At 41.8% G+C, this 54,667-nt stretch overlaps 2 protein-coding genes across 2 annotated transcripts in view; one reads left to right on the top strand and one right to left on the bottom strand.

Annotated features, from left to right (window-relative positions):
• Nucleotides 1-4,884, top strand: part of paqr7a (progestin and adipoQ receptor family member VII, a) — a 5,029-nt gene extending 145 nt beyond the window's left edge. The window contains exons 1-3 of the mRNA XM_023803992.2: nucleotides 1-451; nucleotides 554-728; nucleotides 1,774-4,884. The exon at nucleotides 1-451 is cut by the window's left edge and continues 145 nt beyond it. Coding sequence (XP_023659760.2) covers nucleotides 1,799-2,860 — 1,062 coding nt within the window. The 5' untranslated portion in view covers nucleotides 1-451; nucleotides 554-728; nucleotides 1,774-1,798 and the 3' untranslated portion in view covers nucleotides 2,861-4,884. The remainder of the gene's footprint in view (nucleotides 452-553; nucleotides 729-1,773) is intronic.
• A 7,080-nt stretch (nucleotides 4,885-11,964) lies between these two features.
• Nucleotides 11,965-51,348, bottom strand: pkhd1l1.1 (PKHD1 like 1, tandem duplicate 1). The gene is made up of 75 exons (XM_072706020.1): nucleotides 51,290-51,348; nucleotides 50,995-51,139; nucleotides 50,800-50,908; nucleotides 49,506-49,563; nucleotides 49,267-49,360; nucleotides 48,983-49,036; nucleotides 48,816-48,883; nucleotides 48,692-48,734; nucleotides 48,535-48,605; nucleotides 48,320-48,430; nucleotides 47,391-47,480; nucleotides 46,753-47,018; nucleotides 46,546-46,637; nucleotides 46,279-46,438; nucleotides 44,162-44,303; nucleotides 43,699-43,842; nucleotides 43,332-43,486; nucleotides 43,149-43,244; nucleotides 42,876-43,028; nucleotides 41,975-42,011; nucleotides 41,311-41,483; nucleotides 41,059-41,191; nucleotides 40,703-40,857; nucleotides 40,447-40,569; nucleotides 39,385-39,490; nucleotides 39,144-39,251; nucleotides 38,582-38,746; nucleotides 38,359-38,480; nucleotides 38,083-38,215; nucleotides 36,162-36,354; nucleotides 35,765-35,907; nucleotides 35,568-35,672; nucleotides 35,201-35,389; nucleotides 34,356-34,526; nucleotides 34,014-34,219; nucleotides 32,821-33,805; nucleotides 31,977-32,225; nucleotides 31,654-31,803; nucleotides 30,740-30,914; nucleotides 30,328-30,484; nucleotides 29,914-30,070; nucleotides 29,639-29,718; nucleotides 29,421-29,550; nucleotides 28,897-29,026; nucleotides 28,493-28,734; nucleotides 27,883-28,019; nucleotides 25,429-26,458; nucleotides 23,499-23,690; nucleotides 23,226-23,377; nucleotides 22,897-23,056; nucleotides 22,517-22,709; nucleotides 22,297-22,385; nucleotides 22,013-22,164; nucleotides 21,808-21,937; nucleotides 21,591-21,709; nucleotides 21,286-21,415; nucleotides 21,023-21,196; nucleotides 20,608-20,711; nucleotides 20,376-20,502; nucleotides 20,122-20,243; nucleotides 19,651-19,741; nucleotides 19,362-19,510; nucleotides 18,624-18,746; nucleotides 18,408-18,519; nucleotides 18,193-18,309; nucleotides 17,858-18,023; nucleotides 17,494-17,726; nucleotides 17,186-17,353; nucleotides 16,812-16,969; nucleotides 15,811-15,946; nucleotides 15,340-15,681; nucleotides 13,742-13,893; nucleotides 13,117-13,263; nucleotides 12,557-12,710; nucleotides 11,965-12,417 (listed from the first exon to the last, which is right to left on the bottom strand). Exons 1-75 carry the CDS (start codon nucleotides 51,342-51,344, stop codon nucleotides 12,194-12,196), a joined length of 12,306 nt encoding a protein of 4,101 aa, XP_072562121.1. The 5' UTR covers nucleotides 51,345-51,348; the 3' UTR covers nucleotides 11,965-12,193.
• Between the last annotated feature and the right edge of the window lie 3,319 nt (nucleotides 51,349-54,667).

The following is a 54,667-nucleotide window of genomic DNA, read 5'->3' on the forward strand; positions in this document are numbered from 1 at the left end:
ACTAGGCGGAACTGGCGCGCAGAAAAAAAATAAATTGATGTTACGGACAGGAAACGGGAGCCTAATCATCACAATTTGGACTTTTTGTTCGTATTTCTGAAAGTTCATAAGTAGAGGAGCGTCTGTATAGATATTTACTTAAAATGATAAACTACGCCTATAGATTTATATTATGCATTCGAGCTGAAAATATAATTTCTGATACCGATTAACAGTAAAATAAGAAAAAAAAAAATCAACGAAAGCCCACAAGCCGGCAATTAGTAGGCCTAATACAACAACAGATGCAAAGCCCGATTTTATTAACATTTAAGCTATCATTGGTTTGGGTTAAGAACTACAAAATTAGATAAAAGCAGAATACAGCAAACTTTCATGACACCACCGCCCACCCGCCCCCGGTTTTTTCGCTTTCCGGGTTGGCGGAGTGTGGAGGACATCGCGGGTTACGGTGCGACGCAGGCACGCCTACGTTTGCATTTACTTATTTATCAAAGTCTTGCAATCTGTTAAAAAGTGTTATCCGTTTCATGCCCATTGCTGCACCTTCCAGCAGCGATTTCACTGCAGCCTTGAGCAGCGGTTCACGCTGTTGAACGTCCTGTGCCCGCCCCGCTGGATGACAGTGCGGGCTGCGAGCCTGGTCCCTGGGTGGAGAGCGCAGGGCACTGCAAGCGAAGTGCGACCGCAGAGGAGCGGCTTCTTCTGCAGCATACAGCAGTACTAAGGTATAGATCGAGTTATTCATAGTACTTCAAACTTAACGGTGCCAAAATATGAATCAGCGCTTTACATATCACATTTGTCACATTTTGGGCGTGCGATTCTTTATTAGGTGGATGGCAGTGACAGATGATAGATGAATGTATAAAAGTGGCTTGACATCCCTAAGTAACCTTTAGAATTTTAGCGAATTTACATAGTTATTTTTATTTAGGCACGATACGAAGTGAACTGGATGCACGGTTTAGTTCAATTTTATAGACATTAAGTTATGTTTTGTCCTCGTCCCCTGACAAGTAAGGCAGAATTCTCAAAATCCACATTTACAATAGAAGTAGTCTATTAACGAAGCTCGTATAGATTTTGATGTATATTAGTGCCATTTATGATGCACACTAAAGAAAATTATGTTGAATAATAACACTCATTTTTTTCAGATTTATACACTACATGTACAACTTATATTTGTGAAATAGTCAAGAATTTAAAAATAAATTTTATTATCTGAAGGTAGAGAGGGACCGTTTTCCTCTACACCTATGTACTAATAATAAATGAGTAGAATATTCTGTGAAAGACGTCTTTACTTGCTCTTGTCTGACGTTGCACTTTGTCTGATGTTGTATCAATGCTCTGCTATCAGAAGCAATGACTCTTGAACTGGGAAACTGCACAGCTAAAGATTTCCCCTTGATAACGCTGACAAACACAGTGTCTTTCACTGCTTCAGCTTAAACATGGAAAGTATGCCGGTCTGTACAGCAGGGTTCCCTAGTTCTGGTCCTGGGGGGCCAGAATCCAGCACAGATTGCAGATTTCTTTGAAATCAGTGACAGGTTCTCAGACTGGTTGAGTGAAAAATGTTCCTTTCATGCCTTTGCTTCAGGCTCTACCATGTCAAACCTTTGAAGACACCCAATGCATAAGGTTGCTCAAATTGTGCTTCATTTTTTTCTTCACAAAACAGATTACATCTATGAATTATATTCTATAGAATAGTATGTATACATTGTGTACTTCTTAGTTATGACTTCTGCATTTTTTATTTAGGCTGAGCCCACCTGATCGAGCGGTCATGGTGACTGTTGCCATGGAGAGGAAGGGCCGTCTGCCCGTGTCCCAGCAGCAGGTGACCCACAGGCTGGTGACGGTGGTGCCCTGCCTGCCAGCCACCCTGAGGGACAGTGAGGTGCCCCACTTCTTCAGGGAGCGTCACGTCCTCACAGGCTACCGGCCACTGCACCAGGACTGGCGCTACTATCTCCTGTCCCTCTTCCGGCGCCACAACGAGACGGTCAACGTGTGGACACACCTGCTGGGGGCGCTGCTGGTCCTGGTGTGGTTCAGGGAGTTGGCAGAGGTGGTGGACTTCGCTGGCGATGCCCATTCCTGGCCTCTTCTCATCCTTCTCTTGTCCTCTTTCTGCTACATGAGCTTTAGCGCAGTCGCCCACCTCCTTGCGCCCCGCTCCGAGCTCACTCACTACGCCCTCTTCTTCCTAGACTACGTGGGCGTGGCCCTTTACCAGTACGGCAGTGCCGCGGTGCATTTCCACTACGCGGTGCCGGACGATTGGCCCCACTGGCTGCTTGGCCCGTTCATGCCAGTGGCGGCTCTGCTTTGCTGCTTCTCCTGCTTCGGCTGCTGCTTTGGAAAGTACTGCAGTCATAGCTCTCCAAGCTCCATACGCAAGCTGGGCCAGGTGCTGCCGTCTGCCTTGGCCTATGCCTGGGACACCAGCCCGGTGTTCTGGCGCCTGTGGGGTTGCCTGCCGGCGTGTGAGCAGGACCCTGCTGCCCTCTTCCACGCCGGGCAGGTGGGCTTCTTCCTGGCCAGCGCCCTCTTCTTCACTCTGCTGCTGCCTGAGCGCTGGCTGGCCGGACGCTGTGACTTCCTGGGTCAGGGCCACCAGCTCTTCCACACGCTGCTGGTCCTCTGCACCCTGTGCCAGCTGCAGGCCTCGCACCTGGACTACCGGGGCCGCCGCATGCTGTACCTTCGTCTCCATGGAGATGGGGAGCCCGCCTTTCTCGTCTGCCTGTTTGTGGCTGTGGCGCTCGTTTGCACATCCGTCGCGATCGGCATGACCAGCAAGGTGAGCCACTTGCTAAGGAGCAGAGACGGCAAACATGAGTAGTGGGGGTGTGACTCCATTGAGCCCCCTAAGGCCCCATGAACTTTCACTGGACTTTTAAAACTTTTAGAACTTTAAAAACTTAGATAAGCACTAGGTATACTAAACACCTTTGAGTCCAAAGAGCACTGTCCCTCAGTGTAAAAAAACCTTCTTCGGTGATAGCTCTGTTTGTCCTCCGTTAGCTTGAATCAATCTGTATGAGCAGATGGGCTGCTTGTGTGTCTTGTGTCATGCCATGTAGATCGTTTTTAGATGTAGAAGCTCGGGTGCTTGCTATAGACTGTCAAGGTTGCATCAGGTACCATGAGCCAACACTGAGCTTGAATCGGCAAAACATAATGTTTTTAGAAGCACACATTATCTGAGTAAAATCTATGGGGGCTGAATGCTCATTGAGCCTGGATGTGCCACTAGTCAGCTGAATGTAAACAACCACATCCTGTGATAACATCACTCAACTTTAACCGCTTCCTCCCCGGGATGTGTTTAATCAGCCATTTTGCTTTTCACAGACGTCACACCTTAATGCATCTGTTTTCCCAGCAGCGTTTGTTAAAAAGGGGTCTGGAAAAGGCCCCCTAATTGACAGCTTTTACCATTGCCAAGCCCCCTTCCCATCGTAAGGGGCCTCTGTCCCTGTTCATGTGCCTCTGTCCCTAGGCACTGTTATCTGTTCTTCATAAAGTCCATGTCACACACTGACATTGCCCGAAAGCTGATACCAATTTTGGAAGGTACAAGAGTAATAAACAAATATTGTGTGAACTCTCTGACTGTTTCTTATCAAGGGAGAGTTCAGCTGTCTGTCTCTATTCAACCTTTGCTGTGTGCTCAATTGGGCTGGTAATAGAGGCTTTGACAGTGATCTTCCAAACTCTTTGTTCAGTACGGCAGTAAATTGTGGTCTCTAAACATTGTGTCTCCCTAATGGGTTTCTTATTGGACATTTATGTATTGAATGGATTTTTTTATTCCCAGCCTGGCAGCAGTCACACAGAGCAGAACGAGGCACAAAGTCTTAAAATTATCAGTGTTTTTTATGACTATACCTTTTTCTGTATAAATCATAGTTATATAATATGCTTTATCCTGGGAATTTTGATGTAAAGATTTTCTTCCAGTGTTTATATTGTCATGCTTTTTAAACATTTATATTGAGTTTTCCAAACAAAATTAACATAAACAACAGGCAAACAGGAACACTTTTCTCCCAGGTTTGTGCTACATCAGTGGTCCATTCATTCTTATTGTATTTATATATCTCTGTGTATAAACCAAAAAGAAAAAGTTTAGGAGCCGGTAGGATTGGTTTAGATATTATTTTTCCCATCCTCCTAAAATTTTCAAATTTTTCTGAACTCCCAGACACAATAGAACAGAGTTCCTTTCACTTCATTACACATAAGACAAACATCTAGAATAATTTTATTAAATTTCTCCGGTATGACCTATGTTTCCATTAGCCAATTGTATTGCAGTAATACAACTTTAGCACAGGCGATTTTCCTCTGTAATTTCAGACTTTAAATCTTCCCTCTATACCACCAGTTTATACTGTGAATTTTCCACTGATAGAAATATTAATGAATTATAATGGTCTCATGTAATTTCTTTCCTTAAATGACCTCAACTTGTGTTGAGGTTTCTTTAGCATGTTTCTGTTTTTTGTATATATTTGTATATTGAAGATACTTGTTAAAAAGTTTATGTTTGCTTCTCAGCTCTTCACATGATATTATCTTGTCTAAATCAGTGTGATATACAGTAAATCCGTAACATATTTTGTACCTTTGGAGGCCCAAACCTTGAAAACAGGATCTGCTCTTCCAGGTGTAAACTGTTGGCGGGTGCCCCACGTAAACTTGATTTAGCCCCTCATCTTTTCAATAGCTAGAAACTTCCCTGGTCAGCTTGCTGGAATAGCAAAGTTACTGAACTGGATAGGTTGGTGACATTTTATGAACGCGAAATATGTGTTGCATACACCGATTCCAAATAAAAGTACACTATTATAGAACTGCAAAGATGCAATTCCATGCTGTAAAGTGGCTCCGGAGCTTCCCGCCATGTTGCGATGTTCTGAAGCGTCATGGAGTGGGCGTGCTCAGATGGATAAAGGCGTGTTCACTCCAAATTCCAGCTGACCAATAGACGTGTAAGCTGCTAAGGCCCGCCCACCCGTTAAAACAGTGCCAAAAGTCAGAAGCAATAAAGCATTCCAAAAGCAAAAAAAACAAAAATGAAAAGCAAAGAAAAATATTCCAGAAACAAAAAAAAATTCAAAAGCAAAGAAAAACATTCCAGAAGCAAAACAAAAGAAGAAGGAAGAAGAAGAAGGAAAAAATGCTTTTATTCGACTTTTTTGATATTTGGAATAAATATTTTCATTCTGATACTTAATAATTTGCTTGCGGTTTTCAAAATTTTGATTAATACTTTTGGCACAAAATTAACTCCGTACAGTCTGCATTATATACACCTGTGGCTATAGAAGTGATTGGAACACCTGAATTCAATGATTTGGAGGGGTGTCCCAATACTTTTGGAAATATAGTGTATACATTTTTAAATGATATATATTATACCATACCTCATCATTTATGGCTTTGTCACACCCTAGATGCCCTTTCCCCCCGTGTTCCTTGTTGTGTGGCTCTAACGAGCCTCACCTGTGCCTTGTTTAACCCTGCCTCTCGTCCATGGTGGCTCTCGTCTGCTCCCTCATCTGTGGTGTATATAGTGCCTCCTCAGAGCTCCCCAGTCCGGTCATGCTTGTGCCCCTCCGTTTGCCCTGCGCCCTTTGTATGCTCCTGGCTCGCCCTGCCTAGTTTTGACCCCTTGTCGTCCATTTTCCTTTTCCTCTACCATTGTGTTTCCCTTTAATAAAGCCCCTTGGTTTTTCCCCAGTGCCTGCCTTTGCCTCCATCCTTCCCGCATTGTGACAGGCTTGTTTACAAGCTTTGCACAAAAATAAAATGAAAGGATGGCTAGTTTATTAATAGGGTTTATTTTCTCACTGATATTATACATATTTCCCTAACTCCCAGAGGACGCTCATGTGGTGTGTTTTATTATAACATTGTAATCAACCAAAAAGCCAATATTAATGAAAAATCCGAGGGACATAACTAAATAGATGTAATATTCAGATGTCAACATAATTAATCCAATCCGATGAGAATGTCAACTGCCAAAGTGACAACACCACAGCGACCAATCAAGGCAGTCATCAACACGCAGCATTCACCAGAGGTGGAGATTTCAGGTCCTGAGAGTACAAATCCAGACCAAGATTTTGTTTCAGCCAGCCAGTTGAGTACTCTGTGACTATGACTCTTTATACTAAACTGTTTGGTTGAAACAAAATCTTGATCTGGATTTGTACTCTCGGGACCTGAAAACTCCACTTTTGGCATTCACAGAACCTCCATCCAAATCCATGCAATTTCATTTTTTGACAGGCATGTGGAGAACTCAAAACTGAAACATTTTGGTGAACTGCTTTGAAGTTGATTCTCAATTCCTAGCTGCCTGGGATCAGGGAGCTGATTCTTTTTGGAATCGATTCCCAGCCCTTCTCCACCTGATTACCTGTTCCACAGTGTATTTACATCTCTGTATCCTAGCTTCCATTTGCTAGACATATGCCAAGCATATGTTACTTTGTGCTCCTATTCTTGTCTTGACCCTTGCATGTTTTCCTGTTTCTGGTTTTTGCCCTGCGTTCTGGATCCCTTTGCCTCCTGGGTAATGACTGCCTACTGACCCCCCCTTTGCCTCCTGGGTAATGACTGCCTACTGACTCCCCCTTTGCCTCCTGGGTAATGACTGCCTACTGACTCACCCTTTGCCTCTTGGGTAATGACTGCCTACTGACTCCCCCTTTGCCTCCTGGGTAATGACTGCTTACTGACTCCCCCTTTGCCTCCTGGGTAATGACTGCTTACTGACTCCCCCTTTGCCTCCTGGGTAATGACTGCCTACTGACTCCCCCTTTGCCTCCTGGGTAATGACTGCCTACTGACTCCCCCTTTGCCTCCTGGGTAATGACTGCTTACTGACTCCCCCTTTGCCTCCTGGGTAATGACTGCTTACTGACTCCCCCTTTGCCTCCTGGGTAATGACTGCCTACTGACTCCCCCTTTGCCTCCTGGGTAATGACTGCCTACTGACTCCCCCTTTGCCTCCTGGGTAATGACTGCTTACTGACTCCCCCTTTGCCTCCTGGGTAATGACTGCCTACTGACTCCCCCTTTGCCTCCTGGGTAATGACTGCCTACTGACTCCCCCTTTGCCTCCTGGGTAATGACTGCTTACTGACTCCCCCTTTGCCTCCTGGGTAATGACTGCTTACTGACTCCCCCTTTGCCTCCTGGGTAATGACTGCTTACTGACTCCCCCTTTGCCTCCTGGGTAATGACTGCCTACTGACTCCCCCTTTGCCTCTCTGGGTAATGACTGCCTACTGACTCCCCCTTTGCCTCCTGGGTAATGACTGCCTACTGACTCCCCCTTTGCCTCCTGGGTAATGACTGCTTACTGACTCCCCCTTTGCCTCTCTGGGTAATGACTGCCTACTGACTCCCCCTTTGCCTCCTGGGTAATGACTGCCTACTGACTCCCCCTTTGCCTCCTGGGTAATGACTGCTTACTGACTCCCCCTTTGCCTCCTGGGTAATGACTGCCTACTGACCCCTCCTTTGCCTCCTGGGTAATGACTGCCTACTGACTCCCCCTTTGCCTCCTGGGTAATGACTGCCTACTGACTCCCCCTTTGCCTCCTGGGTAATGACTGCTTACTGACTCCCCCTTTGCCTCCTGGGTAATGACTGCCTATTGACCCCCCCTTTGCCTCCTGGGTAATGACTGCCTACTGACCACCCCTTTGCCTCCTGGGTAATGACTGCCTACTGACTCCCCCTTTGCCTCCTGGGTAATGACTGCCTACTGACCCCCCCTTTGCCTCCTGGGTAATGACTGCCTACTGACCCCCCCTTTGCCTCCTGGGTAATGACTGCCTACTGACCCCCCCTTTGCCTCCTGGGTAATGACTGCCTACTGACCCCCCCTTTGCCTCCTGGGTAATGACTGCCTACTGACTCCCCCTTTGCCTCCTGGGTAATGACTGCCTACTGACTCCCCCTTTGCCTCCTGGGTAATGACTGCCTACTGACCCCCCCTTTGCCTCCTGGGTAATGACTGCCTACTGACTCCCCCTTTGCCTCCTGGGTAATGACTGCCTACTGACCCCCCCTTTGCCTCCTGGGTAATGACTGCTTACTGACCCCCCCTTTGCCTCCTGGGTAATGACTGCCTACTGACCCCCCCTTTGCCTCCTGGGTAATGACTGCCTACTGACCCCCCCTTTGCCTCCTGGGTAATGACTGCCTACTGACCCCCCCTTTGCCTCCTGGGTAATGACTGCCTACTGACTCCCCCTTTGCCTCCTGGGTAATGACTGCCTACTGACTCCCCCTTTGCCTCCTGGGTAATGACTGCTTACTGACTCCCCCTTTGCCTCCTGGGTAATGACTGCCTACTGACTCCCCCTTTGCCTCTCTGGGTAATGACTGCCTACTGACTCCCCCTTTGCCTCCTGGATAATGACTGCTTACTGACTCCCCCTTTGCCTCTCTGGGTAATGACTGCCTACTGACTCCCCCTTTGCCTCCTGGGTAATGACTGCCTACTGACTCCCCCTTTGCCTCCTGGGTAATGACTGCTTACTGACTCACCCTTTGCCTCCTGGGTAATGACTGCCTACTGACTCCCCCTTTGCCTCCTGGGTAATGACTGCTTACTGACTCCCCCTTTGCCTCCTGGGTAATGACTGCCTACTGACTCCCCCTTTGCCTCCTGGGTAATGACTGCCTACTGACTCCCCCTTTGCCTCTCTGGGTAATGACTGCTTACTGACTCCCCCTTTGCCTCCTGGGTAATGACTGATTACTGACTCCCCCTTTGCCTCCTGGGTAATGACTGCCTACTGACTCCCCCTTTGCCTCTCTGGGTAATGACTGCCTACTGACTCCCCCTTTGCCTCCTGGGTAATGACTGCCTACTGACTCCCCCTTTGCCTCCTGGGTAATGACTGCTTACTGACTCCCCCTTTGCCTCCTGGGTAATGACTGCCTACTGACCCCCCCTTTGCCTCCTGGGTAATGACTGCCTACTGACTCCCCCTTTGCCTCCTGGGTAATGACTGCCTACTGACTCACCCTTTGCCTCTTGGGTAATGACTGCCTACTGACTCCCCCTTTGCCTCCTGGGTAATGACTGCTTACTGACTCCCCCTTTGCCTCCTGGGTAATGACTGCTTACTGACTCCCCCTTTGCCTCCTGGGTAATGACTGCCTACTGACTCCCCCTTTGCCTCCTGGGTAATGACTGCCTACTGACTCCCCCTTTGCCTCCTGGGTAATGACTGCTTACTGACTCCCCCTTTGCCTCCTGGGTAATGACTGCTTACTGACTCCCCCTTTGCCTCCTGGGTAATGACTGCCTACTGACTCCCCCTTTGCCTCCTGGGTAATGACTGCCTACTGACTCCCCCTTTGCCTCCTGGGTAATGACTGCTTACTGACTCCCCCTTTGCCTCCTGGGTAATGACTGCCTACTGACTCCCCCTTTGCCTCCTGGGTAATGACTGCCTACTGACTCCCCCTTTGCCTCCTGGGTAATGACTGCTTACTGACTCCCCCTTTGCCTCCTGGGTAATGACTGCTTACTGACTCCCCCTTTGCCTCCTGGGTAATGACTGCTTACTGACTCCCCCTTTGCCTCCTGGGTAATGACTGCCTACTGACTCCCCCTTTGCCTCTCTGGGTAATGACTGCCTACTGACTCCCCCTTTGCCTCCTGGGTAATGACTGCCTACTGACTCCCCCTTTGCCTCCTGGGTAATGACTGCTTACTGACTCCCCCTTTGCCTCTCTGGGTAATGACTGCCTACTGACTCCCCCTTTGCCTCCTGGGTAATGACTGCCTACTGACTCCCCCTTTGCCTCCTGGGTAATGACTGCTTACTGACTCCCCCTTTGCCTCCTGGGTAATGACTGCCTACTGACCCCTCCTTTGCCTCCTGGGTAATGACTGCCTACTGACTCCCCCTTTGCCTCCTGGGTAATGACTGCCTACTGACTCCCCCTTTGCCTCCTGGGTAATGACTGCTTACTGACTCCCCCTTTGCCTCCTGGGTAATGACTGCCTATTGACCCCCCCTTTGCCTCCTGGGTAATGACTGCCTACTGACCACCCCTTTGCCTCCTGGGTAATGACTGCCTACTGACTCCCCCTTTGCCTCCTGGGTAATGACTGCCTACTGACCCCCCCTTTGCCTCCTGGGTAATGACTGCCTACTGACCCCCCCTTTGCCTCCTGGGTAATGACTGCCTACTGACCCCCCCTTTGCCTCCTGGGTAATGACTGCCTACTGACCCCCCCTTTGCCTCCTGGGTAATGACTGCCTACTGACTCCCCCTTTGCCTCCTGGGTAATGACTGCCTACTGACTCCCCCTTTGCCTCCTGGGTAATGACTGCCTACTGACTCCCCCTTTGCCTCCTGGGTAATGACTGCCTACTGACTCCCCCTTTGCCTCCTGGGTAATGACTGCCTACTGACTCCCCCTTTGCCTCTCTGGGTAATGACTGCTTACTGACTCCCCCTTTGCCTCCTGGGTAATGACTGATTACTGACTCCCCCTTTGCCTCCTGGGTAATGACTGCCTACTGACTCCCCCTTTGCCTCTCTGGGTAATGACTGCCTACTGACTCCCCCTTTGCCTCCTGGGTAATGACTGCCTACTGACTCCCCCTTTGCCTCCTGGGTAATGACTGCTTACTGACTCCCCCTTTGCCTCCTGGGTAATGACTGTCTACTGACCCCCCCTTTGCCTCCTGGGTAATGACTGCCTACTGACTCCCCCTTTGCCTCCTGGGTAATGACTGCCTACTGACCCCCCCTTTGCCTCCTGGGTAATGACTGCCTACTGACTCCCCCTTTGCCTCCTGGGTAATGACTGCCTACTGACCCCCCCTTTGCCTCCTGGGTAATGACTGCCTACTGACTCCCCCTTTGCCTCCTGGGTAATGACTGCCTACTGACTCCCCCTTTGCCTCCTGGGTAATGACTGCTTACTGACTCCCCCTTTGCCTCCTGGGTAATGACTGCCTACTGACTCCCCCTTTGCCTCCTGGGTAATGACTGCCTACTGACCCCCCCTTTGCCTCCTGGGTAATGACTGCCTACTGACTCCCCCTTTGCCTCCTGGGTAATGACTGCCTACTGACCCCCCCTTTGCCTCCTGGGTAATGACTGCCTACTGACTCCCCCTTTGCCTCCTGGGTAATGACTGCCTACTGACTCCCCCTTTGCCTCCTGGGTAATGACTGCCTACTGACTCCCCCTTTGCCTCCTGGGTAATGACTGCTTACTGACTCCCCCTTTGCCTCCTGGGTAATGACTGCCTACTGACTCCCCCTTTGCCTCCTGGGTAATGACTGCCTACTGACTCCCCTTTGCCTCTCTGGACTCTTTGCCTCAGTCCTATTTGAAGATTCTGGTGTTTTTAAGCCTCTTCCTGGATTTTCCCTTTGCTTGCTCCTTCTGCTTTGTTGTCTGTTTTCTTTTTTTGGCCCCATGATAGCAGCTTAAGAAGAATGAGGGTCCTATGGCCAGTTCCATTGTATACCGAGTATTGTGAGGGTTGTTGGAATGTAAGGTATTTATTAAGGTATAAATATTAAATGTTTTTGACTGTTCTGTTTCTTATGTGTCGCTTGATGGTGTTTGCTTATTTAAATTTAAATTGAAACAAGAACAACTTCGACTTCTTATACAGCACGTATAATGAGCTGTTTTTGAAGAAACTATTTTGAGAATGAAACAAATCATGACGCATAACAATTTAACCTCACCTAGTAGCAAGCCACTTTGGGATAAATAAACTACTGCTAGAATTGCAACTGTTGAGAACCGTTGGATGTTCCTTTTGACAGATGTCCAATATGAGATTAGATGCACCAGGCTGACACAATGTTGATAATGAAAAACACAAGAAAATCATACAAATGATGCGTAAATTTCCATGTTTATTGACCTAAATATTTTTTTTATCAATGCATCATTCTAAGAATTAAATTAAAAATCTATCATTAACTTTGGGTAAATATAAGAACTTCTCTTACTTTTCCAGCAGATATTTACTCAACACAAAACTGCTCATAGTTGTTTGAAAGTGGAAACAAAAAGTAGTATGTTTGATTATTTTAAAAGAAAGTGAATTTGGACTAATACAAAGGTCCACAGATAACCACAGGGGTTAGATTACATTTTACACTCTTAAAAGAACAGATGAAAAGAATAAATTTATGCAAAAAAGAAAAGCAGAGAACATCAGTGGTATTCCAGTGAATGTGGATGACTGGCTAGCAGAAGGACTTGCAGTGCCAGTAAGAGCTGCAGTGCCAGTAACAGCTGCAGTGCCAGTCCCGACCCTGAAGGATCTAGATTCAGTGCTCACTTCATTCAGAATAAAGTACATTTTCAGGCCGATACCTAAAGACATGAAAATGCAAGTGTTTGTGTTAATCTTCTACCAGACTGTCAGAATACATGCACTTTATTGGGCAGTGAAGTCTAAAAATATGTATAAATCCGCATAATAAGGGTGGGACAGTGAAAAGAGGACACATACCCTCAGCACTGATGGAAAGGTCAGTGTAGTTCGCCCAGCAGCCATCAAAGGGGATGGTTGTGTTCCCCATAAGTCCCTCTATGTTGCTGCCACTGGAGTTTTTCAGTGATGCTGTAAGCATGAGCGATGTGATCCCCAAAGACACACAGTTTCCCTGCAGGGGAACCACAGATAGTGTTGGCCGACAGGCTGCTGAGGAAAACTAAATTCTAAATTCCTGCACCTTTCAGTTCCCCCACCTGCCGGATTGCTTCTGCTAGTGAAGTGCTCTTTAACTGTATTGTACTTTAATGGAAAGCCCTAGTTCATTTCTTAATTTTTATATGGCCTTTGCTTTAATTCTGCCCATTATTTCTGTATTTTTTTAATTCTGTAATGTTTTTGGTGGGGGTGGGTGAAGGACAGACAAAAATTTAAGAAAGAAATTATTTTTTGGTTCTTGAAACAGTATAATTTCCATGATAAATTGATGTTTAAAACTGTCTAACATCTGTCAACATTATGACTCGTGCTTACTTGAGGCAGGCTAATATGCCTTATTTGGACTGAAGTCTGCTGACCTGTACATCGATGGCCATGATGGAGGGCTGCTGAAGAAGGGGGCCATTAAACTCCCCAGCCTCAGGCTGCACCATCACCTTTAGTGAGTCCACTCTGGTCACAAAGAGCGCAGTGGGAGCCTCCCTGGTGACTTGCTGAGTGGCCACCTAACAAATGGGAATCCAGTGACAATCCTTCATCTATCTTTTCAGCTGAACACAAGAGTGCTGGAAGTTGATAGCTTCCTCTACTTCTAAAGGTGTTTTGAGAAATGACCAATACAGACCATAGCACTTAGTAACTTTCTAAAATGTTACTAGAAAAAATATTTAAAGCATAAAAGCCAAAAAAGTATCAACCACAAAATTAATTCATGCAATGGAGCAAACAGTGGAATTCAAGTTTTGTGTTCAAAGAAGGCATTTTCTGTTATACTTGATGCAGCTTTGTGTGAGTGTGTGCTTTTAATAAGTTAGGAATATAGATAGAATTAGTTGATATATAGTTTATAGAGCACTTTCAAAGTTTAGCTGCTGCTAAGTGGATGCTGCTTGTTTATTGCTCTGCATACGCACTTTAAACATCAAAACTCCTACACCGTCAAATTACACACAAAGGGGAGTCTTACCCAACCAGCCATCTTACCTCAGCCCAAGTTGGGTCAGAAGGTGGAGGATTTGGAGGAATGAACCCAAGAGCCCCAACGTTGATCCCAATTAATTTGCTTAGATTGCCAGAAGCAGAGGCTTGGCCCAAATTATTAGCAATGTTCATCAAATCCTTGTAGGCTTGCGCTTCTGTGAGCACATAATTCAGCTGTCATTATACAGTAGATTCTCATATTGTCAGTGAAGCCACTAAAATTTAAAGTGTTTAGTACAAATACTATACATTACATCCATATATAATTCTTGTTAACTAAAATTAAGTGAGGAAGATCGAGTCCGTCACAAAACAAAGCGTATTGGTAATCTAAAAAGCTTATACATTCAGCCCTCCATATCCACAGGAGCTTGATTCCAGGACCTTCTGCAGATCTCCAGATGCTATAAGCCCCTTATATAAAAAAGCACAGTATTTGCTTATAACCTACGCACATTCTCGCATATACAATAAATCTTCTCTAGATTACTTATAATACCTAATACACTGCAAATAACAAGGGAAAATACAGCCTTCACTCTAAAGACTCTGGATCATATACTGAATTATAACCAGCCTCTTTCATTATTAGCACAATAAAGCAGTTTGGGTAAACAACAAAGGACCAGATCTCTGGCATTCAGTCTCACCAGAACCGCAAACCAGAACGTTAGCAGTGGAAAAAAATGAATGAAGCCACGTTACTTTTTAGTCGCCCCAGCATCTAACTAAATACTATGACAGTCTACCCAAATTTCACTTTCAGTGTAGTGCTCAGAACATAGCAAATTCAGGTTTAGTTTTTGGAACTTTCTGATTTTTTTCTTGAATAATTTCAATCCACGGTTGTTTGAATCTGCAGATGCGTAACTGCAGATACGGAGTGCAAACTGTCGAAAGAAGCTAAGTAGAATGAGTGAGGTTATATTCATTGGGCCAATAAAATAGTCATTTTGGTTTTTTTTATTAGTTTCTTAGTATCTATTTCAGGTCAGGGCACAGCTAATGCGACAAAGTGGCAAAGCAAGCCCATTTACACATTGTCTTGGCATTATTTGAAGGAGAAAACTGGGATTCTTTCCTGCACAGGGTGTCCAACGGTCTTTAAAAAAGACTGAAAAAGCAATTCAGCAAAAATTACGGGCTTAAATGGCATTTAACGTCTAAAGTACGATTACCAGCTATTTAACCTGTATAACATTTGAGTACAGTACTGTATATAGCAACTTACTTTATTGTCCTGACTGATTCTGATGGTAACAAACATCAGTGCAATATTGCTAGTAAAATTCAAATGAAATTAACGAAACATAAGAAGTTGTAGAATTCAATCCTACAGACTGGTGCCTTCTTCATTTTTATAGAGAAGGCGTATAAAACAAAAGCTCTACATATTGTACAGTATTGTACAAATAATTTTTTTGGGGAAACTGCAATTTTTGTGCAGCTTACAATTGAGCTATTATCATAAACATTTGAAAATAGTATAGAGTAAAGAAGATTAAAAAACTATAATAACCCTTGTTAGATTTATCCAAAAATATCTGGGTTTGTAGCCTGTAGCAATGTAATGAGCAATTGTGTAGAATCACTACTCTCACCATTGGTTGTGTTGGTGGCTTGTTGTACAGGAGGTTGGCTAATCACCACCACCGCAGTCAAGCCAGTAGCCCGTCGTCTCCGTTGCTGGCCTTCACGTACTACCTTGGTGACCCGAATCATACTAGGAGAGATCTTTAGGAACAGGGCCAGGTTCTTCACCAGATTGTCACCAAAGAACTCCTCCTCTGTCATGGCAGGTAGCTGGAAGGAAATGAAGAGCAGCGGCGAGGTACGAATCTCCACAGGGGTGGAGCCTCTCACCAGGATGTTCAACATTTTGTAAGTACTCTCGAAGAAGTTTGACCCAGCAGCATCTGATTCTAGCTTTGGAATAAATTGTCCTGGAAGAAGTCAGAGAAGAAAGGTATTTCAGCACATCAGCCTTGTTTGGTTTCTCCCTAGTTGTCTCACTTCTACATTACAGCCATTCATCACAAACATTGCCTGGTAGTGGTTTTTAAACATCTTACCTTTGAAAGTGGGCTCCTTAAGAGTGAAGTCTGTTTTATCACTGTTCCAGATTGCGTTGGTAGGAGCAACCAAACTTTTGTTAACATAGACATCTAAACGTTGAGGTTTGGAGTAAAAAATAGCCACCCGGACAGCCTGTGTAAAGATTAATTCACCATCCTGATCATCATTATTCTCAAGTCCTACAACACAACAAAATTCTGCAAAATCTTTATTAAAACAAAAAAGTTTTTACATAATTGTATAATTTTCACATAGTAAGACTGAAAATGAAGGACACAGGGGTGGATCTGAGTCTGTGTCACACTGCTCTGCTCTTCAGGGTCTATATAGGGTCAGCTTGGTGTATTCAGGGCTTATTTTAGTTCTATGAAAGAAAGACTGTGGTGCCACAACATCACCTGCAGAACCCAGAAACCACAGCTGCTGCAGCCAAAATGCAGGTAGCTGCCAACTTCAGTCAGCACCAAAATTTCAGCACCATTGTTTCGAACCAGCTGTCAAAAGTCACCCTAACCCTCCTGGCCTGGCTTCCCCTAATGACCCCAGCTGGCACACATTTGGGAAGGCGCCAAAACTAAAACCCAGTGCAGTGTAGGCCATGCTGATGGCTGATGGCCATGCTGATGCCCATCAGATGGGCCCAAAGCCACACCCTGACTGAGATGAACAACTCTGCTGGACCTTCCAGACCATGCAGCCCTTCCACATTTCGTCCACCCTTGTTCTCGCTGTCCATAATAAACCTGCATGCTGGGAGCATTTTTTCTGAACTCATGTTTATCTGTATGCTTCTGTTCCTATACCTGCTACAGTGTACATGGATTTTTTTTGTGTCTGTGTTATGATATTTTTTTCAGAACTTTTTTATTCTTGATACTCAAAGACGACCATTTTTTTTTTTTGACCTGTGTATCTTTCCGGTAGTGAGGCACATTATTGTGTTATACCTTGCCACAGTTATTGTAACATTCAATTGCCTTAAGTGAAAGGAACTTACCCTTGAGTTGTCGGCATTGAGCAACATCAGACGCAGTTTCTGAGGTGAAGTGCTAGTGAAGAACACATCAAAGGACTTGTTTGTGGCCACAATGCTGTGAAACAGAGACACTCTCCTGCGGCATGTGTAGCCTGAACACCAGCCATGGTCCTGGGGACCTGTCCCAATAAACACATCAGTGGATGTTTTTTAAAATAACTTCACACTGGATGTTGTTTCTATATTTCAGCATTTACATTTGAAAACAAATCATATAACAGCATGGATAGTGATGCCATCAAAGTATTACAGTGTCTGTTTTCTAAATGCATGTTAATTATTTTCTGATTGTTCATTAAGACTAGATAGACTGTTTCTGTGTGAAAACACCAAACCGTTTAGTAGGTCCACATAGCGATCCCCCAGCAAAGCTACTGGAGACAGCCGTCTGGTCTCTGTGTCTGCGTCAAGACTCTCAATCGCCAGCATCTCATAATTCAGGCCAAAGCATTTGTAACTTTGCCATGCATTCATGTACGTGCAGCTAGAATCTCGGATGATTCCTGTATAGATTGGTCAAAACAGACTGGTCGTTATTTTTCTTCTCAGTGGTCAACTGTGAATAAATCATAAACATATGACTGTGAAACGGTTGACCAAAAATCAGAGACAAGGCACAGAAAGGAAAATGTGAGCCACTTGCCTTTATAGGGGGCAATTTGGTCCACTGGGATGCGACTCCCATTGAGGTAAGTGAGCATGACTTTGGGGATTCGGTAATCACCCAGGCCCCGGCGCTTGTCTCCATTCCACTCAAACTCAGACTGTGGCACCACGTGCCCAACAGCTCCCAGAAAGGAGCCGTCCAGGTCCTTGAGCAGAGCTTTCTTCTTGGCATCACAGTCCATGTCCAGACACTTGGCAGGATTGACCATCCTATTATGGAGAAAAAGGTTGGACTGCCCTGAGACAGTTTCAAGGTAGAGAATGATGATGAAGTGTACAGGAAAGAATCATATTCCTTCCCAAGCAGTGACACGACTGGCATCTTGTGAGCTTTTCCTGACCTCACATCTGGCCTGTGGATGAACACTTTTGCATCCTCTGTGCTGTCCACTACAGTCACCCTCTTAACCTGAAGTGGGTGCTGCATATCTTCATTCTTTGGGTTGGTCATGAAGATAACAGATGTTTGCTTAGAGCAAGTGCTTCCAAATCCCACAAACACCGTATCTAGAAACAGCAAATACACAATGTTCAGAATATTTAATTCCAAAACCGGACAAATCAAACCTCATGTTGAATAACTCTAAAGTCATAAAGGGAACTTTTGTTAAAGTAAAATTCCCAGCGATGTTCTGCTTTAGGCAGCTGTCAGAACAGAGAATAGGCAGACACTAACCAGTAACTGTCATGAGCCCACTGATAGCGTTGTAGCTCGTGATTCCATGATGAGGTTCCTCAGGTGCATGATTGTGATCTGATTCAAAAGTTGGCCAGCAGATTCCACTCCTTCCACCTGCCATGTTCACAGCCCCAAGGCAGTATTAAGACTTATTAGCATTAGAGATAAATAACATCAACAGGGATTGTTAACATCAAGAAAAATTTTATTACCGTTGTTTGGCCTGGGAGCTCTGTGTTCGGAGCTAAACTGGACATTAGCATCAGTGGATGGAAGAATCTCTGAGCAGTCCAGACTAGGGCTACTGCCAACAATCAGCGCATGCTAAAGGAAAAAACAGGTGGATTATCGCCTTGTCATCTTGTGAGAGGCTGTTACATCATTGGAGCTTCCATTTGAGGAACAAAGAAAGTTCTGGTTGTGCTCACCTGAATAAGAACTTTTTTGTTGGAATACTCATGTGAGACAGATGGAGGTGAGTAGATGATGGACATAACTCCCATTCCGTTGTCCACCAGTGTGACATTGGAGATCAGGACAGTCATGGAAGCCTGTCAAAGTTTAAAAATGCATATAAGATTATTAAACATAGATACATTTTCCATCCATCTTTCTGTTTATTATATCTGATTATTTAATTCACTAGCTCACTAGGAAACGGAAATCTATCAAATAAAACACAGGGCACAAGGCAGATTAAACCTGTGGAAACCATGTATCTGGGTAGACTTGGTTCCTGTGACTAACTTCAGCTTTTTATGGGTACAGTAAAATCCCGTTATAGTGGACTCGCTTATAACGGAATATCGTCTACAACGGACGAGGTCCGCTGGTCCCAACCGTGCGCCTTTACGAACATGCAGAAAACGCATTGGATGTAGCGGACTGGGCATACAGCAACTCTGGACATAACGGACCTTGGATATAATAGACTCTTTTGCCTGGTCCCTTGAAGATCGTTATAGCTGGATTTTACTGTATTCCTGACTGGGCTGGTGATGATACAAGTATGAGGTGTAAATTCCCAGGGAGAATTGTAATAAATTTTATTATCCATAATTCCTGTCTTGGTTTATACCGTGCATGGCCAACTTTCTTGATTAAAAAAGACATTGGTGATTATTGGTGAAATTGCCAGAATGGTTCAGCCCCACGTTATATTTTACCTGAACATAAATGCCATAGTCAAAGCTTCTCCACACAAAGAAATTCTGAATGAGGGAACAGAAAGGTAGCCCATCTTTGTTCATGTATACTCCATAAAGGCCTCCATGAGCTTCATTCTGCTGCCAAGTCTCCACTGCATTTGGCGTGCCTACAGAACCAGTCTATGTAAGTGATTTTGTTTGGACAAATGGCACTGAAGTTTTTTTTCATACATTTTATTAAGTATGAACCAAGTATGCTTTTGATGGACATTTTGTTGTACTGGTTGTCCTCCAAGATCACTGTTACCTGGGCAAGGTTCTCCGTTGATGCGATATGCCACTCTCTCATAACCAGCCACAATGTTATCTTGGAGAACCACATGCGTGCCTTCGTTTACCTGACCATGAAAGAACCACAAATAATCAGAGAACCTGAAAACAGGAGGACTGACAGCTACTGTGTGTTTGTTGCATATTATAGCTGGTTGTGAGTATAAACACACCCAAAAATTATGGTTTTGCTTTGGCTCCAGAGAGGCAAGTTATTCTGCACAACCCCAGGAAAAGCAGGGTAAAGAGAGAGATAAAAATTAGTGGCATCGTTTGTGTAGATTTTCAGTTTCTTCCTGTCGTGCACATTTCTGGTAAGTATTTTGGTTTTCTCTCATAGTGGGAAGGCAAACAGTTAAAATTGTAGTGTGTGTATGTGTGTGTGTGTGACCCTCTGCCTATACTGGATAAGCATATGGAAGGTGGATGGAGTTTCAATATGACTGACCTCAATAGCAGCATTCCAGTTGAAGTTAGTCTCCTCTCCTCTGTCCTGATAGGTTCCAGGCCACACGGACATCGTTACCAGGTTCCTCCGAACCCTGCAGTGTTTACCCCATACTCGAATGCCTTGTTCAAGAGAACAACAATCACAAGTTCAGTCGCATCAAAAATTCTATGTCCTTGGTTTTCATCAAATCAATTTTTGTGACACACCGTAATGATATGTATTCCCATGTTGAAGATAAGAGTGCTATCTACCTTCTCCAACTGTGAAATATATGATGTTGTCATCAATGCCTAAGCCATTGGTTCCAAACACACCAATAGCAGGAGAATAGCCGTGATGGAAGGAACAGCCCTGGATGTAGGACTCATTCGCTGCCACCTTTACAGAACAGGAGGCAGAAGTAAAAACCACAGCATTAGTTCGTCACAACTTCTGCTGCACAACATGAAGGGCTAAGTGAAGGCAATCAGCTTATGAGCAAACCTCTCCCAGGTTGAGGAAAGCCACAGAGTAGCGAGGGTCTTCGGGGTCTGGGTAGCCATACTGTCCACTTCGGTAGAACTCAACATTCCTAATCTGTGCTTGCCCTAAGACACCCACAAGAAAGAGCAGAGTAAAACCGCCCTTGAGGTTAAAAGCTAAGGAAAATCTTATCAGAAAACTGTTCCTTCTTGTTACTTTACTCATCTATCATAGTTTCCATCGCATCTGACAAAACCTTTCTTGATTGTCAACTTATTTTCATTTCAGATTGACTTTTTGTCATGCACCTGACAATTTGCATTCGTATTTACACAATTTGCTTGAATTGGTCGGATAGGGTAATAGTAATCAATTATCAGAACAAGAAAATTCATGATAGAAGCCCATTCTATCTCTAAGCCAATAAGCATAGCACCTCTGTATGTGATCCCTCCACTGGAGAAAGAGCCAACCAGCACTCTGCCTCCAAATGACTCCTTGGCCCAGCCTGGATATTCCTCACCGATGATCTTGATGTTCCTGCTCAGCAGGCCTACATCCCCAGCCAGAGTGTAGTTCTGCTTAGTTTCATAAACAGTGAAGTTTTCACCTATGGATGGGCCAGAAAAAAAAGCAACACTCATTAAGTGCTGCTAATGAGATACCAACCCTCTGATCTCTGTCCTGCAGAAGACTCACCACTATGATTGTAGAAAAGGGATTGGTTGAGTGTTAGTATCTTCCCAGTGGCTGAAATCGACAAAATCTTCCGGACCTCTGTGTGCCATGGGTTGTAGCTGGTGGTTGAGATGACAATCTCATCACCTGCCTAGGGCAGAATGGAGCACAGCAACATGCTACCTTAGCCATGACCAGATGGCATATGAAGTGCATTAGAATATGCATGAAGTTGCTGGTTCGGTACAGAAGATAATCACTCGTGTAATATTTCATTGCTTTGAAACAAGAAATGCCTGTAGTCACACAGGTGTAAACATGCTAACCTGCCAGTCCACAGCATCCTGCAGAGTGATGGTGCTGGTACCTGCTGGTGCCGTGCTGGCCAGCTTGGTACGGGACATATTGTGGGGCTTTCCATACAAGTCCAAGATCCCAAACACACCTGTAAAATAGTATCCAAACTCCAAAGTCAATAGTTAACAGATACATTTAAACTTTTCATCCAGGTTGACACTTGTAGTCATTCTAAAGTATCCATACCTATCACCTTGGCTCCCTGATTTAGGTCACTGGGTAAAGGCCACTCTGGAGTAAAGTGATTCCCTTTAAGGACTATGCTCAGTTCTCCCTTAAATGGATTGTCTGGCCACCCTGCAATGAGCCGTCCACCCTGCAAGACAGACTTAACTATAGGATTATATTAAGACAGACATGCAGGTAGCACAGTATTGGTAGCAGTGCTAACCTGAATAGAGATGTAGGTCACATTAATAATCAAATTTCTATACTGTCCTCCTGGGTTCAGTGTTTTGTTCATTGTGTCAGGGATTTCCAGAACTCCAAGCACCAAAATTTTGTTCAGTGATGGGATGTCAATATCCATGACCATCCAAATGGCTGTGCAAAAAGGCAGAAACAATAGAGATAAACAATAATAAATTCTTTACATAATCACATGCATTTTCACAGAAACACAAAACATTTTCATGAGAGCATTGCTATTAGAAATGTTAGCATAGGTTTTGTTACCTGAAGGAATAACAACATCGTCTCCATCAGTTGGAACTTTGAAATTGTTTTCTGGAGATGACTTCCAGAAAGTTTCATTGGACCACAAGCTACAGTCACATAAATAGAAATGACAGATTTAGAACAGCATCTCTTCTTACCTCTGTTATTTTAAAGGTTTTTTACTGCTCCTCCTAACATCATTTTCTTTCCATACTATTAATTTGCTGTGGAAACTCACATGAGGTTAGATTTGGAAGATTGTTGATGGTCGAGCCCTGGAGGAAGGGGGATGCCAGGGGAGCCAGGGATGCCAGGACTCGGTGCCACACAGCCCTTGTAGAAACAGTGCTCCACTTGGAAGTTGACTTGGATGTCTGCTACTTGTGGGTCAGCACTGCCACTCCTCCATTTGGGTGCCCCCTTTCCAGACACTGGATGTGAAAGAGTATAAGACTGAGACAAGACTACATGTGGGGATGTTCAACGGACCCCCTCCCAGAAACAGACAGGGGCAGGAAAATAGTTACATGCAGCCCACAGAACCATACATAGAGGTTGCATGGTTTGCCCAAAACCAAACTCCTGGCCTAAAAACACCGGTGAAGTTGCTGCACTTACCCATGTAGTAGAGACTCTTTGTGGTCTCATTGAAGTACCAGTCACCATGTACATTTCTGCTGAAATTCAAAGGAAGCACTGAAGCATTTCTCTTATCAACAATCTGGAACCTGTCGGGGATTTGGGTCAGATTATGATTGATAATGATGTAATCTTCTTCCTGAAGAGAGGAGGCAAGCAGAAATGGCAAACTGGTGTACTTGTGTTAAAGGTAAATATGTCAACCTGCATTTATTAATAATACACGCATTATATTAAGAGTTTCTGTTATGTCTGTTTCATGTTTTACCAGCAAAGAAATACAATAATAACACTGAAAGTTCCTTTACCTTGAACCCATAGAACATAGCACCATATGATATGTATGTGATGTAATCTGCATCTTTAAAGTAGCAGTTATACGTTTCTGAGTCAGGAAGCATTGCCAGCCAACCCCAATAGTGGGTGACCATGTATGTCAGAAACGTGAGTGAGGTTTTTCCTATAAGTAGTGCAGAGAATAAGAACAATTATTATTTCATTCATTCATTCACATGTACTGCCTGAAATAATGTGAAAAAAACCTCGAAATTATTAAAAAGCGTAAAATCTGCATGTCTTACCAAACGAGTTGGTAAGTATGAGCTCCTTATACCAGAGAGAGTAAGGCTGTGGGTAAGTGATGATGAGCCGGTGGAATCTGACCGTTTCATCACACACAGATGCCTGATAGGCAGCACTCCACTCCACTGAGACTGCGCAGTGGTCTGGGTCCAGTAGAGCACTGTGCGGCACAACCGTGTGACCAGTGCTTCCTGCCGAGGGAAAGTCCAGTGAGTCTGAGCCCGAACAAGACGAAATGCCAAATTTGTGTTTCCCCTCAATATTTCGAAAGACATTAAACTAAGGTATATATCCACTGACAATTCAATCACTTTATTGTAATAAAACAGTATTCAGGTATCCCCCGCTTTGTGAAAGTAGAGCGTTCCTATGAAACCTTTTGTGAGCCGTAATGGCATAAACTGAAGAAGCGATTACGACTTATTTATATGGGAGTGAAAAAATAACCTACCAAATCATACCAGAGAGTGTAACACGTAAAACTACAGTGTAGTTTCACCAGAATCAATAGTCATGTGTCGCGTAACAACAGGGATACATTATGAGAAATGCATCGTTAGGCAACTTCGCGTGACTATATATCTATAATTGGATTTCTTTCAGTCAGCAAAAACAGATCTTTCATAAAGACGAAGTGGCATAAAGCAAACATTTGTAAAGCAGGGGAAACCCGTGGCAAGTTAAATATACTATTTCAGCGTGAGGTCATTTGCAATACATACATTTAAAAAAAATAATTTTTCATTTTGTAATTAAACTTGAAATTACCATAAAATGTTTATTGTATGACTAAATATTTACATTTTAAAAAAAGTAATCCACGCTAATAAAATAAATGTTACACAGTAATGAGCCCAGCAGTGATGGATTATAGTCACTGCACTAGAATGCATGTTGACAGATGTGAAAGTGGGCTGGATTCAACATTCAGCTGATATTTCCTGTCAGTTTTCTCTTCATGTTGATATTAGATTGTATATTGTGATATTTTTAAATCTAACATCTCAACATTTGCACTTAATTTCTTATATTTGTTGCTTTACAAATTGTCACATGTATGTGGAAGGACTTTTAATCTCCACTGCATTGCCATAGACCCACGTTCAAACAGAATTGTTCAGTTTATGAAATAGACAATATAGAGGGAAACAATTCACCTTAGTCTTGTGTGTTGATCAAAATTGTAATTAAAGGTCTGGGTAGGGCCACAGAAGATTTTCAGATTTTAAAGTGGGCCACGGCATTCTTAAGTTATCGGTAAAAGATCAAGTAAACTTGAATAAGCTTGTTTCTGTAATTTCTGATTAGTGAGACAAGCGTGTTTTACTTCCTGACCTATTAAGACAAATGTTTAAATGTCATATATCACGCATTGTTTTTTCTGATATCTAAGCATTCCACTGTCATAGTCTGTACTCAAAGCTGCTCCATGATTTCTTTTTATTTTGTATGAGATTCCATTATTTAGAAAGTGGTATCGTATGTAGCTGGGTATGCTGGTTACAGTGTACTTGGGGATGATGATATTGACATGCATCTGTAGAATGATTTTATTATTATTTTTGTTATATTATTATTTTAAATGTATAGCCTTTATATAAGATCATGAAGATATATTGCTAATTTTTTAGTTGCTTCTCACATATTGTTTTTAGCAGGACTACTAATGTAAAAGGCATGCTGGACCCCACGTGACCCTGGATAGGATAATCGTATACAGTTTATAGATTGTCAGTTTCATCCTGAACTGCTTGTAAATTCATTGTTTTCACCATGGTCTGTGCATCAATGTCATTGTGAAGGAATCTTTTTGAGTGGTAGGTCTTCAATGGCAACACTACCAACACTTTCTGTTTTATTCATCACTTCATGACAAATTTTCTGACTAATATTTGTTGTGAAATGGTGGCAGAGACTGATGGAGTTCACCTGTGAGAGAGCCATCCATGTCGATGAGGGCCACCTCATGCTCCCACTTGAAGGCCGCCTTTTTGGGACAGGTGTGGAACTGGATTCCACTGAACCTGGAACTCCAGCCTCCGCAGTGGTCAGTGCAGACTCCAGTAACTATTGCCACTGCGATGGCAGCGCAGGACGGGCGGTCAAAGTTCACAAAAGCTGTGGACATGACGCTCATGCCATCGTCCAATGGCAGGGTGATCCCTTGAGCAGTGCAATATTTAGAGCCGAGACCCAGCACATCGACGTGGCCCACAATAGTGCTGTTCATCACCAATGCCCCACCGTCCTTTCCCCAGCCTCTGATAGTCCAGGGCATGATGCGCTTGCACTCAATTCCAGCTACCTCATTGTTGACCATCATAAAATCACTGAATTGAACTGCACCCACATTTACCCACTCTGCTCCCTTCTCACAGTTCCAAGTAGTCAGTGATCTGAAGAGGGCAGGCTGTGGATCTGATGAATAGCACATGCCATACCTAGTAGGGTAGTACTCCTCAAAGATCCAGAGGCCAAACCAGCCTTGGGAGTGGACAGTATTGTTGAAGAACTCTCCAAGTGGCACTCTCTTTGGACAGATACTGGGGTTATATGATGGGGTATCGGGGTTATCATGCATTCGATACCAGAATCCAAAGTGGGTTCCACCAGCAGCAGCATTGTGCCTGATAATGTTGTTGGGGTTAGTGACCCAATAAGCGGCTGGGGTGATGTCGTCATTGAGCAGGCTGGTGCTTTGCTTGACAAACACAGCCAGGTTATACTGCAGGATGTTACCAGTCTCTATGCCATCCTCGATGAAGAAGCCTCCTCCCATAATGTCATAGATGACATTGTGCTCTACTAACAGATTGTGGGTATTTTGGATGGAGATAGCCCGGTTATAAGCCTGGTGAATGGAACAGCCACGAATGTATGATTTTTGATGAACATCTCCCACCAGGTGCCAATGGATGGGGCTTCGCCCGAGCTGGAATGCTTGGCCAACATGAAAGACCTGAGAACAGAATAAATATAATAAGCATGAGGTCCTGCATTGCAGTTCACATTTAATGAATAAGACTAATGCTGCTTTTCCACTGCCACCAAGAACCAAGCCATACCCAAGCTGAACAATAAATAGATGGTTTTCTATTGTAAATTATGCAAGCTGTGCCCGACTAGTACCCGTGCTGATATGGGCCTGTTTACTAACAGAGCTGAAAGCATGACTAAACCAAGATCTTTGTGTCACCACCATCTGATTGGTCAAAATGCACTAAATTATTCATTGTTAGTAGTATTGCACATTGTAATCCTAATAACTCAGAACTTGAAAATTTCCAACCTCTTACTTGAAAAAGTAGGACCAAACGGCTGATGTGAGTGGATTCGTAATGCAAATTTACACAAGCAAATGCTGATTCTGCTAGTTTGATGCTGACATAACACGTAATTCTGACAGATGTGTTAGAGGAATTTAGTACATAGTAAATCATGATGTACACTGTGTGGACAGTATACAGTATATGCATCTCTTTGGTTTCACGTCACTGTCACTCTCCAAACCTGTTAACGCCTTTACCAAGCTGACCCTTCTGCAGTAGAAAATCGAAGCAAGCTGGAACTGAGCTGTAACTAGTGTCTCTTTGTTGTACAGGTCGGTATGGCCTGGTTCCTGTATGCCAGTGGAAAACCACCATATCGTGCACTATTAGATAAAACAGGCTGTTCCATCTATCAATCCATGAATTCATCCATTTTCCACCGTTTATGTGGGTCCCAGTCACGAAGGGTGCAGTCTGAGCAGAGATGCCCAGACCTCCCTCTCTCAAGCTACCTCCTCCAGCTCTTCCAGGGAATACCCTGGCCCTTCCAATCCAGCCGAGAGATATAATCTCTCCAGCAAATCCATGTCCCTAAAGCGTACTGTATATTGGTAGATGATGATTGGTCCACCAAGGCCCCTGCCTTTGACTGCTACCCGATTCACAATGCATGGGACCCTTATCGCTCTTCCTGCTGGTGGTGGGCTCACATGAAAATGGTCCCACATGGTTCAATTGGGCTGTGCCTGGCCAGGCCCCATATGTCAAGGCCTGTCCATCAGGCACTCGCTGACAAGCTCCCCCCCAGGCATGGCTCCTAGGCAGGGTCCCAGCATTGCTTTCCTGGGAAAGGATTCTGGTTCCTTGTTTTGTACCTCAAAGTTGAATTACCCTGGTCCTTTGCCATGGGAGACACTACCAGGGGCAATTGCCCCTGACAACATTTAATGATAAACCTGTGACTGATCACATAATTAGGACATGTAAGCCAGCAAGGTGGTGATTCATAGAGGCTGTAACAACAGACCCAAAAATCAACTCATATTTTCAGTTCTCTCATTGATAATATGTGAAACTGAAGTTGTTTTATATATCAGTTCAGTTGATGATTTACCTCAACATACTCAAGTCTTCCAATTGCCAAATTCTGGTCTGGCTTTGGGGCATGGAACATAATGCAGCCCCCAAACTGGTTACTTCCTATTTCTTCCCCAAACCTTCCTTGGAAGCAGGTCTGGGTTGCAAATTCCCCTGTAGTAAGAAAAAAAAAGCTTTTTGGACCAACAAAAATGGAATGAGACCGTGGGGCAGATGTACGTACTTTAGGGAGTGCAGCGTAAACAGTGCCTTGGCCGGTCCTCAGATAGCACAAGCCATACCCTTTCATTTAAAATCGCATGTATGAAACCTGCAGCTGATCACATAATCAGTGGATGTCATTGCCCTCACTTGGCCAGTCCACAGATAGCACACGCTGTGCTGTGTCATTAAAGGTCGGACATAGTAAACCTATGGCTGATTGCATGATTGGGGCAGGTCAGACTCCCAGCATCCTAGTTCTTAGTACTATTCCTTCCGGATATTTCCCTATTTACAAACACGTTAGTACATCTGCCCATGTTTTTTGTTTTAATGTTTTTAATTAGGGAAGACATAATATAAATAAATCACATAATGGAGAAGATTATAATAAGCTGCTCATTCTAAGGAGCTCTGCTTATTACCTATGTCAAATCCATCTGGACAGGCCTCTATCTTATCATTCCATTCGATGTTGTTGGAGCCTCTGATGACAATGTTTCTGGTGAGGAGGCCCACTTCAGCCCTCCCCTCAAACACCTTTCCATTGGGTAGTGTGACGCTCACCCCGAGGTGAGTGTACTTAAGAGGCTGCGATAGGTTCAGGGTCCTTCCATTGTCCAACACCGAAGCTATTGTTAGCATCTCATTTTCCATCTGGCTGTGCCTAGTTCATAAAAAGTGAAAGGTTGAGAAGAATAGTGAAAACATTAAGATAAATAATAAACTTGTCCTTTCTAGTTAAACTGGAACATGTAAGGTTAACTTAAATATTAGGCAAAGTACGCTTCTTCTTTGTAATCACCCAAGAAAAAAAAATGATAGCTACCTGTCACCAGTTGAAGCAATGGCAATCTGGTCCCCAGCTTTCCATGTCACTGCCTGCTTCAGAGTCAGAGTGGAAGAGCCAGCGGGAGCCGTCTCATTCAAATGCGTCCAAGTGGTGGGAATTGGAATACCTAGGACAGCACGGTCATGCTCTTCATGACAATTATCACCAACAGCCATTAATGTTTCTGACATTTAACCTGATACTCTGGCATGAATTAAAATGCAAAATGGCATTTGCGATATGTCTATTCAAACCAGCATTGAATATTAAAAGGAGAAATGGCTACCACAATGCATACACATTCATAAATCGAGTAACTAGCTGACGTAACATTTTACTTAGTGCTACACTCCACTGAAATATGTATATATATTACGCAACAGAATGTGCATAAGAAGGTATTATCACAGTAACCAAATGTGTTGTTCTTAAGTGAAACAGAGGCAAACATATCTATTGTAAAGAAAATATTCAGTTGGGGTGGGGGTGTTGTCCAAGGTAGGAAAGGGGTCCAGACACACCATGCAGGTCCAGTACTCCCTGGCGGACCCCCAGGGTCTTGCTGCCATAGATGGGCAGCTCCTGAGAGCGCAGGTGCCCATGCAGCGTGATAATGGCCTTGTGCTGGAACGGTGCAGCCTCCGTGCCTATCTGTTTTTACAGGAAAACTGGGTTTTACTATGTGGACTGTTTCCTTCTCGGAACCAACATGCCTGCTAAATGGACTTAAATCTGGTACCTGAAGGACTCCTCCATCTGTTAGCAGGATATTCTCTGCTTGTAGCTCAATATCTATTTCATCAAACACCAGGGTCCCACCTAAACACAAAATCCAGAGGCACTTACAGAGAATTATGTAATTTAATTATATGGATCCAAATACTTGGAAACATAATGAATTATCCAACTATATCAATGAGCAGTGTAAAATACATTTTGAATATAATTTAAATTGCCCACATAATGGTTTGAACCAACTAAAAACACTGGTGGACATGCATGGAATGGCTGTACCCTGAATCAGGAGCATCTTCAGCACAGGGGTAGTCATATCCAGCAGGATGGTCTGACCCTTTGTAATGACTACAAACATGCCTGTTTCTGGGGGAGACTGGCCTCCCCATGTATACGTGGAGGACCAGACATCAATGTAAAAGAAATCGGCATTGCCCTGTATATAGACAGAGTTAAGCAGATTACAGTTAATTCTCAGATATAGGAATTCAAATCTGTACAGTGCCATTCGCAATACAGTGTCCACAAGGATTACTGAAAAAGTTTTACTTAACAGCAGTCCCGAAACCAATAAACACTGTCATTATTAGAAATGCACGAATTCCTAAAAAGTACAAGTGAAAAAACAGAAGGTGAAGCACATAAGATGTTAAGGGTTAATGTTAATGTCAAGGACACATGATGAGCACTGACCGTCTTTGCAATGCCTCTGTTCCCAATGCTGATGCGGACCATGGCTTTCTGGGACTGTGGCTGAGCATTTGTGATGCAGATGATGTGGGTGCTGTTGGTAGACTCAACGTCACACACAGATCCAGCAATGGTCACGCTTACCTCACTGATGTTCATGCTGTGGGAAGAAGAGTGGAAGAGTGTTTTTTTAACGGAGCCTTATTGAAAAAATACCTCTTGCCATATTACAATGAAGCCCACTAAGGGGACACAAGGAATAAATTCAGGATTTATAAAGACGAAGTGTAACTTGAGGACAGCTTAATCATCCAATAGCATACGTTTATATAGGTTTTGAAAATGGTCTGTGGTTTGGATAATCAGGGATGACAATGAATATTTATATTTGCATTATTTGAGTTCTGTAGGCAACCTGAAATTGGAACCGGTGATTGTGAGCTTTGTGCCTCCAGCAGTTCCTCCTCTATGAGGGGAGACTGTTGTTATAAACGGTGTAAGACTGGTGTTGTAGGAGAAGGCATCCACTATTTTCACTGAGCTGTTGCCATTCTGCACCTCGACTGTGCAAAATTGTTGTAGTGCTGTACCTGTAATTAAAGGTCAGAAAAATGGGTGTTCAGTCTCATATTCATTTTATTCATTGGGAACTTTGACTTTGATGATATTTCATCCAAGTTCTACAGTTACCCTCAATGCTTTACTGCCATGATTACTGTATCACTAAACGTACTGTAGATAAAGCAAAAAAAACACAGGAACACAGGAACATTCACACGCTGAATTTGATCGAGAGGTACTGTGAGACTGACAGCAATTCATGGGTATCAGCATCCCAGTAGGTCTGTTTGCCTTAGTTTCAGCCCATCAGATAAGTGTCTCAAGCTGCACAAGTTTTAGCAGGTCTGTTTTGTTCTGTCGTGTTCCGAGTTTTTGGTTGAGTCGCGGCTAGATTTTTCTCGACCAAACTGTTCGAGGTCCGAATTGGTGTTGGAGTTGAATGTGTCTCAAGTTCCAAGATTTTGGTCGAGGTACAAGCGGAAAAAAATTCAATAGACCCATTCAATGTCTGAGTTCCAAGGTTCTACCATATTCATAAAAATAATTTGGTCTCACGAGGAGGAAAATTAGAGATTGGTAACTGTAAATAATTCTGACAAAACCGCTAGACAAATTGTATAATAGAAGCATCATTCACTCTTCTAGAAACATTAAACTATGGTTCCATGTTGGAAAGTCAACAAAAAGCCAGGTTGTCGTGCACTGAAATTAAGAGTGCCATTTCATCCCAGATTTTAAAAGGACGTATTTTCAAAGTCGTATTCTTACTGTTGCTTTCAGGAATCTCACAATACAGGCTGGTGAATGTGGACCTTAGTCTCTGCACCTTGCATTCCCTGCCACAGACCATCACTCTGGAGAAGTCAGGGTCAAATCCAGTTCCTTGAACAGTCAATATGTTACCACCACCATGGCCCCCTAGATGACAGAAAAAGCAGACTGATTTACAGTGACGGATCAAGTATTTGTCATTGACTCTACAATGCAGCAAAGCAATAGTAGAAAATTATTAACTTTTGAAGTATATGTTATCCCTTCCACCATTTTCTCTTCTTTACAGAGGCTAATTGATACTGTAAGTATGACATTACCTGCATGAGGTTCAACATCATTCACCAGGAACTCATAGCTGAAATCGACCAAAGATGACGCATAGCCTTTGATTTTGTGGTGGAACACTATGCGAAAAGTTCCTCCAGCATGTGCTCCTACAGTGCACTGGACAGTGGTATCATTGATAGCAGTCACACTGCATCGTGTACCACCTATGCTAACTTCAACCAGCTGGGCATCTGTGCCAAATCCTGACCCTGCAATAGTTATAGCTGTCCCACGGTGACCTATTATGAAGAAACAGGAGGGGTAAATCAATCCCACTGCTGATTCCCTAAGCAAACTATTGTTCTAGGTTTCATACCAACACTTCTGATTTCTTACTCTTTACAGTATAACAATACAGTATTAGGTGTAAATCAAGGTAGTTAATAATAACGAGGATTCAAAAGTAGATCAGTGTTTGGTTTAGCCTAAGAATATATAGTCTTGATTGGGTAACGCTTTACATTAAGTGCACCTTCATAATGCATTCATAGAACATTCAGTGCACCTTCATAATGCATTCATAAGCAGCATGCAAGTATACCTTAACATCCTAACATCCCTTAACACCTTTAATATACATTAATAACAAACATTACACAATTCTACAATTATGTTTGTTATTATGTATATTACAGCTGTTAAGAGACGTTAGGATGTTAAGGTATACATACATGATGTTTACTTAATGAATACATTATGAAGGTGTACTGAATGTTTTATGAACGCTATATAAAAGCATTATGAAGGTGCACTTAATGTAAAGCATTACCATACATTGATGTACTTAATAAATAACTCTTTTTATTAGCTGCTGCTTCACATTAATCCACATACCTGTGGCAGGGTTCACTGCTGTGATGATCGGGGTGTCGTTCAATGAATATTTGAAAGTCATAGTTGGGTACATCACAGATAGAACTTGTATCCTCACTTGTACGCTGCCCTCCGCATTGGCAGCTGTCAGACAGCGCACTTCGTTAGGCCTCACACTTTGAGGCAAGCACAGCGACCCCCCCACAGTTACAGAGGTGTTCCCCTCCAAAAAGCCATTGCCTGTGATTAGGAGGGGTGTGCCACCCTGGGTGCTGCCAGTGACTGGGCTGAGTGTAGCGATGGCAAGGCTGCTGAGAGTGACCTCACCTTCGGCCAGGCCCTTGGTCAGGATCACTACCCTTAGGATATGATGGCCAGCAGGCAGTGAGTCTACCATGAGGGTTATGTTACTGTCTGTGACCTCCAAAACCTCCAAGGCTGTGTAACCTGCATAGGCAACCACATCATCCACCCGGTCTCCAAACCCTGCACCCATGACAGTGATAGTGGTGAAGTTCCCACTGATGTTGCTTGGGGAGACACCGGTGATGCGGGGGACGAACTGTGGAGAGTACTCATACTGACAGTCACCAAGGCAGGAAGCAGTGATGGGTCCCACCCTGACCTCAACATCTCCAGTAAGTGCGGAAGCAGAGGAGGTGTCACAGATGATGGTAGTGTAGTTCATGGAGAAGATGGTACAGGGCTCACCCACCACACTGACTGTGGGTACCAGGCCAGCCAAGAACCCTGAGCCCCAGATAATGATGCGGGTTTGTCCAGTGGTGCCTCCGGCTTTGGGTGTTACAGATTTCATCACAGGCAGGACGACAAATCGTCGACCGAACTCGCCGATCATCGATGTGATTGCCATGCCCAAGTTATTCACCTGCACTGAAACAGGATGGGCAATCCCAACTTCCAGGCCGCTCTCAGAGCCAAGCTGACAGTTGATATATGTTGTGGTGCTATTTATCACATGACAAGTCCGGTCCCCGATATTAACCTATAATCATGAGAGAAAAGTAAGTGCATCTCTTGGAATGTTTAAATATATTTAGACATGGATATTTGATACTCATTTGAATGCTATCAATGAGTTAAGCACATCTGACAAATCACAGCTATTTCCTCCTCTGCAATTATTTTCTTTACAAATTTGATAGATGTGAAATCACAGCTTTTAAGTAGTGTATCTCATGCTAATGTTTTACCTCATTAGCACAGCTGGTGTTGCTGAAGCCACTGCCTTCGATGTGGATGATAGTGTCACCTGTGCCATTGTTAGGCATGATGCAGCTGACAGAAGGTGAGACACATGCCAGGAAGCTAAAGTAGAATCCACTGGTGAGATCCACATTTTGGAAGCACTGAGGCTCTGAGGTGCGCTCAGATGTTGACTCATTAGAGAGCTGATAGTCTGCAGAAACACAGGACCATGTATATAGAATGGAACAAAAATTTTATACCTCTGAACTTATCAGAAGCTAATCACAGTTGCACGTCGTAATTCACACTGTAATTCACAGTTGTTACAGAAGGTTTTGTATGTTTACCTGGCTGATAATTAGCCTCAAATCCTCCCACGGTAAGGTTCAGCCTGCTGTCTCTGTCCTGCAGAGACTGAACTTTTACCACACCTTGCATGAACCTCTGCATTCCTACATCGACGTAGCCACTGCTGTAGTAGTAGGTACCAGGAGCTGTGAAACGGTAGCTAAAGAACCCTGATTAAAATATCAAAAAAAAAAGATTGATACATTTTTCAGAAGGTAGGCTTAAAGAACATTTCAGATCCATTAGATTTGCACTAATCAGTATGGTTAACATCAGAGATGGGCACTCCAGTCGCTCCTAAATTGACTCAGTTTAACAAACATTACATGATTATACAATTATAATATTTGTTATTATTATGTAATGTTTGTTATTGTATATTACAGCTGTTAAGGGATGTTTGCATGTTAAGGTGTACTTGCATGATATTTATAAATGTTTTATGAATACTTAATGAATACATTATGAAGGTGTACTGAACGTTTTATGAATGCAATATAAAAGCATTATGAAGGTGCAGTTAATGTAAAGCGTTACCAAATATTTTATTGCTTCAAAGGCATTTGAAATACCAATTACGTTGAAAATGTATATAAACCTAAGGAAGTATGAGACATGCAGTTTTTGAACTGTTCAAGTGTTGATTCCCATTTAGTCACACCATTTACTACTAGAAAAAAAAAACAAATAGTCAGTTAAATTTTTGGTAAATAATAATTTTAAGTTGGAACCATGATGGAGACCTGAGACTTGACTTGGACTAATTTTGTTACTCATGAACATCTCAGGTTAAAACTGAACTTCGTTTTGATGTTAGCCATGTTCATCCTTCGGAGGGTCATACCAGACTTCGTTTTGATGTCCCCACTGGTGAAGCCCGCACCATCATAACTGGTGCTGCTGGGACTGGAGACACTGAAAACCCTGTAACCGACTCCAGAGATGAAAGGGGGCACCTCCCAGCGCCAGACCACAGTGTCGCCAACTTGAGCAGTCATGGAAGAGGGACTCCACATGTACCCTATCCCATAATCTTGAAATAAAGAGCGAGACATTGATGCTGTCAGTCAGCTGTTACATTCCTGAGAGAATGCTCAAGAAGGAAGTTACATGTAAACAAACCAGCCTACTTCAAAGAAATATGTAATGTCTGGTAGTGTGACTTTTTAGTCGGGTTGAATTTTTTCGGGGGAGAGTCCAGGACCCCTTACCAGGATGGATTCCCTTATTTGTCACAGTGTAGGTTTTTTCACTTGACTGTACGATGCACTCTATGTTGTGTTCTGAAGCTGAGATGACTTCACACCTGACATCTCCTGAAAAGCCAAATTCCAGCCTGTTACATCAAAGCTTAAGATAAACGGGCTGCCTATAAAGTTCTTTGACTAAGAGTAGTCAGGGAACTTACCTAGTGAGACCAGGTTCTGAGATATGTTGGAACTGAACCCGGAACCAGTCACTGTGAGCCTTGTGCCCCCATACAGAGAGCCCTGTGTTGGGTGGATGCTTGTCACCTTCAGCACATACTCAATGGTGGCATTCTCTTTCATGCTGATCCAGGTGGAAAGCAAAATTAGAATTGTCAATTATTGGGTACAAGATCCAATTGTCCTAACATACATACATTTTTACATTAGAAACAATATTCCAGCATTTTCTTAATAATACTCATTCAATCATCTTAGTCTTAGTACTCCTACCACAATACATTCAAAGGAATTAATTTTTTGCAACTCTGTCAGATGTTGCCTAAACAGACTGTAATTTTCATTATAAATCCATCAGTATCACACTAGTGAGTGTACCTCGCCTTAGCACAGCCCCAACTCTCAGTTTGGACTTGCACGCTGTAGAGGGCAGGAGGAAGCTGGGGCAGAAGGCAGGTGATGTTGCTGGAGAACCAGTGGATGATTCGGCATTCCTCAGCCCCGATAAGGACCCTACTGTGGTTGCCTTGGTCTTGAAATTTCACACCCAGGATAGTGAGTATTTGATGTCCTAAAGCAAGCAAGAGTTAACAAGAGAAAACAGTCTGTACCCATTCTCATAGCTGCAGCTATGAATCAACACCCTTCAGTATCGAGAATTCAATAGTGCAGTGGTACAGTGAGGGAAATAATTATATGGCCCTCTATTGAATTCCTAACTAGGTCCATTTATTAAAAAAATGAGAAGTCTTTCATTTCAATGGTAGGTGTATTTAAATGTCAAAAGACAGATCTTCAACAAAATAAGAAAAAATCATTATGTAACAGGTCCAAATCAATTTGTCATTTATCTAGGGAAATAAGCATTTGATCCCCTACAAGTCAGCAAGAAATTAGGTCAAGTACATGTGCATTAACACAACACAAGTAGTACTTAATCAAGTATTAACAGATACCAAGCCAGCATTCACATTTAATGGCATTACTTTGTTTAAAGAGTATTCTTTGGTCACTAACCTTTCTAGATCTTCAATCTTATCACCATGGGAGACACTAGAGAGCTGTCTAAGGATGTCAGAGACAAGCCTGTTGACCTTGACAAAGGCGGAATGGGCTACATGACCATCAGCAAGCAGCTTGGTGAGAAAGTGACAACTGTTGGTGGAATTATTTGCAAATGAAAGAAAGACAGAATAACTGTCAATCACCCTGGATCTCAGGCCCCAAGGAAGATTTCGTCTTGTGCGGCATCAATTATCTTAAGAACAGTGAGGGCTAACCCCAGAACTACACGGGAGGAGCTCGTTAATGATCTCAAAGCAGCAGGGACCTCAGTCGCCAAGAAAACCATTGGTAACACAATAGGCAGGTATAGTTTGAAATCCTGCAGTGCTCACAATGTACCCCTGTTCATGAGGGCCCATGTTCAGAGAACTTCAGACCCATCTGAAGTATGCCAGTGAACACCTGAATAATTCCAATGAGGCTTGGAAGAATGTAATGTGGTCAGATGAGACCAAAATCAAGCTGTTTGGCATCAACTCTACTCGCTGTGTTTGGAGGGAAAAGAATGCTGACTGTAACCCCAGGAACACCATCCCTACTGTCAAACACAGAGGTGGAAGCATTATGCTTTGGGGGTGTTTTTCTGCCAAGGGTACAGGGCGGCTGCACTGCATCGAAGAAAAGATGGATGGGGCCATGTAGCGTAAAATCTTGGAAGAGAACCTCCTTCCTTCAGCCAGGCCACTGGAAATGCATTGTGGGGGGGGGGGGGGGGTCTTCCAGCAAGACAAGAACCCTAAGCTGCTTCAAGAAGGAGAAGAGTGCCCTAGCCAGTCCCTGGACCTTAATCCCATAGAAAACCTATGGAGGGAACTCAAGCTTCATGTGTCCAAGTGACGGCCTAAAAACCATAAAGATTTGGAGGAGATCTGCCAAGAGGAGTGGATGAAAATTCCTGCTGAGCTGTGTGCAAACCTGGTGACCAACTACAGGAAACATCTGATAGTTGTGCTTGCCAACAATGGTTACTCCAAGTACTAAAGCATGTGTTCCAAGGGATCAAATACTTATTTCCCTGAATAAATGACAAATTGGTTTGTAACAGCTACATAATGATTTTTCTTGCTTGTTTTGTTGATCTATCTATCTTTTGCTGTTGAAATAAACCTACCAGTGAAGTTACAGAGGTAAGGTTTTTTAGAATAACATTGCCCAATTCCATACAATATTCGCCTATTTCTGTCTAAAAGCCTGTATAAGGCCAAGAATCCATATTGCCAGGTTCCGAGCTCACCTGTCACATTGACTGTTCGTGGCCACAAGTCCGTCATCAATGGAATCAGTGTTTCATCATAGGTGAAGGATTCATTTAAAAGCACAGTACCTCCCTCCATTTGCAAAGACACGGGAAGGGTCCCAGCTGCCCCCTTAAAAAGAACCAGGTAGTCTGGAATAACTCACAGAGTCTGGAATAACTCACAGAGTCTGGAATAACTCACAGTCCAGCATGGTCACAGCATGTGCTTTGCTGCGTCATGGTTTCATCTGTTTAAGTGCTTGTCGTGCTCACCGGTGGTGTTATGCACATCAGCTGTTCCAGGAAGACTGAGACAACAGTGCAACTTCTTGTGCCAATCATGACGACGATTCCCTCAGCAAATCCAAAGCCCAACACAGTAAGCAGTGTGCCCCCTTCAGAACAGGGAAGTGTCCAGCATTAGAAAGAGTGAGCAATGGCTACTTATCAATACTTCCCTTTCATCCATGGCAAATCTTTCTGTTCCAAGGTATACCTTCTATACTCCCGGAAGATGGTGAGATGGAGGAGACTCCCATCTGATTGGTAAAATTGAATGAGTTCCTTCCTATGTGCTGTGCATTGCCCAGGGAGGAGAAGCTCAGGAAGACAGGGTGCGTTCCTGCACTGGCTTGGCCAACTTTGCAGGTCAGCATAACGCCTGCAAAATAAGAGCACAATGCACTGCAAATCAGTCCTTATAACTGTCTCAGTCTGTCCTGGTCAATAAAAATGACTGGTGACATTTTACCTTCATAATGCATTATAAAATAAACACAGCTATAACTATTTATAAAAAGGCAAAGCACATTATAGCCATGTTTATTATGCATTATGAATGCTCTATGGAGCTCTCATGTTTAGTGAACTATAAATAGTTTCATAATACATTATAATGGCTTATTTTGACCATTATAATGCAATATGAAGGTATGTATAATGCATTATGATGACTAGTTTAAGTGAAATGTTACCAGATTATCTTTGCTGGCAGTGAATTTCTGACTGTGCACACTGCACTGGTCAAATAGATATGAATGTTTGAGTTTTTCACTTACTGCTCAAATGCAGAACAGAACATTCCACATCTCCCACCAATACTGTGACATTTTCACTGGCAAATCCTGACCCAGAAATGGTGATGATGGTGCCTAGAGCATAAGAACCTACCAAAACACACATGAAATGATCATTTTTCTTCTGAAACTGAGGCCTTCCAGCTTCTTAAAAGATCATTCTCAAGTATGTTACTACAGTAATGAAACATAGCAGAATTGTCACTCTGGGTGGTCTGCTTGCCTTCACTGGGACTGATCCCTGTCATTTTTGGTGTGTTTGAGTCCAGCCACTCAAACCCACAGTCACCGGAGCATTTTGATGGAATTCTGTTGATCAAGACTTGTACCTAAAAAAGGACACAGGCAGGATTCCTACATGTACTGCTCACCAGTCACTGACGCGGCCATCCTCACAAACTCTCCATAAATCATACAGTTCTGAATCATTTACCTTATATTGGTAGGCAGACAAGAATCAAATATATGGAAGTACATTAATGAAAAAAATCTAAATAAAAAAGTATTGATGATGCTTGAATTTTGGGGGGGCTGTAATTTAATGTGAATGTTTATTTAAACACTAAATTTCAACTGAAAACATTTCAATTGTGATTTCATTGTTAAAATGATACAAAATATTCTGCTTCCACAATTCAGTTCCAAAATATACCATTTTCAAATCGCATCTTTATAATTCAGTTACCTGAATTCAGTTCATTTACTTTCGCCTCCAAATACATTTAAAAAGAACAAATTCAACTGGAAACATTCTATGTGTTTTAATCACAGCTACATTATGAAAAATGGTAATATTCAGTCCTATTATATTTGCTTTACAAATATGCTGTTACAGTTTCCATGGTTTAAAATATGGTTCAACTTTCAACCTCAACTCTGCATCCAGGATTGGCAGGAGTCTTTCAGTGCTGGTACAGTTCTCGTCTGGATTATGTAGCATTTACAGGACAGAAGAGTTTCTTTGGTTGTGTCATCACAGATGGAATATGTATGGTATATTTTTGAGTTGATCCATTTATCGAATGTTTTCAGCTGAAATATTCAGTGTTTACATGTATATTTACATTAAATTATAGCCCCCCAAAATTCGAGTATTATGAATGCAATGGATTTTTATTCAATTAGTGTAATGAAACATTTTCTGGTGACCTTAAGAAAGAACAGTAGAGTACAAAGCTTACAAATAACAGAATGTCTTCCTAAGAGAACAAAATAATTAAAACAAAAGCAAAAACACAGTGACTGAAGAATATCTACTCTACTAAGAAAAATTTACTTTTCATACCTGGGGTCTGTCTTCCGGCACTCTCAAAAAGTCTCCCATAATCCTTGATTTGAATAAGCCTCCTTTAGTCTGAACAAATGCTGTAACTTTGGGATTAACTCCCTTAACAGATGAACTGTTGATCTTTGGAGGAGCACAGAGTTGACATCAAGGAAACAAAGACGAATGTGTTATTTAGTTATTAATGCACAATCAAATGTGTTATACAGTAAGGACACAAAGGAAAATCAAGGTGTAGAAGCAACCACTGACCAACCTGAATGAGTGGCTGGCTCCCCGGGTTGGACCGCCATTCCACCTGCCAGTCATAGCTATGGCAGCTTCCAGAATGAGTCACTTGCAGCTGTCCAGCCGCTGGTACCCCCTGCATTGCATACCTGAGGTCCTCTGCCGTCACGTCGACAGCCAGACCTGGACAGAGGGTGCTCATTCATAATCTGCATTGTGCTACATTTAATATTACATGGGTTAAAACACTGATTATTATGTAATTCCTAGTAATGGCGATTTCTGCCATTTTAGGCTGATTTGAGACTGTTTAGAGCATAGCAATCAACTTGCAAATTTCCTAATTTGCTGCATTCCACACTGCAGAGTGATAAACTTCTTTACCTTGCAAGCGATTGCCATTGATCTCCAAGTCAAAAGTTCCTGACAGTGGAGGGCTTGCCCTTGAAAGTCTGGTCACAGTGACACTTGCATTTCCATCCTCAAATTTAGCCATATCTTCACTGTGATTGGTGACCTTTTTCAGGGCAGATGCTGAGCGTGAATGGGCTGTAGTCTCACTAAACGCAGTAGTGCCTTATCTGGCAAATATAACCAGTTAACGATTGCTACATGCTGATATGTCTGTTTACTCACCTGGAGGAACTCAGCAGCTAGTAGGGGAACGTTATGGCCACAGTTGAAGGGAGCAGCTGTGATCTCATAGCTTATATGTGAGGTTTGCATGCTCTGGAGTTTGTGCACTGATACCCACTGGAGGAAAAGGCCCTGGCGAGCCAAAGCTGGAGGTCTTCGCATTGCTGTAACAGCTGTAGGAGACCAAGAAATATTGACATCAAGAGTGAATTTAGTGTTACTTATTATAGTATCGATTTCCAAGTTTTGCGCAATCAGTTATAATTTTTACTTTCGATCAATATTTGACGTTCAGTTAGACGTTAGTCTGAATTTAATGTATATATGAACTACAGACGCTCCTCTTCTTACAAACTTGCAATTTACGAACTTTCAAAGATACGAACGAAGAGGACTGTAAGTCCAAATTGTGTTCCTTAGGCTCCCGTTTCCTGTCTGCAACATCAATTTTTCTTTCTGCGCGCCAATTCCGCCTAATACGACGCAGCATCGTAGCTTGCAAATATATAAATAAATAAATAATAATAATAAAAAAATTATGTTGAATAACGACTTATGAACATTTCAAGTTACGAACGGCTGTTTAGAACATAACTCATTCGTAAGTAGAGGAGTGTCTCTACGTCGCTCAGATAAAGTTATTGCTAGAAAAACACTTGTGTACCATTGCTATCTGACACTAGCGGCAAGTATTTAAAAACCTTAAAATTAACATAATTATGACTAAGTATGTGTTGTTTTATTTTAGATATAACTTACGTTTCCCCTCCTTGAATGTCTGCTGGGAGCATATATATTAACTGGTTTTGGCCATTGCTGTTTACATATGTAAACTCTACTCCAATCTCCCTTTTCAGCTGTCCTTTGTAGGCAAAGCAGAGCTGTGGAAAAAAAGCAGTAGAATGTGGTTGCATCATTTTTATATGTGTTCTGCAATAAGGAATTTCTAGCAAGTATCTTGTACAGGAGACTTCCACCCAAAAAATAAATATTTTCATCAGCATAAAATGTTACGTAAAACCAAAGGTTTGTGTATTAAAGGTACATAAAAAACTGATGATTCTCCTGGAATATTGTTAGGATGCACTGACAGCCCGGGTTTGGTAAGGTGTAGGGTTTTATTTCATTTTCCTGGGGGTGAAAGTTTCTCACAAAATGCATGTAGATATGCAAGTGAGAAGAAAAAAGAATAACAAAAATAATAATGCAAGAACGTTATGCAACAAATATCTAAAACCATTAATCTACTCAATAATGTAGAAGATGAATTTGTATATACAAGAAGACACAAATATACAAGAAGAACCAAGCATAAAAATACTAATAATTCTAGACATAGTTCATTGAGCAATCTGAGCCTATGATAAAGTCTTTGAACAGCTAAAGAATTTATCTCTTGATAAAACAGGAGCAGTAAGACTGATGGGAACTGCAATTCTGTAATACTGCAATTCCCCTATTGTCAAATAAAGTCTCTTCATACTGTAAACCTTAAAAATGTATTATTAAAGCCACCCTCAGCTAACAATACTGAACAAACAGTGAATTTTGGTCCAGTGACTCACCGTGCTGTACCTCTTCAGTGAGACAGATCCATAGGGGCTCCCCGTGTTCTTTGTATTGTAATACAGGAACAAGTAATCGGGGTTCATAAGTGAGTATTTGCCACAGAACGCCTCTGTATCAAAGACACGTATCCCATTCACTGAATCAGGAACCTACAAGAAAACAGAATTAGTATAGAAATTTGCAGCTGCCTAAATCAGTTGTGTCCATTGGAGATGAACTGAGTATATGGAAGCTTGGGTCCATTTTCTGCTTATCCTAAAGGTGTCCACCTCGTAGTCTTTGAAAAATGCCACTTCATTGTTCTCCACAGGCAAGATCTTTTTGGCACAATCTGCCATCAACATGGCCTCCACTGCTGACTGCACCTTCAGAGGAAGGACACACATGTCTCCTTCAAGGCACTGAAGACGGACACTGGCATTTAGTTCTGCTGGGGGAATGGAAGCCACTACCTCTGACTCAGGTGCACTGATGTTAATTGGTCTGGATAAGATGCCGCCCCACTGCAGAGTGAAAGTTTCCAGGCTGGGCTTTCCTTTGGTGAGCTCGGTCACTGTAATGCTGACATCCAACTCAGGAGTTTCATAATTAATGCTCTGGAAAGCACCTGTAATAAATATCATTCTGGTTCATTGTGCCATTCTAATTACAGTTTTTGATGACAAACAGCATCACCTGGAAATTAAACTGGAATTTAACAAATGCAGTGAACACAAGTGCCTTGCAGCACAGGTATATGGTTCACAAAATAAACTGCAATATAAATTCAGTCAAATAGTTTTCTCATTAGTTCACCTTGCATACTCCCGGTATAATTACCTCTTTTTGAGTTGAAAGTCACGTGGTAAATAGACCTTTCACTGTCGTCCACTTTTACCACCTGGACCATGTCTGGCTTTATCGACCACAGACTGTTTAGGGCGTTCTGCACTTCTACTGCTGAGGCACTCACAGCAATAGGAACTACAAAACATGCCATCAGTCTCTTTAGGTCAACTTTTTATTATAAAGGAGTTCATGTTTTACCAATAAGGGGGTAATGGAGTTCATATTTTATATGTAATATTATTCTGCTTAATAGCTGGAAACTAATCTTAAAAACACTGACAGTTAAACATGCAACAAAGAGGAATATCAAATTATCCATCTAAATTACTTATTTGTTTATAAGTAAGAATACACTTTCACCTTGGGAGAGGATGGATTAAGGAAAGATTGTTCAGCACTGAGTTAACAGCAAAATATACCATTTCATTAAGAAAGCCTAATACCAAGAGAGAACTCTTGCCTGTTTTCTCAGAGTTGTAGATGAGTATGTAGTAAGTGCTCTCACAGGTGTCCAGCTCAAAACATCTACTGCTGATATTCACACTCTGAACCTCACTGATTGGTTGTGCAACGGTCCAGTTTTCAAAGGTGAGCACCTTCGTTTAAAGATAAAACATAATAAAACAGGTCATATTGCAGGAATTGAAGGTGTGCGGCTTTGCAGGTTCGGACATAAGGACCTGTGTGATGTCACTAAGATGACCCCCGGCATGACTCAGAAAAAGGGGACACCCATAAATGTTGAGCCTGGGGAAGGCGGTTAGGGGGGAGGGAAAAAGGAGGACAAGGGGGCTAAAAGGAGGGCACCCCACTTCAGTACGTACTTCAGAGTGCTGGGAAACCGCACTGTCTGGATAAAATCAGGACGAGTGGCCACCTAGATTGAACCCTTTAGCGAGGCCCAAAGCCCTTATTTAGCTTCTGCTAAATAAGTGTAATATGATGTAAAGTAATTGCAGCTTAATCAATTTTGGAGTAGGACTGTGCAATATGACGAGATAAAAATATCCATTGCTTCATATCATGCTTTATTGTATATTTCGTATGTACCATGATCCACAAATATTTAACTATCCACAAATATGTATTTTTAAATTTGTGTTGTGTAAAATCATATCCAGAAAAATACGGGGCCATTTGTAGACGTGAAATGTGTTTTGCACATTTGTGGATCACTTCCTGTCTGTTTGTGGACCATATTACATTTGTGACTTCCCTCCTATTTATTTATGGATTTTTGTCCAGTTCGTACAGTTACGCAGCCCCTCGCCGATCTGGGTGGGAAAATATTTTTTACAGAGTTTTCTGTTCACAATAGTTTTATGATCCCAGTAGTCTATTATAGTCTACTTGCCCACTTGCTATTTGCTGCAACGTAAAACTAAATAATACAGACTTGTCCTGTAAAGTGTGCTTTAAGCATTAAATTATGGGGACAATGTATACCATGTAACTTTAATATTATGTGCTTTTATATGTATTTATTAATAATTGCACTGTGTCCATTCACCGCCAATGACTTTAAGCAAGACAGCCGGGCTACTAAACATGAAGTTTACACATACAAATCAAATATAATTCCTGAAAAACCTTAAATATAATTCAAACATTGAAACAGATTACAGCCGAAAAAACTGCATATAAAACTGATTTTACAATGGTGTTGGAACTTGAACCAACAGTGGTTACTCCACCAAGTACTAAAGCATGTGTTCCAAGGGATCAAATACTTATTTCCCTCGCTAAATGACAAATTGATTTGTAACTGTTACAAAATGATTTTTTCTTGTTCGTTTTTTCGAAAATCTATCTTCTGATATTGAAATAAACATACCATTGAAATTATAGACTTCTCATTTCTTTATAAATGGGTGAACTTAAGAATTCAATGGGGGGGTCAAATAATTATGATTATCATGCTTTATTAAACACAGAGACACTGAAGCAAACTTACCAGACGATGAGGTAGACCCATATTTATAGTCATAAAATGTAAATTAATAATTAAATAATGTGGTTCTTTGTCAATTTAACTTTTTTTAATTCTACTGACTTCTATCAGATTGGAGAATATTGTATCGACGACAAGATCTGATCACAGGTAGTGTTAAAGCAGTGCACACATTTAGCACACTGACACTGTGCAAGAGAAGCATAATGGGGGCATTAGTCGCTTTTATTTTGCTTCAGTGTCAACTACAAGGCTTGAAAAACCAGGCAATTAACGATATTGTCATAAATGGCAGCGAGCGGCTCATAACCATTTTGCTTTCAGTGTCTATGGGTCTCATCCAATAATATCTGTGTTACCTTAATATAGTTAATTTTTTATTTGCTTTTAAATAACATTTATATAATGTTATTTCACGTCACCATATGCCATGCACTGAATATGACTGGTGACAATAAGGCCCTAATTGTCTTAACTTGCATTAACTTGCTCCGGCCAGTGAGAGCCGACTGTGCAATGAATTGCAACTCTCCTACAAACAGAGAATGCATGAAGCATTCAGGGAGGATCATGAGGTTCAGTCAGTGTTGGACAAAATTTCAAACTTTTTACATGCTTACTTGTCTTTCTTCCACAATGTCAGAGGTGGCTCGGATAACTTGGACTTCATTGATAGCTTCTGCTGTTTGCTGTGATGTGAAAATGCTCTTTTCCTTAAAGAGGCCAACATCCACCGAAGCAACCCATGAATATTCCTGCAAAAGGGCTTCTACATAGTACCTGTGTAAAGAGAAGCGATAATTTGATTATTCTTGTTGCTTAGATACATTAGGCTCTGTAGGAACGGACATCACCGCCATCATCACTGCTGATACAGGAAGACTCACGGTTTTCCTGCTTCTAGATGAATGCTGTCGGATTTCTGTGTGCTGAATGCGAAAAAGCTGACTGTTTGAAAATCTGTGTAGGCAATCTTCACCTGTACACATTTCAGACACCAGAGGAAGAAGAAAAGAACACTATTTAATATAAAGTCAAAACTTGATAGACCAGTCTGTGTGAAAATCAGACCATGCCACTCTCCCAAAGCAAACCTTATCTTGAGGGTTCCCAGTATGGCTGAAGTAGAGAGCTGTGCGGTCATCTCCCTTGATGTAGAAGGTGTAGTTGTCTGTCTCAGTTGGAACAAAGAATCCGCTCAGTCTTCCAACAAAGTAATCTATTTCTTGTTGCCAGGTGTAGGATAGTGAGTCCGTCCAGTTTGTGGAGTATCCCGACGTATTCTCATTGTAGCTCAGCGCCTCCTCTAGCCTAGCTGGGCTGGTGTTGGTCCACATCTCCATTTTCACACCCCTACCACCTGCAGCAATTGCATTTAAGTGCATGACATATGAAAATTGTGAGGTGAGTCTTTCATCAAGAGGAAGTTGTTTTTATGTATATTTCAAATGAAAAACAGACTTTTCAATGTTGTTTTTTGTGAGGAGCAAGGCACATTTAGATTTTTTTATATCATTGTGTGTCTTAATTAAGTATTAGAAATGGTAATAATTAATCACTACACAAAATTCTGACACAAATCTTTAGCTGATAAAAATAAAATTACACTCACCTACATATAGGTTAAGTAAATTCTAAGTAAAATGCTTTCAACATGTTGATCCTATTTGCAGATTTTGAGCTGGAGAAGAAGTGAAATGTGATAATTCATAAAAGCACTGATATGCCTCACCTGGAAAGATTGTTGCATTCTGTTGCTGGAACTTGGGACTCTTGCATGTAATTCTATGGTCGAATAAGCTCTGAATGTCACATTTCATCCCTTCAAAATCAAAAAAAGATCACTATGTGAACTCATGTAACAAACATGCTGTAGCATGTCCACTTTTAGCAATTGACACATGAACTCACTGTATTCATAGAAGGACTTCTCTCCAAACCCCCTTTTGAAGGGTTACAAATCTGGTTTCCTATCCAAAGGTCTTTTCAATTTTTGAAATATATCATGTCTGTTTTATACAGTGCTTTTGACCATCTCGTCTAGTGATAATTTCAATATTTAAATATATTAGTTTTATCATTATAATATCAATCATGCCAGTTCTGGAAAAATCCTACAGTGTAATACACTTTACAGAATGTATGTATGTCTATAATGTAGGTATATCTATCATGTGTATTCCTCTTGTCTGGATCTTGACTATACTTTATAATTTAATAGTTTGATATCCGTTTAGACTTTGTGAACTCTACAGACTGTAATGATATTCTAAAATACATATTTAGTGAACAATTACATAATAAAAGTTAAGTATTAAATGTTTTTGATATTTTTAACCACATTGGTAACACTTTCCTTGATAGGGCATAAATAATATAGTATTATACTGTTACTTATGTAATAACCACAAACTAAATCTTAGTTATATACTGATCTATTGTTTGTCCATCTTAAATGAAATGCAATGCATTTCATAGCTCAAGTAGTGACTATATTCATTCAGTATTTGTTCATGATTTGTACTCCAGTAGTAACTTTAAGCAGTAGTACATTGAAGCAATTTCCTCCGGGATCAATAAAGTTTTCTGATTCTGATTACTAAGTATGTGTGCCCTGTGAAGTAAAGTGTTACCAGGGAAATTATCCACTAAAAATATTACCTGCAATAAGAACTGTGGCAGGATAATCTGTTTGGTCAAAGAAGTTTCCAGAAATAGTCAGAACAGTTCCACCTTCTAGGCTTCCCACTGCTGGAGAAATCCCAGATACCTCTGAAATTAAAGCAATTAAACATGTAAAATAAACAGCAAATGCTCGTGTCTCATCCTTTGAATTTGAAAAATATGATTGAGTTGATATATATTCAGTTATTTACCAGCATATGTCTGGAACATAGCCAGCTTGTTCAATGATGAAACAGAATAAACTGCGCGATCACCTAAACTCCTGTAACAGATCATGCATATGAATTCGAACACATGCAAAGATTAAAGCATAAGAAAAACAACACACAAAAGTTACAACAGACACACCTTCCATATTCACCACTAATAATGAAGGTAAGGTTGTGATGCCCTGAAAAAAAGAATATGAAGATTCTTAGCAATTCTTTGTCCACCAAACGAAGCACTAAATATCAGAAATGACAATCCTTACCAACATATTTCCCAGTCATTTTGCAAGACATTCTTCCATAGGTATACCAATTTATCCTGAGCTCAAACCTGAAGCAAAATTGAAGAACTGTAGGATTTATAGCATAAAGCAGTACAGGATACAAACAGAAGTAAACAGAAGTTTTTTCAACTAGATAAGAGACTTACGGGAGATCGGAGTTGGCTTTCAGAAGCTCACAAGGCATCCCTCCCATGTAAGACCTAGGATGCACATTAAGTTAACTGACAGGTATCCATTTAATTGTGCAAAAAAAGAACAGTTTTGACATCTGTGGTATAACTATGTTTCTATTAACAGTTGTCTACAGGGGGATTTGTCAGTAATAAACCCTTTCCAGTGAAATACCATAGAGCTAAACCAGGCCTGGTGAAGGGCAGGTCCATGGACATGGACTCAGCAGTAATTTGACAGCTGCCTATTTGTGCATTACCTCAAGAACCAGACGTTCAGGCCATTTGAACTTCTGAGCCAATTCGTCCCATACATGTCCGTAAAGATGTTTCCTTCCATTGTAATTAGGGTCCCTGTTGATTTAAAGTATTGTCTATGGTAAGATTACACAGGGGAAATGTTTCCCTTCTGTAACAAGACAATTATTTTATGGTTTAAGATCCACAAATGTAACATCTTTGTCAATCAAATGATGAAAATGAACCTGGAGGAGCATACCTGGTAAACCAGAAATTGACAGAAGGCTATTGACTGTAGGAGTGTTGGAGAGTCTAGCCTGTAATGAAATAATAGAAAAAGTGATCTTTCAGTATTAAAACAGGTCATTGCATTTAACCTTGTTCATTTATAATACTCAACATTGCTATAACTTACTTCAAATCCTTAATTGCTAACACTTTACTTGATGGAGCAAAAATAATGTGGTATTAAGCTCTAACTTATATATTAACCACAGGTATGGTATCTGATCTAATGTTTGGTCATTATCAATGAATTGTAACGCAACTTTTATCTCAAGCAGTTACTATGTTTTGTCTGTTAATTCTGTGAACCTTTGTGAACTACTGAAAGGCACAAGTCCAGAATAACATAATTGTAATACTGATCTCATTTTCCTCATCATTCAGGAATCATAACAAATAGTTTATATCAAGTAGTGACTATATTTGGTCATGATTTGTACTTTACTAGTAACTGAAACACTTCTAAGTATTTGTGTCCCCTCAGTGTAACCAGTTCATTTTGTTACTTTAAATACAAATGGAAAATAAGTTGGGTTTTTTTCTGGGTCCTGTTTATTCCTACAAGAATATATTCTAGGCTTTTGGTATACTCAGCAGTCGTGGGCACATCTAACCAAAAATTGTTAGCTTTGATAAGCACTAATCCACTAAATCCAAAGATAAATATACGAGAACGCTAAACCGATTAACCACTAAAACATCCTGTGGAAGCTAACAATAACTGCTAACAGCTAACTTTAATTACAGATGCTCCTCTACTTACGAACTTTCAACTTACAAACTTTCAGACATACGAACAAAGTGGACTGTGAGACCAAATTATGTTCGTTGGGCTCCCGTTTCCTGTCCGCAACATAATTTTTTTTAAAGGACTCATTAGTTATTGAAATATTCATTCATTCATACATAGATATTTATTGATTTCATTTTGAGTATTATGGCGTTCATTACAAACGTCTTAGGCAGTTTGGTTATCCTAGAATGCGCCAATACCTTTTCCCGGTGTGAACGGGGCCAAAGTTGGTGGAAACTCTAATCTGCTAAGGAAAAAGTTAGCTTCGCCAATTAGCAGTTAGCGGATTAGCAGAACCCTGCCCACCACTGGCACCCATGGAGTAATTATGACATTTTTATATTGATATTAGATGATGCTATTCTGGTAAGCTTATGTGCCAAATGGCCCCAAAGATGTCTTCCAATTAAAAAGCATAAAATGTATTGTTTTTGTAATTGTGGTCTTTGATATGCTGATGGAAATTATCACTCACATGGAAGGAACACCAGTAAGATCTGCTGTCCCCATAGCAGATGTTTTCTTCAGGAACCGGCACGCCATCCACACTGACGCGCACCACGTAACCATCCTCCGGCATTGCTCTGTTAATTAAGCGTTTCTCATTACGTTTATCATTTACATATTGTAGATTGAATGATTGAAAAAAATATCTAGCAGGAAGCCTTACCTGGTGTAGCAAAGTATTAGTCTGCTATGGCTGGAGGCCTTTTGCACATCACAGGGAAAAGATCTTGTGTCGGACACCAGCTGGACATTGTTCCCAAGGTCATTACTGTCACTGCTGAGGCTGAATTGGGTTTCTTGGGCAAATCCTTAAAAATAAATCAGTCTGTTAGAAAAGATGGCCCATCCATCCATCCATCCATCCATAACTGCTTATCTATACTGAGTTGAAGTGAACCTGAAGAAAAAAATCCCCTACCACCTTTTATACTGCCCACTAAGCCATATGGGACAGATACCTTCTCCTTGAATCGTAAGGCTTGTTCCTCCATTTAGGCTTCCTTCATTTGGCATCACTCTTCTGATTACTTGTGCATCTAGGAAACATAAATGAGAGACACATAAAACAGATTAAAAGGTAAGATGTACTGTAGGGGCCATTAAAAGGCTCTCTAGAGTTAAAGAATATTGCAAAGAAAAAGGAGATTATAAATAATCGAGGCAAATGTATGTGTAGTGGGTGACCTACCTGAGAAGCAACAAAGTGAAATAAGCACCGTGATTTGAGTTAGTTTGAGCTGCTGCAGACGCCTCATCCTCTTAATGCTTTAAGACGCAGCACAATGCAGCTTGTCAGTCTAAAGCATCGGGCTGCAGAAGGGAAGCAATAATATACAATGTACTGTAGATTAAACTGCTGATTCAAAAAATAAAGCAGGTACATTTTACAGTACAATCAAACATCAAGAATAATTAAATAAAATAGAAAAACGAATGCAGTAATTAAACACTTCAGAAATACACAATTACAAAGAGATTCATGACATATTTCAACTTCATTCAGGTGAATCAGAATGATATTCCTTATTACCATCATTTAAGCTACAGTTTAAAATCATACCGTGCTGTATCGTGCAGGTCAGATATCCTGGACTATGTCGGGGGCTTTTTGTAGAAGTACTGGGGTGAGTCCTGGATACCAGGCTGTGTACCTGCATTGTGGAGATAACACACCTTTGGCATAGCAACATTCTGCAGTCATCACCCTGTAATTATCTGTCCCAAGATCCTATTATATTTTTTGTTAGGTAACTATTAATCTGGTTTCTATGATCAACATGTTGCCTATTCACAGAGCAATCATTTCCCTTCAGTAGATAAATATTTCCTGAAATACTGAACAGTTGTTTCCTGGTCCTCATTAGCACCAATTTGAATATTAAGCTACATACTAACAATGGTAAGATTAACTGATTCGTGAATGTTCATAATGCAACTGCCCCGATTATAGAAGTGTGCACCAGATGCTATTTGGGATGAACTCACGATACATCACTTCTGATTTTCTTTGCATTGGTAAAATACAATTTATTAATATTTAATTATTAGTAGAAGCCTTATTCCTTTATTGTTTAGAAATATGACCAACAATTTTTGATGAATAATTCTATAGATAAATAATTCAGTAGAAATGAGTTCTGTGGAGCGACAAATAAGGCTTCTCTGTCTGGCAGTCTGATGGATGAGTCGGGGTTTGGCAGATGCCAGGAGAACGTTACCTGCCTGACTGCATTGTGCCGACTGTAAAGATTGGTAGAGGAGGGATAATGGTATGGGGTTGTTTTTCAGGGGTGTTCCAGTACTTTTGTCCATATAGTGTATGTTGGACCTCCTTCAGGACAACTGGAAGAGCATCTCAGGAGGCCACCTTATGAAAATGATGTAGAGCATAGAGAAAGTAGGATCAGCAAGTCCCTGGTGCAATTGAGCTTAAAGGCTTTGCTCAAAGGCCTAATGGTGAGATCACTCTGCTGACCAAGGGATTTGAAACAGTAACTTTATGAGTCCCAACTGATCAAAATATTGCTTTTTGTTTAATACTTTTTTGGTCATTGCATAATCCATATGTATGTTATTTTATAGTTTTAATGTCTTCGTAATTATTGTAAAACATATCCTCCTGAGACCCGACCTATTCATTTATGTCCATTGTAGTGGACATTGTATTTTTGCATTTAGTTTTTCACTGATGTCAGGAAACATATTTATTCCTGTTGTGCACTAAAGAGGACATGCTGCAAAATTAAAAATAAAAATAAATTGGAAAAAATTTAATTGTAAGATGTCTTATTTCCTCCAAAGACAAATAACCTACAATTGAAGGACACTTTTTTCCTTGGGTCTCAGGAGGATATAGTACAAATAAACCTTTCTCTGGGTAGGTGTGGAGAGCAGATATTTTAGGGGGCAGTGAGTGACTCAGTGGGTTAGGTCTCTGTGCCTGGGATCAGGAGGTTGCTGGTTCAAGCCCTAGCCTTGGCAGAACAGTCATATGTCCATGGGCCTGTGAGCAAGTTCCTTAACCCCAGCTTCACTGCATAATAGCTCACTCTGCAAAGCCTACCCCCCCCCCCCCCAAGCTATGGAGTCAGCAGAAATAAAGCTTGTGTGTGTATATGCATGTAGATGTGTTTTCTGAGCTGCATGATCACATCCATCTATTTTTTGATCATTTAAGGCATTGTGTTAACATTTGACCCTTGAGCATGGCAATGACGTAAAATGGTTGCTGAAATTACATTCCACTCCACCCCTTGGCGTGTCTGTTGGTGTCAGTTTCCAAATCTGAAGGGTCCCAGTGGTTCTATAATGACTGCCTTCAGCCTACCAACATGTATGCCTGTTAGGCACCTGGGTGTGTACCTGGGCAACCAGCTGGAGTGGACTCTTAACACAGTGTGTAAAAAGGCTCTACTGCCTACGGATTCTCACCTCCTTTGAAGTTTGCAGGATGATCCTGGAAAAGGAGCTGTCAGGCTTCTGGGTGTGTGAAAACCCTAACAACGCTATGTTTTGGTCCCATTTTGAAGTTCTTATTGGCAACCTGATAGATACTAGGGGAGCTCAAAAAGTGGTCTGGTTTCTGGTGAGAGAGAACTGTACACAGTGAATGACAAAGCTGAATGCTATCAAGTCCATGTTATTAATTATGGAGTTAATTTTGTGCCACAGGTATTAAACGAAATTCTGAAAACTGCAAGCAAATTATTATCAGAATGAAAATCTACATTGTAAACAATAATTGAATAATATATATATTTTTTTTTTTCCTTTCATACATTAACATTTTTGGAAAAAGAAATTAAGCCAGCACAGACCTTACTGATATTTGCTAGCTAAAGAATTAGATACCTGATCTATCCATTGAAAATAGGGCTTCACCCATATACTAGCTGGGCAATAAAATTGGCTGATAAAGCTTCCATGAGTTTTTCATGGAAGAAAAAAAAAAACGGTGACACTCTACTTGATGGGGCATAAATAATATAGTATTATCCTAATTAACCACACACTAAATCTTAGTTACATACTGATATCATTCATTATTAATGATGCAACTTTTATCTCAAGCAATTACTATATTTGTTATATCTGTTAACTCTGTGAACCTTTATGAACTACTGAAGGGACAAGTGATGAATAACACGTTAAATTCTGGCCTCATGTTTGTTCATCATTAATGAATCATGATGCATCTTTTATCCCATGCACATACTATATTTGTCACTATGTCTGTTAATTCTGAAACCCCCTGTGTAAATAGTTGAAGGAATAATTAATGACTAACACAAGTGAAATACTGATCTCATGTCTGTTCATCATTACTGAATCATGAC

Source organism: Paramormyrops kingsleyae, chromosome 23 (assembly GCF_048594095.1).
Source record: "Paramormyrops kingsleyae isolate MSU_618 chromosome 23, PKINGS_0.4, whole genome shotgun sequence".
Taxonomy (NCBI): Eukaryota; Metazoa; Chordata; class Actinopteri; order Osteoglossiformes; family Mormyridae; genus Paramormyrops; species Paramormyrops kingsleyae.

Bases quoted from the DNA above. Each gene is read 5' to 3' on its own strand.
- pkhd1l1.1 (XM_072706020.1), bottom strand. From the start codon at position 51,344: ATGCCAAATGAAGGAAGCCTAAATGGAGGAACAAGCCTTACGATTCAA. The intron at 51,140-51,289 runs GTATCTGTCCCA...TTTATTTTTAAG, and splicing joins CCTTACGATTCAAGGAGAAG to GATTTGCCCAAGAAACCCAA. The intron at 36,355-38,082 runs GTGAGCTCGGAA...TGCTTGCTTTAG, and splicing joins ACGAACAGTCAATGTGACAG to GACATCAAATACTCACTATC.